The sequence below is a fragment of the Chelonoidis abingdonii genome, chromosome 8 (assembly GCF_003597395.2).
Source record: "Chelonoidis abingdonii isolate Lonesome George chromosome 8, CheloAbing_2.0, whole genome shotgun sequence".
NCBI lineage: Eukaryota > Metazoa > Chordata > Testudines > Testudinidae > Chelonoidis > Chelonoidis abingdonii.
In genome coordinates, this window is record NC_133776.1 from 100,841,502 (window position 1) to 100,913,098 (window position 71,597).

General features: G+C 41.3%; 3 protein-coding genes across 5 annotated transcripts; all 3 read right to left on the bottom strand.

The window, feature by feature from the left end:
* Positions 1-22,295: 22,295 nt before the first annotated feature.
* On the bottom strand, positions 22,296-33,825 carry VGLL1 (vestigial like family member 1). Of its 3 annotated transcripts, none has more exons than XM_032773189.2 (5): positions 32,945-33,825; positions 27,854-28,083; positions 26,629-27,045; positions 23,092-23,151; positions 22,296-22,537 (listed from the first exon to the last, which is right to left on the bottom strand). In XM_032773189.2, exons 2-5 carry the CDS (start codon positions 28,062-28,064, stop codon positions 22,497-22,499), a joined length of 729 nt encoding a protein of 242 aa, XP_032629080.1. In that variant the 5' UTR covers positions 28,065-28,083; positions 32,945-33,825; the 3' UTR covers positions 22,296-22,496. The 3 variants fall into 3 exon arrangements, with proteins under 3 accessions (XP_032629080.1, XP_074924974.1, XP_032629082.1); XM_075068873.1 differs by lacking the exon at positions 32,945-33,825 and adding an exon at positions 29,316-29,435; XM_032773191.2 differs by lacking the exon at positions 23,092-23,151.
* Positions 33,826-33,912: 87 nt separating this feature from the next.
* Positions 33,913-53,207, bottom strand: HTATSF1 (HIV-1 Tat specific factor 1). Its single transcript, XM_032773188.2, has 9 exons — positions 52,821-53,207; positions 49,212-49,410; positions 48,824-48,871; positions 46,736-46,890; positions 45,522-45,685; positions 44,350-44,449; positions 40,267-40,356; positions 39,520-39,657; positions 33,913-39,036 (listed from the first exon to the last, which is right to left on the bottom strand). The coding sequence occupies exons 1-9, from the start codon at positions 52,998-53,000 to the stop codon at positions 38,755-38,757; spliced, it is 1,356 nt and encodes a 451-aa protein (XP_032629079.1). The 5' UTR covers positions 53,001-53,207; the 3' UTR covers positions 33,913-38,754.
* A 10,813-nt stretch (positions 53,208-64,020) lies between these two features.
* BRS3 (bombesin receptor subtype 3) lies at positions 64,021-69,843 on the bottom strand. Its single transcript, XM_032773186.2, has 3 exons — positions 68,595-69,843; positions 65,693-66,044; positions 64,021-65,059 (listed from the first exon to the last, which is right to left on the bottom strand). Exons 1-3 carry the CDS (start codon positions 69,026-69,028, stop codon positions 64,664-64,666), a joined length of 1,182 nt encoding a protein of 393 aa, XP_032629077.1. The 5' UTR covers positions 69,029-69,843; the 3' UTR covers positions 64,021-64,663.
* Between the last annotated feature and the right edge of the window lie 1,754 nt (positions 69,844-71,597).

A 71,597-nucleotide genomic window follows, 5' to 3' on the forward strand; every position in this document is an offset into this window, starting at 1 on the left:
TAAAACCTTTCAGTTGAGGAAGCAAGAGCTCCTGATTTCACTCTTGCACTCAGCTCCCTGTTCCAGCCCTGTCCTTGCACTTCAAATTTTAACCGATTTTGTAATTGATCATTGGTGGCAATGATTTTAAACATAGTTTGTGTCTACATGCAACCCCATGTGTTTAAAAAACCATGAGATTGGCTTAAACATTAGGAGACTTTAAATAATACATCTTGGGTTAGGATTATTTGCCTTCTGGTTTTGTACCTCTAGAGTTCACTTTTTCAAGCTTTTCTCCCCAGCTATGAAGGTGGGCAATGCTTTTATTTAAACAAAAAAAAAAAAAAGCAAAGTTTTCCCATAATAACTTACGCTCTTAGGGGCAGGGATCATTTTTTTGGTCTGTGTTTGGGCAGTGCCTAGCACAGTGGGGTCCTGGCCAATGACCAGGACTTCTTGGTGTTACTGCAATATGAATAATCAATAATAATCTAATTCCAGGAGCTGGGGCTTTAAGAAAAACATATATGGAGCCCTTGTGATCAAATCAGGAAAGTGGTAGCACCTGGTGCTGATCCTGCCATGGACTGTGCTTGCGTGCCATCAAGTGGTCAGTTGCAGGTTCAGGACTTGATTAATAACTATAGCATCAAGCCACAGGTCACCCACTCACAAGGCCAGATGGCTCAGGGGCAGGAGGAGGAGTTTAAACTCCTTCTAATTCTGTTTTCAAAACTGGCTGGAGTTCAAGCTGACTGTATCCATTTAGCGTCAGTTTTTGGGCGACTTTATTTTGGGCTGCAGTTATGGAAATCTAACAGCAGAGGACTCACAACCTATTGTTAGAAACAGGGAAATGAATGGGGTTGGGGAAGACTATATCTGTGATATTTTGCTTAGATGTAATCAGTCATTCTGTCTTTGCACAACCCTTGCTTATAGTCTCAAAGTGGTGCAAAGCCCACCCTGGTACTGAGAGTTAACAGGAGCCTGAGTGCTCAGTCAACCCACTAGCTGGCACTTGGGCACTAAACAGGTTGATTAGCAGGTCCACCTGGAAAGGAGTCAGGTTTCCTGAGAGAGCTCAGTTAGGGGAGACCCAGGAGAGGGGAAGTGTGTGTGTGTGTTGTGACTGGGATGGCAGAAATCAGGAGACTTGGGGAAAAAGCCTGAGAAAGCAGAATGAGCTCCCATGGGGCATGACTCTCAGGAGGCAATCCTTGAGTGCTGGTGCTCAGGTGAGGAGCAGCATACTGGGGAGGACTAGTGTTCAAGCCTGGGAAGGATGGAAGTGGTTTGTGGTTATGCTGTTGGTTTGGGGTTTGTTGGAGAACTCCAGGGAGGAATCCTGTGACTCACAGCCCTGAAGGAAAGGTGAAACCTGAGGCTTCAGGGAGCCTGAAATAAACCCTGGTACTCTATGAGCCCAAGGAGAGGCTGTGTGAAAGACCAGAAGACTCTCTGAAGTAGAAAGAGGATGCAGGGGCCCTGAATAGCCAGATCTTGCCTGTTTATTACAGGGGTACTGGGCTGGAACTCAGAGAAGAGAGAGTGCCTGGGTTCCCCTACCAGCCACTGGAAAAGGTGATGTCAAGACCCTGGAGAGCCTGAGACTTGGTTGGAGGGCTGAGTCATGAGAGGAAGCAGGCCACTGCTGGGCTGAAGTGACCGCCAGCAGGGGGTGCTAGATGAAGAGAGCCTGCTATGTTATGCCCAGCTATGAGAAGGTGCATCAGTGGTGAGTCCACTCTTTTACAGGCTGTCTGTTTGTATGTGTTTGGAGGGTGTCTATCTTATGCACTGTATTGTGGGTGTTACTGCAATTCAAATAATCAATCTTCTCTTTTGAAAGAGCCCTTGAGTGACAAATGGAAAACACATTTTTTTTTATGAAAATAGCTTTTTTTTCACTAGGCCAAATTAATCTCTGGAGTAACTGCACTGGCTTCAAACTAGCGTTACAGCTTGTGTTTAGGAATTAGTCACACTTTGTCTATGATTCCTGTTCTGCCTTCACAAGCAGTATGAAGAAGGCCCTTTCTTAGAAAGGGAGAACACACTGTATGCAGGTTAAGAAAATGAAGTGTGTTGTTTAGATCTAATTTGGGAAAGTAGAGCCATTAAACTTAACCTTAGATTATAGTTAAGTCAAGTCTTAAAACTCAAATGAAGTCTGACTCCCGGTGCTACACCAAACAAAAACTTGCTGGCTGCTTTGTGCTTTTCCTACAAACAATTTCTTTTCAACATGCACAGGAACACTGCATAAATGGTACATGTGTTGCATTTTTGTACCCTTAAAATCCATAAGCTAGTGTCCAGTTTTGTAACTTGGGCTACCAAATGATGATTTCATTGCAGGAAACAGAATGAACTCTGTATAATGTGCATGTAATCTTGATCCTGATTGATCCCTTATTTGGGCAAACCCCAACAAACACGTTGTAGAGGTTAGTCACCTTGCTTAAAGCACTACTTGGAAGTATTCCAATACTTCAATGAAGAGAGAGGTATAAGAACCTGTGTAGACTGGAATGGATCTTTCCACTGATTGCAAAGACTGGCCCTATATGTCATTTACTCAGAAATAAACTGTTTTATATTAATACAGTGCTGTTATCAAACAAGGCTCAAAGTACTAAAAATCTATGGAAAAAATGCAATTATCTATTGAATTATTGTTTAAAATAGATTTTATAGTTCAGAAATGAAGTTGGGACATACAGCCCTCTGCATAATTACAATCAGCAATAATTGCTGAGACCTTGGGGTGGGGGGAAGACTCTTAGATGCTAATACTTTTTGAAAACATGGCCCTAATCCAGCATCAATAAAACAGTGTGTGGTAAGTGGAACTACTGCAATGTCCCCATATATCTGAAATATTGCATTTTCTTTGGTAGTGGCACTAAAGCCAAGGGACCTTAATTAAAATCTGTTTTAAAAAAAAAAAAGTTGAAAGGTCCAAAGAGGGACTAACTCTAATTGTCTACGGTAATTGTTTTTAATTAGCATTTATATTTTTCAATTAAGCAATTTGAATATGTGTACAGATGGACTGGCGAAGTGTCAGCACAGTGTGCTTGACTTCAGATAGGTTCTTATGAGAAGAAGAGACCAATGTGTTCTTAACCCCTCTGTTGTTCAGGTTTAAACCTACCCCATTTTCCTGTTGCATCCTTGGTATGCTGCTGAGGTTTGTGTCTCATTTGGGTAATTACAGAGAGTTGGGCAGGTCTAGAATATCCATGCCCTGCCCTCCCCCCTTGAAAATAATCAAACAGTAAATTGGCTTGACTAGTTTACTATGTGTTTGTGATAAAACATTTATGCACCACTTGACAAAAACAGGCTCCCAGATACTGATGCCACAGCTAGATCCAGGCAGGCTTGGGGGTCTGTTCACATGGCACTGTAGAATGAAGGCCCTGGGTAAGGCCCTACCAATTTTACAGATGTAAAAATCACATCATGGACAGTCAAATAAGCCCTTCCCTGTGAAATCTGATCTCCCCCTGCTGCTATGAGCTCCCCAGCCAGGGGGCTCCCAGCTCCTGCAGGGCTGGGAAGGGACAGGACTCGTGCAGGAGATGGACAGCTGCTCTCGGTGTGGGGCAGGGGGCAGGACCTCAGACCCACCTCTGGGAACCTCTGTGTCTGCAGGAAGCTCAACGGTTGCTGCCTTCAGAGTCCAGTAACACCCCCACACACACACTCCTCTGTTGGGTTGGGTCCCCCACAGTTACAACACCATGAAATTGCAAATTTAAACATCTGAAAACATGGATTTGAAAAATTGGTAAACTTCTACGGCCATGAAATTGACCATAATGGACTGTGAATTTGGTAGGGCCCTAGCCATAGGGCTTTGCAGCAGAGTAGAGGCAAGGGACAATCCAGTTCAAAGGTCTCTGCAAATGTTTGGCCAAACTGCCTGTCACCTGGCCAGATACTACAGTGACAGGTGGTCATATAGGTACCCCATTACATAGATAGAAACTATGATTTAATGACAATGCAGATAGGCTTGAGTAGCTTGGCTTAGTCTGATCCCAATATCTCCTTAACTCAGAAACAACCATTCATAAGATTTTTGTCTCATGCACTCACCTTTCCTAGCTGTGAGTTTTCAAACACAACTCACCATCACAGCCTGTCTGATTGCCTGTGAGAAAGTACTTCCTGAATAGACTTCAAAACTAGCCGTGAGGGAAGAGTGGATTTTAAATAGCTTGCAAATAACAACCCACCTGTAGCTACTAACCCAAGTATAATAACTACAGACCCTCTTGAAGTGGTACCCAGTTTTTTCTGCTCAATTAGCAAATTGTACCCTAATGCTGACAAGCAATCATTGTGTTCGGATCCCAGGCATTTGTCTAAATAAATAATTTGTCTCTTCGAAAAACTTCTGTCAAGATTTAAGATCTCATTTCTCAACTGGAATGGCTTGTTCAACACTAGCATGTGGTCTAATTTCCTCTTTGCAATTATTCATAAGTCCCAGCACACACTCTGTGCTAAGAAACTGGGCCTTCTTCTCAGTTACAGACGTGCGGGGAGAAGACAAATGTAGTTTCAAGCCATCCATGTGTTCCTTCTAGTGTGATGCAGTCAGGTGCCTGCTCAGCTCTCAGTGTAAACTAGTGTAGCCCCTATCCTTTGGGCAAAGAATGAACATGTGTGGAGCTCTGAAATCCCAACACTTCTGAGCACATTTAGTCACAACCATAAGACAGTGTGGGAAAATGTAGGAGAAGATTTTTTTCAAAGGCACAAACAGAAGTCAGGTGCTTAATTCTCAATGGGAGTTGGGTACTTAGCTGCCCCATGAAAATCTCCCCCTTAAACACAAATATCTTATAATTGTGTAGCAAATAAACCTATTTAATGCTCTTCTCTTGATTCTGAGAAAGTTCTTCTTGTCCCCTATTCTTAGTATCCCATGTGCAAACAAGCCTGTTACATTGATCTGAGAGGTAGTGGGGTTGAAAATATGACTGAGGTTAGCAGTCAAGACTTGGCTTACCTGGGGGATTGTAACTGACATATATTAACCTTTTGATTAACCAAATTCCACATGGTGTTTCAAAGAGCATAGCTTGGTTAAGCACCAATGTGATGCTTTGAAAAAATTATAGATCTGGCACTTTATAATCATTAGAACCCCAGTGCCCATTACTCAACCCCTGCAGAATTCTAGTAAACAGGAATACTAATGTTTGTTAAAACTTAAAACAAAGTTATTTTTAGTTTCTTTCAATAATCTGGCTCCCTGCATCAGTTCCAGGGGAGACATTTAATGATAATGAATGGAAGGATTCAGTGTCTGTCCATCTCTCATTAGATGCTCAAAGACTACATAGGGGTCCGCGTGATGTGAGTACAGTTCTGTTGGCATTGTGTCTGCTCAGCAGTAATGCTCAGGATTCTTCTTATACAAACTCCTGACAAAAGAAAGGGAGTCACCTGAACTATTCTTCCTATACAACACATCCCTACAGACCTGTTCTCCCTTCAGAAACAATATGCAAACAAAAGGGACACTGCAGCGCTAAGAGAGGGGTGATCCCTAGTAAGTGAAATCCAAGCTTATTAGGGAAGCAGGGCTTTAGAAGAGAACCTGACATCTGTTACTCAAAGGCCAGCATGCAACATGTCCCATTTTTGGTTTGGCCTGGACCAGGGAGAGAAACCCAGCACACTACACTGTCCTGAGACTTTGTTCTAAACTGCATGGTGTTTAGGGTTGGCATAGAACCAATCCTGTGATCAGCAGTGACAACTTCTCCACAGCTGTGCTCATTACTGCTTATGGGGTGCAACTGAGGATTGGGTGCCCTGTGCCTGGTGCATTCATTCATTTAACTAAGAGACCCCAGAACTGGGGGTAAAGAGCTCTTAGTTACATCAGTGTTTCTCAAACTGGGGCCACTGCTTATGTAGGGAAAGCCCCTGGTGGGCCAGGCCAGTTTGTTTACTTGCCTCGTCCACAGTTCCGGCTGATTGTGGCTCCCACTGGCCACGGTTCGGCGCTGCAGGCCAATGGGGGCTGCGGGAAGTGGCGTGGGCTGAGAGACATACTTGCCGCCACTTTCTGCTGCCCTCATTGGCCTGGAGCAGCGAACCACGGCCAGTGGGAGCCATGATTGGCCAGACCTGTGGACGGGGCAGGTAAACAAACTGGCCCGGCCCACCAGGGGCTTTCCCTACATAAGCGGCAGCCCTAATTTGAGAAACACTGTGTTACATGGTGCAGTTTGGATTCCTGCTGCCTTAACCAGGTTCAAATTGGGTTACAGAAGATGAGCTTTACTCACAAGGATGCATTGTTCAAGTGACCAGCTGCATGGGAGATATTAGGAAATTAGAGGTATCTATCTTTTTGCCAGTGGCATAATAGATGTTGATGTTTGTATTCCAAGTGCTTGTACTACAGATAAGCTGTCTCTACTTACATGAGACCACCAAGAGCTGTGAGTTTCATGGATTTCTTTTAATTTAAAAAAAAAAAAAGTAAATGCATATTACACTGGGGGTGGAAAAAATTAAATGTAAAGAACATTAAGATGGCAAAGTCAAGCACTCAAAAGTTAGGAAATGTCTAATTTGCCTGGATAACGAAGGAATGTTGAGACTCTGGTTCCATTTCAGAATGTGGAATGGTGTCTACTTTAGTGCTGGTAAATCTTCAGAGGATCTCACAGCAAACTAGAGAGCTCCAACTTACTGGAGGGAAAATGAAGCCACAGCAGAATAGTTTCTTTGACCAAGGCACCACTGCCATATTTAGCTGCCCTCTCCCAAAAAATTCAGCAAGAGGCAGATATCTGGCATGGGAGAACTTACACCCAGATGGTTAAAGTTTGGCAAAATTATAAATGACTGAAAACAGTGTCTTATAATGGAAAGTCTGAGGCAACCTTTGCTATATGCAGAACTACTTGTGCCACCTATACTATAAATAAAGACATGGCTAGAATATAGGCTTGGCTTAAACCAGGATGAATGGACAAAGAGAGAGGTCAGCTTCTGTGAGAACTGACCGACCTTTTTGTTCTTTTTTTAAAAAAAAAAAAAAATTGTTAAGCACATCCTCTGAAATAACTTGCTCTTTGAGATCTGCTGTGTAAGCCAATCATATGGGTGGATTTATCCACATTCCATAGGAGAATTGGAGACCATAAAAAGGAGCTTCTTTCCTAAAATCACATGGCCGCTCAGTGAGAGGTCTCCATCTCCCACAACACTGCTCTATGAACTAAACTGTGCTGCCATGTACGGAGCTCAATTTTAGAGATGGGAGTAGCTTTGAGTAAGAGGCAAAAGCTTAGTTGCATGTCTAGGAACGGATCAGGGAAATAAATGTGATTCAGAAGTCTCCTAGCCCACTGCCAATTGTATCTGAACCATCTGCTCTTCCAGGTGAGGGGGTGGGTGGGTGTGTGTAGATCAACTTTAAGGTGATCTGCAGCATTGGGTGGCAGCTCTGATAGAAGGACCACAGTCAGATGTCATGAAGATAAGAAGTAGCCCAAGAGCTAGAAAGAACTGGGTTGAATAAAGTCTGATGAAAAAGGCAGAAACTTTTCTCCACCAGAGACTGTTGTGGCAATGAACTCTGTGACTGCTGTATGATCTCAGGGCAGAACCCTGCACATTGAATGTAATGTATAATTTGATAAAAAATAATTAATTAGCTCTCAATACACTTAAAACATGAATATGAAACTTAAAATTATCTGTATTTTGATAATGAGAACTGAACATTGTATAACTAGTCTGTCAATGCATTAACTGACAGTTCTCCAAGCACTAAACGAAGGCTTGTAATAATTGATCCAGGCAGGTTTATTTTTGACTCTGCCTGATTACAGGAGATGCACTTTAGACATTTAGTACATCCAGCTTCCTTCCAACAATTCAGTTTATTTTTCCATTTGGCAGAGTGGCATACTGATGCTATTTGGAGCTCAGTGTATGTAGTTTACAATAGATAACATGCATTAAGACTTGCAGTGTGGAATGATCATGTCCGTGGGGTAAAGAAGGAATAAGTGGTGATACCTCCCCAGTGCCACCCACTTCTGGTAACAAAATGAGGCTGGTGATTCTCCCTCTCCTTTCTTATTTAAGGCACAAGTGGTACAGTAGCACAGCTGGACTGTAGACTCTGCTAAACTGTATTGTACTATTCAACCACTAGGTGGTGCTATATATAACGTATTCCAGAGGTTCTCAAACTGTGGTCCGTGGACCATGAGTTCCGTTCAGGTGGTCTGTGGATAGTTCCCTCTAAGGTGCGTGCCTGGGTGGCTGCATACAACAGAATGAAGGGTCACCCACCGAATTAGTGGAGCCATGCAGGTGTGGCTCCACTAATTATGTGCCTGGACCCAGGAGAAGACACACACATAAGGTGAGGTGGTGGCCTTGGGGAGGAGTAGGGGGTAGGTGGGAGGGGGCAGTGGGGTGAATTTGGGATGCACAGGGCTGCGGCAGCCAGAGAAAGAGGCGACTTTCCCCAGCTCCAGGGCTGTGGCTGCTGGGGAGAGATGGTCTTCCTTCCCAACCTCAGCTCTGTGGAGGGGGAGAGATCCCCCCACCCGCTCCTTCCCAGCCCCAGCTCGGAGGCTGCTGCAGTAGAGGAGAGAGGGCACATCCATTGCATTAGAAAGGTAAGACTACTGATATTAAAATATGAGTTATGTGCTTTTATTTGTAGAGCAAAACAAGCTACAGTGGGTTTTTTGCTTTTGTTTATATATATATATATATATATATATATAATAGTTAGCTAATGGTACAAACAACATTTGGAAAGATCATTAAGTGGTCCGCCAAGACCCTCAACAATTTTCAAGTGGTCCACAAAAAAGGAAGTTTGAGAACCATTGACCTATTCAACTTAAGCTCACAACCGCCATTCCTAGAGACACAAACTGGGGAAGTAATATTTATTGGGCCAACTTCTCTTGGTGAGAAGGTTTTGAGTCACCCAGAGCTCTTCTTAAAGTCTAAATCTTCTTAAACTCTCACCAACAGAAGTTGGTCCCGTAAACACTATTACCTCTCCCACCTAGTCTTTCTAATGTCTTGGGACTGACATGACTGCAGCAACACTGCATACAACAGCCATTCCGAGCAGTACATTAAATGATCTCCTGGCAGACATGGCTCCTGTATATCTGTCTGACAAAGAGGCTCTATTGAAAGTCCATATCTGGTACAAGAGCCTGACCTGAAATCTACTGTGTATATGGTGTACGTGGCACTTAGTACAGTGATTGAATGGGCTTTCCATTGTTGTAGTAAATCCACCCCCTTGAGAGTCGGTAGCTAATCAATTGATGATTTCTTCCATCAAGCAACTGTATCTACAGTGGGGTTTGACTCAACCTATATTGCACAGGTTTTGAAATTTTTCACAGCCCTGAGCTGTGTAGCTAGGTTGACCTAATTTTCAGGATAGACCTGTCCTGAGGAATGAAATAGTTAACAATGCTGACATTTCAAATTACCCCCTGCCCAAAGGGTGTCTATGCTGCATGCCAAGCCAAGGTCCATGGGACCTAGGCTTGTGGACACAGTGTTTCCAAGCCCTCCCTTGAGCATCCACACCCCAGTGTAAACCTGGGTCTCACAGCCATGCTAACGAATCCATGCTGCACTACACAGACCTGACTCGAGTCTGCTGCTTGACCTGTGTCCCTGCTGCAAAATGACAGGGCTGGGACCTGAGTAACAGAGACTTGGGCTCTGACCCATCCCCTAGTAGGGTCCTACGACCCACCTCCTGAGCATTTGCTGATGTGAGTCAGTCTGACTTGTGTGTGGACAGAAGGGAGGTTTGGGCTCAAACCGAGTCAGAGCCCAGGCTTACGCAGTGTAGACATATGGTACGCCCTTAGTGAAATGAATGGGGTCATTTACACCTCTGAGGGTATGTCTTCACTACCGTCCGGATCGGTGGGCAGCAATTGATCCAGAGGGGATCGATTTATCACATCTAGTCTGGACGTGATAAATCAATCCCTGGTGGATCGATTGCTGCCTGCCAATCTGGCCGGTAGTGAAGACATACCCTGAGATGTCCCTGCATCTGTTTATACTTGGGGTCACAAGTTTGAGGTTTTTCTTCACAACCATGAGATCTAGACACTTATCTTATTCTCCATTAAAAACCTCTTTACAGAAGTAGTGGTACATGGTACTGGCTATTTCCAAGGCCTGATCTTATTCCTCAGTGGGACTTTCTGCAAAATAAAGTACTATCTCATTCTGAAAAAGGATAGTAGAATCTGCAGATAGCTATTGGATACATGCAGGCATTGTAAAGAGCCTGGGGCATCGTAAATTCCTATTTAAACTAGCTGTGTGCATCAGTTGTCATTTCCAGACAGATACAAAGGATATTCAAATTACTAGTGAAGCATAAAAATGCCATATTTATAAAAATGGGGCTATTCCTTTTAAAAACATTAATTTTTGTTAAACAGGAGCATTATAATAACTTCACTTGTTTCCTAGCTGATTTTTGTAGTTCAGTTAAGCCTACTGCCTGGCTTATACACAATCCCTCTTTTTAAAAAATATTTCTGTTTTAGCTAAAAGTAGTCTGTTCTTGATCAGTTGCATGTTCAACCCTGTCAACTACTAGGAGTAGTAATCGGCATTTAAATCTGATACCCCCACACTAAACTAAGGGAAAGGTTAATGGGACTGTGCCTTTTTAACAGGTTACATAAAGTTATTTAAAATAAATGTATGGCAAATCACAGCTTCCTTTTTAGTTAACTTTCTTTAATTTAAAAAAAAAAAGCAGGCATCTTGCGGGAGGAGGGAATTAATCTAAGAAATGGCAATGCTCAGCAATAACATACTACTTATTTTTAAAGCAGTGTGTGGTCATTTATGACATTGATTATGGGTTTGCACTGCTGCTGTAGCCATGTTGATCCCAGAATATTAGAGACAAGGTGGATGAGAATCTTTTATTGGACCAAATTCTACTGCTGCTTGAAAGCTTGTCTCTTTCACCAGCAGAAGTTGGAACAGTAAAAGAAGTGACCTCACCCACCTTGTCTCTCATTTATTATGGATAACTTTGACAGTTATACTCTGAAAAGTGACTAAACTTTTAGTCAGGAGTGTCCATCTCTATTTGACTCTGACACTAAAGCAGATTTGGGCTGTGTCTATGCTACACAGCTTCTGTTGGTATAGGTATGTCACCATAATCCCCTGACATAAATGCACTTTACACTGACAGAAGGAGCTTTTCTACCAGTGAAGGGAAATGCCACCACCAGAATTATGTTTATGCTGACAAAAGCACTTCTCTGTCAGCATGGCTGCATCAACTCTGGGGCTGACTCCTGACTGACATAGCAATGCCAATATAAGCTTTAAGTGTAGACCAAGCCTTGAGCAGCTTGTGTAAATGATGAATTTCTAAACAGCCAGCCTCAGAAGCTCAGCCTAGGGTTCTAGTGCGGAGGTGATGAGCTAATAAAAAAAAAAAACCTCATACCTAGTCACCAGCCATACCTATAAATAGGTTGCAATCTAAAATGTGTATCTCAAAATAAAGTTTGTGCTGTTGGAGCCTGGCTAACAATTTCATTGGTAATGGATGGGAAGGACTAGGATCCAGCTGGATCTCACCTTCACCTGTAGCTGGATCAACTCTTCAATCTCAGCAGAAGAGAAAAGCAGTAACGCCTATCTGTTCCTGGACCTGCATAGGATGGAACTAACCTTACTTCGAGCTGTATCCCATGCCACATATGTTAGAGCAGCGCACTGAAGTAAGAGGTGCTGGGAACTAATGCAGGTAAAGCTGTTTGGTAAATGAGTGCAACTTGATGTAATTGGAACCACCTGCTGGGCACTTGGGCGAAGGCCTTGTCTGAATAGGGAAGTTATTGCGAAATGGGGGGGGCGGGGTATGGTTTTTTTTTTAAACGCATAGCAAGTATCCTACACTAACTCCTCATGTGGACATTTCTTTTCACACTGTGGTTTACTGTAATCCACTTCCAAAGTGGATTAAGCCAAACTGGACAAAGGCGCTCAGTGTAGAATGAGTGTCCATGTGGGGAGTTAGTGTGCGATAGCTAATGTGGACTATCAAACCCTTAGTGTTTCCAAAGCACCAAATGACTTTGGGTGCCCAGCTTGAGACACTTTATCAAAGGGGCCTGGTTCTAGACATTCTTTGGTCCAGTGGTTGGGATACTAGTCTTTGGCTTGGGAGATGGGCGTTCCTTTCGCCATCTGCAAAAAGGGGGATGATAGTGCTCCTGTACCTCACAGCGAGGTTACATTAAAGATTGAGGCACTGAGATGCTATGATAGAGTGAGAAATATAAGTACTTAAGATGGATGGATGAACCTAGAATTTGTGGCAAAGTAAACTGTATCTGAACTCTCAAGCACCCAGTTTGTTCCTCTTTAAATTGCATTATTTTTGTTGGCTTCAGCACATTAGGACCATGTCAACAAAGCAGATGGATACTGGTTTCAGCAAAACTGTGTGACCAAAAGTGCTCTCTCTGTGCTAGGTTTCTGTGCCATCTAGTGGTGCCTCTAGACATCGTTGACCTGAAAGCTGTTTGATGTGCCTGCTGCTTCTGATCTCATTTGCCTCCATTTTACACTGCTGTTCCTCCATTGCTTTCAGCGAAACTACTCCTGATTTACACTGGTGGAAGAGCAGAATTAGGCCCAGAGTCTTACTGCATGAGTGAATTAGCAGTGTAAGAGGCTATAATTCTGTGATCGCTCGCTTGCTTTGTCAAGTGCATTCTACAGCAGGAGAAGCTTTGAACCAAAATTAAAACAAGTGCTAGTCTATGTGAAAGAAACGTCTGAAATGTAAATTTCAGCACTGGACTAACTGCACTAATTTAAAAAATAGGCAGTAAGTGGTAATAAGAGGCAATAAATTTGCCAGTGCAGCCCACTGTCAAAGTTGGTTGGTTTTGGAGTAATGGGACACATTTACCCAATAGCATATTCCCCTCCCCCTTAAGCTTTCAGCTTGTTTTGCTAGTAATAAGAATCTCTATCTGCAACTACAGCAGGAGACTATTTTTAACACTGTTAACAAGTGATTAGAAGACAGGGTGGAATATCGAACCAGTTTCCAGTCACCCATGAAAATTATCACATCATAACAGCAGGAGTTGGAATACGGTTATCTCACCCATCAAGGAGTCAGAAGTCTGCCTGCCTGTCTACAAATATAAACAAGCAAAAGAGAATTTCAGACTTTTTGGTAATATAGTCTTTTAATTTGATCATGTGGCAAGAGTGTATTGTAGCTTCATATACAGCGATCACTGGGATTATATAAGAAACAGTTGTGATGAATTTAACAATTCTTCAACTTGATGCCTTCTAATAGGGCTGGCAGAGCAGATCACTTTGCCACGGTATGTAAGAACTTGTCTGGAATACTGTGTCATGAGTCTTTACAAGAATTTATAACAAGTTTATTAATAAATATGGAGAGCCTTCATCTGATCTTCACTGATCCTCGTTATGTAGAGTTTGTAAACTGATAAACACACACACTCAGCAAACTGGTATTTTAGATCACTACATTCTCTTCTTTCCCAAAGACTGAGTGCAGGGATTTTCTTTCTGGGGTAGTTTACAGGAGCCTGAAAACCTAATGATGTGGATTGCAGTGTAGTTGTATCTGTGTTGGTCCCAGGATATTTGAAAGACAAGGTGGGTGAGGTAATATATCTCATTGGACCAATTCTTGTTGGTGAGAGAGACAAGCTTTTGAGCCACAGAAAGTTCTTCTTCAGCTCTGGGATAGGTATTCTGTGTCATTGCTAAATGCAAGGTGAAACAGAGTGTTAACCACAAGGAGTTAACACATGTTGCAGTACAAGAGACCATTCAAGGTGAAGTGGGCAGCTAACACCACTGCAGTCACAAAGGCAGGTTACAAATTGTTGTAATGAGCCATTGATCCAGTGTCATTACTAAGTCCATGATTTTTAGTATCTAGCAAAGTTATGAATTAAGTGCCTAGGATCATCTTTGGAAGATCTCATACAGGTTCTTTGAGGATAAGGACAGAGGTCAGATATGCAGTGATTTGTTTTGTGAAAAGTGTTTGCCCAGGGGTGATATGGTAATTTTGTCATCACTTTTCTGTGAGTGCTTCAAGCGAGCGCATAATGATTCTCATTTCATCTACAGAATTTTGGGGCATTTGATGCACTGGATGAGGTACACCACATATTATAGGCATGTGCAGGACCCATGGATCTTGAAAGGTGTGATGCAGGGTAGGAAGGTGTATTGATCATCATAGCAGTGGAGATATGTCGGCAGGTTTTGTGTCTGTTTTGGCAAGATCTAGTGCAGTGGTCACCAACTGGTTGATCCTAGAGGATCTCCCAGTCAATCATGATCTCCAGCGGTACAGTGTAGCTGCTTCTAAGGCAGATTCGCCTGCCCATTCGCCCCACAACTGCTCCCGGAAGCAGCCAGCACGGCCCGGAGGATGGGTGGGGCAGGTGTCTCCTCAAGGCACTGCTGGCCTGCCAGCAGCATTGCCCCCACAGTTCCCATTGCGACCGGAGCTGCGGGTCCATGCTTGAGAGAGTGCGCACGCAACGAGAGCCACTGTCGTCCGCTGCCCCAGGGGCCGGGAGAGCAATGGCTGGGGGTAGGGAGAGACCTGCCTTAGCTACGCTGCCCTTGCCACAAACTGGGAGCCACCGAGGTAATGTGCTGCTCCTAAGGGAGGCTTGCAGCCCAAAGCTCGCATCCGCGGAGCTCTGTACCCAAACGCGCTCTCCGCATCCCATAACATCTGCTCCCCCTGACCCTCTCAGAGCCTGCACCACCTGCCCACCCCTGTATCCTCCTGTACCCCAACACTGATGCCCCAGTTCGGAGCACTCTCCGCACCCAAGACGTTCATCGCTGAGATTTTGCACCCCCTCCACCCCCTCCTGCACCCCAAACCTCCCTCCTAGAACTCAGCCAAGCCCCTCGCAATATTCAAATCCCTTAGACCCAACCCAGAGTCCACATACCTGCTCTGAAGTCCCAACCCCCAGGCCAGTGAAAATTGAGTGAGGTGGGAGAGAGGGGGGATTGAATCGTGGCGGCTTGGGAAGGACTTGGGTTTGGGAAGGGAGGTGATCTTGGGTGCCCATTAGTTTTGAAAAAAGTGATCTTGGGCTAAAAAGGTTGAGACGCCACTGGTCTACTGCTTCTTTTTGAATTGGTGGGGAAGCGTGCTTCGATGTGTTTGGAAGAGGTAGGGGGTGTACTTGAAGGCCAAGTGGAGGTTCATGAAATAAATCTTTCAAGATATGATCCCATGAGATGGATGTAATTATAGGGCAAGTCTCGCTTACAAAATAAGGTTGAGCATTAAGTTATGTCAACATATTCACAGGCATCGGTTGTGTTATGATCACATAGCTCCTTCTGCTTGGCGTGTCAACATCTCTGCTCTTCGCCGGAACTTTCCACTATTAACCGTCAGTGTGGGGGGGACTGACATCCAGAGCCCACCACCTGCCCGGGAGCTGACAGTTCCTGATTAAGTACAGTGGTCCACTACTGACGCTGCATTGACCTAAGCTACATCACACCTTAATCCGTTGCCGTCGTTGGGAGTGAAGTTAAGTCGGGTGTCATGGCAACTTAGCATTGAGCAGGCATACACTGGTAGTGTAGTCTTAATAAAACCCTGTAACGTAGACCACACATTTACATGATACCTCACGTGAGTGGTGATGGTGACAATCCGCTCACCCACTTTTACCAAATATGCCAGTCTTCAATAATTGCTTGCTTCTGGATCAGTGTGTTTGTGCATATTTCTACCTGGAAAAGCAGCAGAGAATCTGTGCACCTTTATAGACGTAACAGAAGGTTTGGAGCGTGAGCTTTGTGGTGAAGTAACCCACTTCGTCAGACGAGGTAAGTGAAATATCCAGGGGCAGTATATATATGTAGCAAGCAAGCTGAGATAACGAGGTTAGTTCACTAGGAGGTGAGGCCTAGTTCTAGCAGTAGAGAGGAAAAACACAACGCATTGGTCACCTCCAAAAACACCATCCTAGGCCACCATAGGATGTAAGGCTCTCTACACAAACATCCACCTACAGATGGAAATACAAGCTGTTAGGAAACAGTTATGCCTGCATGATGCCGACAGCGACAATCAGCATGGCTGTGAGCTCTGTGCGCTTTAATACTCACACCACACATATATTCAAGTTTGATGACAATATATACTCCAGGATCTAGTGGTCACGCTATGGCACCCACATGGCCACAATACGCATATATTTTTATGGCTGAGCTGGAACAACGGCTCTCAGCTCTCGTCCACTCACACCCTCTTCTTACCTAGCTAAGCATTGATGACATCTTGCATCATCTGGACCGATGGGAAGGAGACTCTAGAAAAATTTCCACACGATTTCAACAACTTTTCACCCACATCAAACCTCACGCCTGGACCAATCTACACGGGAGGTCCACTTCTAAGACACCCGGTGCAAATACAGATGGTCACATAACAACTTTTTTCTATATCGAAACCTACGACCGACGCTACCCTTTCATGTCCAGCTTCCATCCCGGGCCAATCACACGATCAATTGCTACAGCCAAGCACTGACGTACAACCGCATCTGCTCTAAACCCTCAGACAGAGACCCAACACCTACAAAATCTCCACCAAGCATTCTCTAACTACAACTACCGCCACGAGGAAATTCACGGAAACACGATCACAGAGCCAGACGGGTGTACCGAAGCTCCTACTGCAAGCAAACCCAGAACAGAACAAACAAACAGACTACACTGCCATCACATCAGCCCCCCGTAAAACCCCTCCAACGCATCATCAGGGATCTACCACCGCATCCTGAGGACAATGAGGTCGCGCCAGCTGTGCACAGGTCTTGGTGGCAGCCAGTCTCGCCCACAGAAACTGCCAAACCTTGAACGTATTCTCGACCAGCAAGCACACCGCACCATATTAACTCCAGCTCAGGAACCAATCCATGCAACAAACCTCGGCATGCAACTCTGCCCAACATATTCTACACCAGTACACATCCAGTGACGACCTAAACAGATCGAGCCACACCAATCGACTGGTCATCTCACCCTGCACTCCACCTGTAATATACGCATCATATGCCAGCAATGCCCCTCTGTAATTACATCGGCCAAACTTGAGCAGTCACTAACGGAAAAGAGGATAAATGGAACACAATCAGATATCGGAATGGCATATACAAAACCTGTAGGGAGCATTGCAAACTCCCGGCAACACTAGCCGACCTAAGTGGGCTATCCTGCAGCAAAAAATGAACTCAGGACTATGAAAGAAACTGCGAGCTTCATCTCATGCAATTTGACACATCAGCTCGGGATATAACCAAAGACTTGAATGCTTGCCAATTAACAGAACCGTTTCTCCTCCCTTGGTTTTCACACCGTCTACTGCACTAGAACAGCGGCCTCACCCTCCTGACTGAACTAACCTTCGTATCTTAGCTTGTTGCTAGCTATATTAGTACGTGCCCCTGGTTATGTCCACTAACTGCGTCTGACGGAAGTGGGTATTCACCCACGAAGCTCACGCTCCAAAACCTCTGTTAGCCAGTATAGCACACACACGGATTCTCTCTGCTTTCACAGATCAACTACAAACGGCTACCCCTCTGTACTTGACCTGGAAAAGTCACTTTCTTAGTAAATGGGAGGTTGCTACTGAGATTGTGCTGATCAAGATGTTACCTGTGACTTTAATGCCTGAGAGTATTTCCATTTCTGACCCCACTTCCCCACTCACTCCCACCAAACAGTTTCTGCAGAGGAAATAGAGAGGTTGCACTAGTATTTAAGAAAATCAGAAGTCATTGGTTGATGTCCATTATTAGATAGGAGTGGACATGTCTCAGTACTCTTCTCATCACCATAGTGATTAATAATTTGGAGCTGAAACTGAACAGAAACATGGGAAGCACCAGATGGTAATTACAGAAGGCAATATAATATTTTGCCAGGTCTTTGTTAGGAAGAGAATATGTAGTGCATGGGAATGAAGACATCTTTTCCAGAGGGAACAGTACATCAGCATAATCAGAAATACAACTGTGGATGAAAAGTCAAAAGGAGCAGCAAAAAATGCACTCTACCACCAACATTGTTGAAATGCAGAGGCATTGTAGCTGTGTGGGTCCCAGGATATTAGAGAGGCAAAGTGAGTGAGGTAATATCCTTTATTGGACCAACTTCTGTTGGTTTGTCATATGTCTACAGTGGTGTTCAATGGGCCACTGCACTTTGGATGGTTTGCATAGGCTGTGCTAAGTACTTACGCTAATACTTATGCTGTTTAACCTTGTATTTAGCTGAGTACCTTTCCCAGACTTGTGGAAGAGTTTTTTGTGTAACTCAAAAGCTTCTCTTTCACCCACAGAAGCTGGTCTAATAAACAATATTTTCTCACCCATCTTGTGTCTCTAACATTGTTTAGAGGAAGAGTAAAACTAGGCATGCTACCTCCAGCGAACATGGGGGCAAATCTGGAGAAGTACTGACCACTCCCTGATAGCCAAGGGAAGAAATACCTCCTCCTGGAACATTGGTCACCAACTGGCAGATTGCAATCACTGAGACTGAGAGAGACTGTCAGAGGCTCCATGACTGACAAGTCAATCATAAGGTTGCCAACCCTCCTGCAGCCAAAGGGGGAGATTAGTCGCTAACAGTCCTGTAGAGCAGCAGTGCTAAGGCAGGCTCCCTGCCTGTCCTGGCCCCATGCTGCTCCCAGAAGCAGCCAGCATGTCCAGCAATGGCTCCTGGGGGTGGGGTGGGGCAGGCAGCTCCGCTGCATGCTGCCCTCACCTGCAGGTACCACCCCCGAAGCTCCCATTGGCTGCAGTTCCCTGTTCCCAGCCAATGGGAGCTTTAGAGCCAGTGCCTGTAGGTGAGAGCAGCATGTGGTGCCATCTGCCCCTCCCCCCACCCCCGGAGCTGCTGCCGAACATGCCAGCTGCTTCTGGGAACAGAGTGGGGTCAGGGCATGCAGGGAGCCTGCCTTACCCCCACTTCACTGCTGCCGCCTGAGGTAAGCATCACCCAGCTGCAGCCCACACCCTGAACCTTTCACCCCAGCCCAGAACCCCCTTCTGCACCCCAAACCCCTCCCACAGCCTACACCCCAACCTGCTGACTGAGCCTCAACCCCAACCCCATACCCTACACCCCAACCTGCTGACTGAGCCTCCTCCCGGAGCCAGCACCCTGCACTCCATCCTGCACCCCACCCTCCTGCCCAGCCCTGACCACCCTCCTGCCCCGGACTCAGCCTGGAGCCCCGCGCAGAATCCACACTTCCTTGTGCACCCCAATCCTGTTCCAGCCTGGGCAAAGCGACTGATGGAGGGAGGGGGGATGGAATGAGTGGGGTGAGGCCTTGGAGAAGGGGCAGGGCAACGGTGTTTGTGTGGTTACTGTAGTTTCTACATTTTCTTTAAAGTAGATTCTGGGTTGCACTTTAATTTAAAAAGTGATCTTACAAGGTTGGAGACAACTCTCCTAGAGGAACCAGTCCTTACCCATTACTGATATAAATACACGTGCTCAGAGTTCTTGTACATACAAGTAAAGATAAAATCCCACTATCCTGGAAATTTGCTTTCTGCTTAAATCCCTCTGTTTTTTCACATAGCTATGGTACTCTTCACTTCCCTTCCCTTTCTAAATCAAGCTAATGTCGCTGTGCACTGCTTTGTATGTGTTTAAAATATTCTCTGAGTGGAATGTTGATGGGTATATGATATGGGGTGTGTGTGTATGTGTATAATATATGAGAGGGGGTGCATGCCTCATGTCATCCCAGTAAAAGATACACACCTTAAAAAAAACGTTTTGGTGACAAGTAAAAAGCTGGATAGTGGCAATATAACAACCTTTTATATTTTTACAATTTTCAATCTTGACATTCACAGTTTTATACTATCATCTTTATATCTTCAGTTTTTTAAAGAAAATCATTTTAACTATTGCAATTTCAAAGTTGTAATTTCATCTGAGTTACTACCAGAAGCGCTATCAGCTTTGATGCAGGAATTACTGGATAGAATTCTATGGCCTGTGTTAGCCAGGAAGTAAGAGTAGATTTCATTCATATGTTTTAAGGCTATGATAAAGACTCATTGCAATGTGAGCTGGAATGGCCGGAGTAGTAATATCAAAGAAGAAACTTATTGGAAAGCTACACCTAATGCTGGATCAGAAGAAGAAAAACAGTTCTGACTAAATATGGAGTGTTAGTTTTCAGTGTGTTTGTTTTTGCAGAGCAGTGGCACTGGTATAACAAATCAGTCAAACTGGTGCAACTTTTGTGTATAAATTCTTATGGGTTTAAAACAGGTCACTGGTCTTTAGCTCAGGCTTGTAAACTTATCAGTGCAAGCTAATCAGCTATAAACCAGGATTAAACAGTGATGAACAACTTTTTGTGCGTTACACTCAACTAAATCAATATATAATAAAATCCTTAGTTAAATAGGTATGACTGTGGGTAGACCAAGCCTTAAAGACCGTGGCCAATTGTCATCTAGTGTAAATGGAGCTCAGCGTATTTATACTAGCTGAGGATCTAGCCTATCAGTTGCAAACTCTAGATTTTCAAGTGTAAAATTTGCTTATAGGTTATGTAGAGATGGCACATGAAAGAAGTAACCCATTTAATGCACCAGAGGGATATCTTTCAATGCAGAGAGTAGATATGTGGGAAGGGGAGGAAATGCCCAAAAGTGAGGGGCTTCTTAACTTATAAAAGTCACAATGACTTACCATTCAGCAGCTTAAGCAACAATAGTGGGTCAGTTAGACCTCCCTATTCCTGCTACTGAGTAGTTGCTCATGAGTTCTATTGAAGCAGATGGGGATTATTGATGAGAACTGCTCACCAAGGGGAGTGTGCAAGGGGCCCTGTGTATTGGATCATGTCTTTTTGTCCACATAACTTTTGAATATTTTCAGTCCTCTGTCCTCTGAGCTTATTCAGCTCAAGATACCTTATGAATAGGAGAAATTAGTGGCATGACTATAATTAGGAAAACGTACATATTAAAAGATAGTCTGAATCTTTACTTCTTGAATACTTTCGGAGGCCAGTAGAAAGCACTACCAGTTGCCCTACATGCCATAAAGGGTAGAAAGTGCTCCTGTACAGTATTTCTGCAGTAGTTACACATGTGAACTTGAACACTGATCCAGTGAGATTTTTTCATGCAGTAATCGCAGCAGACATGTATGTTAGAGATGATCAGTGTGTAATATCAACAGGCAGTATGTCTCCTGGGCAGGCAGCACAGGGGAGTGGGCGGGGGTGTGTGTGGAAATTCATGAATAGGACATGCTTGTGAAAAGAAGATCCCTCCAAGGTCAGAGGATTACCATGTACTGCCACCTGCCCAGCAATAATTACTCACAAGTCATATTACTTAAGTTGCTTTAAAATTAAACCACAAAGCGCTGGAGGATACAAGTCGTCATCAACAGGAAGACTGGGCCAGTGACTTAATAGGCCATCCTCAGCTGTAATGTCTATCGCTGTGGAACACTTTCATCTTGCCCAATAAAGACCCAAAATTCCTACCAGATCCACTAGTGCTACTTCACTGAAGCCCCAAGGAGCTGCACAGATATACCAAGGACGGAATTGGTCACTAAGGGACAAGTATAGCCTCAGAAATGACCCATCCTTGCTGATAGTGGGCGGGGGGGGGGCCACAGTGAGGGCAGCTGGCTTCAGCAGTGTTACTGAGCATGCTCAGCACAAACTAAGCAGTAAATGGGGGGTGGGGGGGATGTGATCCTGCTAATCCTGCATTGCCTCTGTATAGCCTTGAATCTCCAGTGGATGCCAATGGGAATTGAAAGCATGAATCTAAGTATTGGATCCCTAATGTTTCCAAATCTCTAAAGACAGGGGGGAGAAATGAACTTGGCTATGTTGGTTTGTTTCTCATGTTCAGTCCTCCTGTAAACAGACTCAATTGAGCTATTTTAAACAAGTTCAAATCCAGCTGCCAAGTAAGGGAACTTGCCAGTGTGAGGACATGAAAGCTTGTGGCATTGCATGCATCCCCCCATAATGGTAATTCTTTCCAAAGGATGGAAAACAAAGGGTTGTAGGGGGATTTTAAAGTGCTAGGAGTCTTTAGAGGGCCCAAGGGCAATGCTTCTCTAGTCAAATATATTTCATTCATACAAGGCAAACTATTATGGTAGAATCACACAGGCTGGAAGTTATTTACTTAGAAGTAAATCACTCTCATTTACAAAATAGTATATTAGCATGTGTAGTCATGCAACTGGCTGATTGGAAAAAACACAGAATGGCTGTGGTCTATTTCCTCCTGATTCACAACTGTGAATTATAAAAGTTCACAGAAAGAACTCTCCAGGAATAAAGCAGAAATGTCCATTGGCTAAAAGTATAAGTCTCGTCTTCTAGCCTGAGACTGGATACCTGAAAAATACAGCAATATGAAAGTAGTCAGTACAGCACGAGCCTACATGAATTCTTAAAAGGTTTTAAAGAAATTTTCTTTTTTGGCACCTGGTGGTCATTTCATTGGGGCTATTTTAGTTCTGAGATAAATCACATCACTGAAAGTATAAAGAAGCCATGTGACCAGAGCAACCTCCCAAATGTGGGACAAAGAGCTAAGGTGAGATACTGGCAATAACAGTGGAAGCCTGAAGGATCTGGGGTTATTGCTCTGCTAGCACTAATATTGTAACTGCTGCTGCAGGGTGTGGTGGTTCTACCATCTCTACTAAAACAAGGAGATCGTACTAGAGTTGTGTAGGATGAAAGTAAATCTAACCCAGAGGTAGACAGATGAGAGAAACAGCTATGAAGTGTCCCAACTAGCAGAGCAAACCACCATCTCCACAAAGAAACATGACTATTCTTAGAAGTATGTAACACACCTGGAACTACACCTTGTTGAAGATTACAAGAGCTCATTCCAATTTCATTTACACTGTTTTACTGTAACTGCTGGTCCCATTACCTACCTGAACTGGCAGGAGTGATGCTGGGGTTTCCTGGGCTTTGATAGGAGCTGGTTTTCCTTTCTTAATTTTAAGGGGAAAAAAACATGATAAGTTGTAGTGGTACAACACTAAAAGTAGAATACACAGGCAGTAGTTCTTACATGAAACATTTTGCTTTTGCAACCCAGCTTTTGGCACAGGTGTTGCAGGACCATTGCACAGCATTCTGTGCTTTTATAAATGTAAATATCAGCAGGTCTAGAAAACAGTCCCTAGTGCATTGAGAAGTATCCTCTCTTGGTTAGAGCCAAGAACTAGAAATCAGAATTCCTAGGGCCTGATGATAGACTGCAAGGGGAGTGGCTATAATGACTCTCTGTGTGAACTTGAGCATGTAACTTTTTCTGTGCTGTAGATTGCCTGTATGCATAGTGGTGTGTCACAGGGCTGTTAGAGCTTTTCAGACATATTAAAGCCTCCTGAGATCCTCAAAGGGAAGACAGGAGTTGGAGAATGGCAACCTTTTCCCCCCTCCCCCAACAGTTTTTCCCTGACATTTTGAATTTTTTAAAGTTTCAACCAACTCTGGTGTTAGCATTATTGCTTCTCTGTCCTGACCCTATGCTCCCTCACCCAGCCTACATGAAATGCTTCCTGCTAGTGTAGGAGTGAGTTCCATATGCTTTAATACTCAGACCCACACTGCCAGGCCTTAATTAGAAGCCTATAAATCCAGAGCACATTGTTAATGTAGTAAGAACATCACTTAGTGTTTGCAAATATTAACAATGGCAAACACTACACCCTGCAAGGAGAAATCTAGGAAATATATGTGCAATGTAAACACAAAGCTAAGTCCATCTATTAATGGACCTAAAGCAAAAAATTTCTGTTTCAGAAATACACACTGCATTCTCCATATGGGGTCTGAGAACAAAGACACACTCTGCAGTCTGACTTGAGAATCTCCTCTCTCCTTTTCAGCTCCACTAATGTGAGTAATGATGGAAGCCCTTGCAGAGATGGGATGGCAGCCTGTCCAGGCAGACAGGAGGCTGAGTGTTCACCTGTTTATATTCATGGCTGGATAGTTTCTAAAACACCACCTACTCTGAATTGCTTTGTTAATATATCATTGCCCCTCCTGCTGTGGACATTCAGCTGTCTGGCCCATAGCAGATGTGCTACACATTCCCAAGTGTCTCTTTAAGGAGTTTTAAAAACCATTTTCTTGTGAAATTAATGGGGAGAAGGGGCCAGATTGACAGCCCTGGTTAGAGAAGTCCTGTGTTCTCCCAGAGAACAGGGATAGCATAGGCAGCAGCAGTGCCAGCATCCCCACCAGTGAGTCCAACCCAGCCTGGAGGGACATTGAGGGGAGAGCTTCAATGTCCACATCTGTTCAGTCCTAGGTGGGTCTGAGACTAATAATGGTGCCAATTAGTCCCAACTGCAGTGGCTGACTTTGTGATGTGGGCATCAGGGAAATGGACTAAACTCCTCTCTCATGGGTCCCTGAAAGGTGTAAATTTTGGTCATGAAGCTCTTTAGGGCAGAGACCATCTTTTTGTTCAGTGACTGGTGCCTATCCAAATGGGATCACCTATGGGTGCAACCATGTTACAAATAACTAACCACCAGATTTCCCTGGTGACTGAGTTTGTCTGAAGCTGTTCTGTCATACATTTCTGCCCCCCATCACCGTAGTATTGGAGTGTCTCACAGTCTTTAATGTATTTATCCTCATTTCAGCTCTGGGAGCATAGCAGTGTATCAACCCCATTTTACAGATCACCTCCCTGTTCCTCTGTTCCCTAAGTGACTTGTCCAAGGTCACACAGGAAGCTGTGGCAGAGCAGGGGCTTGAACCCAGGTCTTCCAAATCCTAGTGTCTTAACCCCTGGCCTACTTTAATCCCTTTTGGAAAGGAACAGGGATAGCCATAGCGTGAATTACACCCTGTCTAGAGAATCTACTGAACATCATGTTAAATATTTATTCAGTAGTGTTTGAAGTGAATATTAGTGCTGTTTCCTGAGTCTAACTGGGAGACCAGCATGGCTCAAGGACCAGCTTTTTAGCCCAATTATTATTGTAATGGGTAGGGGAAAAAAACTCTTAGGCACATGGACATTTTTTTTTATGGGTGCTGTGGTTTGTTTCTACATATGGGGTATAATTAATGCCTACACAATAGTCAGATTGCTCAAATAATATCTAAACATTCTACTCCATTTATAGCCATACTCTGAGCTTCCAGCACACACCCAGCTGTTTGTTACCCACTTTGAAATCTACTGCTGAAAAGTGATATATAAGAGGTAGGGGCGCTCAATCATTTGTGTGTGTTCTGAATATATTGTCGCTTACTTACATATTTGGCGTCTCCTCAACATAACACAGAGGGGAAAGAGCTGTGCAAGAAACTAGAGAGGAAACAATTATGGTGCTACACTATGCAGCCAACACACAATTCCCAAGTACTACAGTACATATCACTGATGCTCTGTTGAAAATACTTCCAGCCAAGGGCTCTGAATTGTTAACTTATGACCTTGTCTCGTGTATCATTTTAGGTTGGTATAAAAGGGACATTATTGGGGTTTGATATTGATTGTGTATTGCTTATTGTGCTAAACATAAGGGGGCAAGTCGGAGAACACAAGTAATGGGGTTATTAGGCTTTGCTGGGGTTAAAGGCTGATTTTATTAGTATGAGACTTTGTGGAAGTAGTTATGCTAAAGGGCTGAGTTTTATTTAGAAGTTAGCAGGCCCAAGAAGTTAAGCCCAGGTCATTAATTCTGCACTCTTATTCTGAGAGAGACAGAGAGAGAGAGAGAAGTGACCACAGTGGTACAATACATCACAGAATTATAAAAGTAATTCTGCGATAAGGGAGTTCTGGCAATTTGGTAACTAGGCAGTTAATTCCTATGCATTAATGCAGTTTAAGAAATAATTGATGTTTAGTGATTAAGTGCATAATTTACAGAGATCCAGAATGGCAGATACGATTAAGAGACCGGTATTAATCTTGTTATGGTCCAATATATCACATCAAGATTAGGTATAAAAGTTCCAGTCTAGTTCCCTGGTTTTTGGCTTCCTGAACTGGTGTCAGCTAACTCGTGGCCTTCAGGAGTGCTCTGCTCACTGTGTATTCAGCTCTCTCTGTAAGTGTTGTACGTATGCTATCGTATCGTATGGCTTAAAAGTAGTTGCTATGTATAAGGCTTTCTGCTGTTTGGTTATATTGATGAGTAGAATTATGTGGTTTCTATGTAAAGGGTCAACTGAAGATGTATATCTCGCTTGCAAATCAAGTCAGTCCTGTAATGAAAGAGAAACTTCTGTATAGCCCACTTTTTTAAAAGTACCTGTGAAAATCAATAAGTGTATGATAGGTTTATAGTTTCATTATTTGATCAGGCTACAGAATAAACTGGATTGAAGAGGAGCTAGACTGAATGAGTGCTTTTACCACCTTCAGGCATAGATTTTTATTTTTCATTTATAAAGGCAAATCACAGTAAAAGGAATAGTAAATATTTTCTTACCTTCCCCAGGAGTTAAACTTTGACTCATATTTTGTAACCTAGCTGATCCAGTAATACAGGCTGAGTTAGAGTTTTGCTTCACGATAGATTCCTGGCTAGATGCTGGGCACCTTTCCTGTTGCAGAAAATCAAGAAGAGAACCGTATTTCCCATCAGACATTGGTCCCTGCACCATATGAGGGTCAGGCAAGGAGCGAGGATATCCTGAATCAGTAAGATGTGGATTAGCTATCGAAGGGAAGTGCCACAACTCTGCAGGCTGAATAGGAGGATTCCGCAGAACTGATGCCTGATGGTGATCTGTAGCAGCAGCCGACAAATTCAGATCAGAATTCGATGTGTTTGTAGCAGGAGATGATTGATATGACTTGGTCCAATGAGAAGAGAAATTCCACTGATGGGGAGACATGTGGCTATCTAGTTTTAAAGAAAAGAGTGTTGGAAGCTTTATTGAAGTTCTTATTTACTTTTCCAAGACAAATTCCAACTAACTTTTATGGGAATTTTTATCTAAGTAAAGGCTGCAAAATTTAATCTAGATTACATAAAAGGAAACTCTTACAATAATTGACTTATTTAGTACAATACTAGTTTTTAAAAAACAAATCTACACTAAAATAGACTAACCTAGAAAGTCACTACCATCTCTGTGACTGTGAAACATCTCATGCATTTTTTCTGAGGGGTGGGTGGCATAGGGTTCCTCGATATGTCTGAATTTTTTGGTCTTAAATTCTGCAGCAGCCCTGATTAACTGCCTTCCCTACCTGCCCACCTCCTGGGGAAGAGTAGCCAATCAGAGGAGGTTTCCCTGCAGAGAGAGCAGAAATTTGGGTGGAGGGCTGGAGCTTCTTGTGTCATGGCAAGACAAACTCTCTTCAGTTTAATTTAAAAAAATGATCTAAAATGATGTCCTACATCGGAGACAGGTGGAGACTTTCTTCATAAAGTAGAGCCCTGATCCTGCCCTTGGACCCATGCAGAGATTCACTGGAGATCCACACAGGCGGGCCCAATGGCTTACCCATGAAATCCTAGGTACAAGATCAGGGCTTTGAAAGAATGATTTCACTCTTGATCAGAATTTGGACTCCTTTGTGAAAATGGGCCTACATAGAAGTAATTTGATAATTTGGCCCTCAGTGTCTAAATGTCCCAGCATAACTCTCTAGTGAGTTAAACAGCAGCATTGCATTGAAACACACACTGATGGAAAACTGCTCACCATTCTTCAGGGTAACATCCTTACTCTTGTGCTTTGTGCTCAGATCTTGTGGGTTCTTGGCATTGCTTAACGCTCTAGAAAAGTGTTCATCTATCACACTGTTAAGATCCCCTTGAAAGTAAGTAAATACAACACTTTGAGACCCCCATTCTGTTTTCACAGGCTGTTTGCTTTTACTCAGTGTTGGAGAGTTTTTCCTTTCTGCTTCCATCTTCAGTAACTAGCAGTGCCTATGAACAAAAACAAGGACTTTTGAACCAAAGTTGTATTGCCAATGTTGGGTTTGATCATCTCCCCACTGAAGCTAGTACGACTTGAAGGACCGCTTTCAGTAGAAGTGGAGTCAGATCCTATATCTGGGCTCCTGCTTGCTGCACTCTCCCTTTTCCCACCAATTTGCACAAGGACCTATAAACCCTGTGTGTACATGATTGTATAATCTATAGGTGGAAAAGGTGGTATGAGGATGGATAAATTTATCTCTGCTACATAGTTTCTGTGCATGTATAGGATCAATGGCTGGAGCTCCCAAATAAGGCAGAAAGAAAGGGTGGGGTGGCAGGGAACCAGTGACACAAGCTGTTCACTCACTAAGCAGTCCTCTTTTGGAAGGCACTGTGCCTAGACTCCACCTGTCCTGCCTGGTATTATCCAAGTCACAAAATTGGAGCCTGATGGTCTGTTGGCATTAGCTCTAGGAAGGAATGGTGTCCATCTGGCCAAGCTGGCAGAAATAGTATTAAGATGGTCTTAGTCAGCAACCACTGTGCCCGTCTCTCAGGCAGTGTACTCTATGCTGTCTCATGGTGGTGCCACAGAACCATTATGGAAGTTACTCGACTGTTACCCTTAATATTAAATTAATATTTATCCTGAGGATCAGAGTGTGCACTTCAGGGATCCCCAACACACTCCAATGTTGGCTTAAAATAGCCCTTTCAAGCTTATATAATAAAAATATTGCTTGCACACAAGCACATAGATGGATACAAGGTAATAGCTATGCCATACTAGCGTCAGAAGTATTTGCAGAAGCCCTAGATTTATGACCACGTGTCTATAGTCTCTGAACAGCTGCAAGTTAAATTTGTTTGCTTGGTGCACTCAACTCATTTTCTATCATTTAAAACCAGTGCTGACAAGTGCCTGCTTGGCATCAGTTATTGTTCTCTAGTACCACTGGACAAACTGTAGTACAGCAGCTATTCTTTGTAAGCTCTATAGGAGATGGGATGGTCTAGTGTTTAGCATGGGAACCTGGGAATCAGAACTGCGGGGGTCCCAGTATTGCCTGTTGCATGCATATAGTTCCCAGAGAGGTCAAGGTAAGCTGCATGGATGCAATAATTGAGCTCAAAAGTTCTATGCTACAAATTCAAAAATGTCAGACTTCCAAAAAACAACAAAACCCCCCATAATTGGTCCCTAAATTGAGAGACTTAAATTTTGTCTTAATTCCTACATCAGTCCTGGTTGGCAACTCTTCCCCAGAAGGTGGGCAGGTACGGAAGGCAACTACTCAGAAAAAGTTTTCCCTCGAGGCAGGGCTGAAGCTTCTCACAGTCGTGGCAAGACAACTTCCAGTTCCGGCTGAAATCACAAGGGTTGGCAATACTGACTTATTGTGTGACCTTGGAGCAAGTCAGTTCAACTCTCTGAGCTTCATTTATTCCATTAATAAAATGGGAGACCACCTTCTCTTAGCTCACAGAGCTTGTGAGCAAATGGAATTTCTGTCCCCCAGGAAATTTAGACATTCTGAAATTTTTTAGAATTTATTTTGTGGAATATTTCAAGATTTGACTTTGTCCTGATTTGGGATGAAAATAATGTGATTTAGGAACATCAAAATGACCTTGTCAAAACACTTCAGCCAATAAGGTTGAAACTTCATTTTACAAAGTTTAAAAATTTTTTGAAGTCAAAATGAAATGTCTAAATACTCCACTTTGAATTTTCTCCTCAAATGTTGTCAAAGTTAACACATTCTCACAGAACACCTTGAATCTGACTAACAACATTTTGCAATGAAAGTGGTGATGAATTTTTTGACCAACTCTGTTCTGAGGTATTAAGATTGATTCACTAATGTCTGGGAAATGCTTTGAGATCCTTTAAGGAACAGATCTCAGAGCATGGCTCTGGCTCCAGAGTCTTGCTACCGTCAACATAAGAATGTTATATCAGAGAGGGAAAGGAAAACCCTGTACCATGTTCTCTTATGACACTTACTTCAGTGGAGCTTAGACACGTAGTTCCTTACACATTCAGGTTAGGCTATCACGTGACGAACCAAACACAAACAGATGATGCTCTGTATATTTTAATTTATATTTCATTTCGCGGGGCAGGAGAAACAAGCCTTGGCCCAGCTCAGATATTCAAGTCAGGGAATTCCAAAAAACTTTCAAATCCTGACTCAGGATTAAATCACATCTTGCCACACACAAATGATTGCCCCTATCTAGGTAAGCTTTTCCTTGTTCAAGGCAGGCTATGTATAAATAGCCATATGAGAAATCCTTTGATTGTCATATAATGGACTTTCCAAGGGACTGCTAGGAGTGCATTTATTCATACTAGGCGCACTGAGACCAGCATTTCCCTAACTCATTTTAAACAAATCTTTTGTTGGATAGGTGTAAGCACTGATGAAATTTGCCATCAGTTTAAATGTGAATCATTAGCAGAGGGACTGCATTTTGGAAAGTGACGCTGAAGAGACTTGGAGTCTGGTGAATAACCAACTCAACTTGAGCTCCTAGTATGATGCTGCAGTTAAGAAAGCTAAGATCTATGAAACAGAACAGGAGTACTTGTGGCATCTTAGACACTAACATTTATTTGAGCATAAATTTGTTAGTCTCTAACATGTCACAAGTACTCCTGTTCTTTTCATGGATACAGACTAACACGGCTGCTACTCTGAAACCTAAGATCTATGAATGTATAAGCAGAGGAATATACAGTGGCAGTAGAGAGATGGTATTACCTCTCTATACAGCATAGGTGCAATCTTCAGCAGAATAGTGTCCCCAATTCTGGTGTCCACACTTTAAAAAGTATATTCATAAATTGGAAAGAGTTTAGAAAAGATTCAGTAATGAGGTCTGGAAAACCTGCCTTACTGTGAGAGACTAAAGCAGCTCAGTATTTATCTTATCCAGGAGAAAGCTGAAGAGGTGACTTGATCACAGTCTTTACATACCTACGTGGGAATTACATTTCTGATCCGAGCACTTCAGATCTTTACCTCTAGCAGAAAGATGTAATGAAATCAAATGGCTGGAAGTTAAAAGCAGACATAAAAAGAGTAGACTAAAAGTTAGGTGCAATTAAAAAAATTTGAGGTCTTATGTTTATACACATTTCCTAGTACAAAGGGGTCCTGCTTCATGATTGGGGCCTCTAGTGCTATCACAGAAATTAATAAATGGAAGGTTCAAAGAGGAGGCCTTAGAGCTTGGACTCCAACACCAGAAAAGCACAATATTCCTACTTGATTTTCCACTGTCATTGTTCATATTCTGCATCAAACAGCACAGCTGATTTACCTTAGTGAAGAAATAGTGGCTTTTGCTTTGGGAAATCTCAGGCCTTCAGCATCATGTAAATTCTAGTACGAATCATTAAGTGGGTCTCTCTACATCTGAGTCCATAGGAGATTTTTTCAGGCTAGTGGAAGGGATTATGCTCAGGATCACTTGCTGCCAGAGCACTTGCAGGAGTCAAATCTATCCCATGCCTCACTTTTAGAGGGATGGCAAGCACCCTGTGATTGAACTCTCCCTAATGAATGCTCTTTTAAAAACACCTGTTTTTAAATACCAAGATTTCCTCCCTGTTGAGATTACACATTAAAAATTCATTAAGATTGTAAAGTCAAGCACTCAATTTCCAGGCCAAAGAACTACTTCTCTCATTACAAGTCACTGATAATGTCCCTAGATCCACCCTAGTTAACCATCCTCAAGCTATTCAAGACTTTAAATTGCATCCGGAGGCAGGGTTTTTTTTTCCAGTAGAGTGCTCAGTCATCTTCAGCTCCTCTCACTTAGTGAAAAGGGCTGCGTAGTTACAGCACTAGACAAGATACAACAAAGTACTATGAGAAAATAATCAGTATCTATCTAGTTTTCCATACCATGCTCATACCCATGGTATCTGTGCACCTAAAACCATGAAATATTGTTTGAAGCCAACTTATGGCAATAGAATCATGACTGAGGTCATTTCTGTCTACCCATCCCCTAGAATGAATCATTTGGACAAGGTTTGGGTGATAGGGAGGTTGACAGTATAAAGGCAGGGCCAAGATTTGGGTGGTATGTTAACCACCCCAATCTTAACTTTCCACTCCCCCATCTCCAGCAGGAAGACTACAAAGAGGTAGCATACATTGCTTCCAGGGCAAACGGTCACAGAGCTGGAAGCCACTAGTTCACTTGCCTACCACAAACTACTGTCAAAATGCGTTTAAGAGGAATGTATTGATTCAGGGTGGAAGAGTACAAACAGGGTAGGATTTAAGATTTTTTTTTTTTAAACAACCTCTTATTGAAATACAAGGACAGACTGACTGCCTCAAAAATGTATCCCCAGAGAGTCTCCCCCAACTATACTGAGACTTGGTGCAGGTAAGAACATAAGAACGGCCATACTGAGTCAGACCAAAGGTCCATCTAGCCCAGTGTCCTGTCTTCCAACAGTGGCCAGTGCAGGTGCCCCAGAAGGAATGAACAGGTAATCATCAAGTGATCCATCCCATTGTCCATTCCCACCTTCTGGTTGTATAAAGTTCATTTGCTCTTTGAGAGCCAAGGTGCGTAGCTAGCAAGTCCCAGGGAATCCGAATGTTTAGAGTTGCTGCAGATGACAAGACTCTGTACTGGTTTTCCAACAGACAGTGTCTCATGGAAAAACTTTGCCCTCTGTTCCCTGCTGCCCAGAGATCCAGAACTGCCTGGGAAAAAAATTCTCTCTCACCGTTTTTCCAAGCAGCATACAAACAGCTCAGTGAAAGTCTCGCCCTTTTCCAAATACATGTGGAGAAGTTACTGTAAGAGTACTGATACAAAAAGATTCTCTTACCTTATTTTTACTGCCTTCAATTGAGCCACACTGGGAGACTATCCACACTCTGAACAGTCATGCTGTAGTATGCAGTGGCGTCTGTGATCCTTTCCCAGCATGGACGTGTCAGCTTTGCAGAAGAATCCAGGGAGTGTGCATGAACCCCCTAGCTGTGACTGAACTAGGCGTTTCCTTCAGCTTGTTACTAAGAATGCATGAAATGCACTCCAACAAGTCAACCAGGTTAGGTTGTTTCAGGAATGAGGAAAATAGGCTTTTAAAAATAGGATTTTGTTGACAATATGTACATAATCAAGGAGACAATATCTACACTGAAGAACAGTTCCTAGTTTAAAAAAAAAAGTGGCAAAGAACCACTGGGTACATGACCAGGGTCAAAAATGTTACCTTCCTACAAAAGGTCAGACATACCTGAAGTCACTTATATAGATTGTTTTCAACATTGAAGAGGAAAGGTTGCTTAGATGCCACCCCCAGATGCCTTATTTTCCATTTCCCCTGTCTCCTACCCCACCTTACATCCCTCTGCTTTCTGGTCCCACTGAAGTGATGGCTATAGCCATGTACGTGGGTACAACAGAAAGTATCTGCTCAACAGAATACAAGAGTTAGGTTGCTTGCTTGCTTAACTTTCTCTGTCCTAAACACTTTCTACCTGTCATCTTGATGCAAGTTACCCAGCAGAAGCTGCAATTCTGGGTGGAATTAAGTTTGGTTTTAGTCTGCCTATCCATTTTCAGAAACTTTCATAGCACAAGAGAGAAAAAATAGAATGTATAAATTGGAAAGCAACCTTACCAGAGATACAAAGTCTGGCTCTAAAACATCAGTGTATATGTACACATGCATTAAAGTTACTGTTCAACCACAATTGATAAATATTAATTCATGCTGCCTTAACAAAAAACTTACAGATCAAATGAGGAATTAGCCTAAAAACACTGATCAGAGAAGCAAAGACTGGCTTGTTTATAAGTTTGTTTATTAAAAAGGTAGTATAAAACACAACCCCTTTAAGAAACAAAAAAAAAAAATTCAACAAATCAAGAGCTTCTTCGATTCTGTCACCGGGCTAGAAATTATAAGTATGAAGGAATGTTTTTTTAAAAAAGTACTTCAGAAAGAATTTTAAATGGTAAATTCAATTTCACTCTAAGGGAAAAGCCAATTAGAAAAACTCAATTTATTGAAAGAATCTTACATTACTACAGTAGTATTACATAATGGGTCAGTGCAAAAATTGTAACACTAGCTGTGAAAGCCATTTTATTTCTATAACCATATTTGATAGCACTTTCAAAATACCTTAATACCAAAAACTTCAAGCCCTGCATAATCCAGCACACTCACATCAATTTAACACAACTTCCTTAATATACAAAATTTAATTTGTCATAGTAAGCGTATTCTCAAATTCAGAAAAAAAATAACTGACTCCAATGAAAAATCTAAAGCGATGTGATATCTTAGAAAGACTTTAGTCAGGTTGCAATATAGAGTTTAAGAAGTGGATACTGCTTCATTGTACTATTCAAAGGTCAGTGTAGTTTTATGAAGCATCTAATTCCTGTACACTTTAGTGAACTGGGACTAAATATTCAGAAAGTTAAATAGTTTAGCCTTGTGAATGAAATCTGGGACAAGTTTTTAGGTCAAAATGCACTGCATTTAATACATGAATGATTTTAAGCAAATTGCAATCCCTGTACAAAATGAAACATATTAAGGATTGAAATTCAGTTAAGAGTTAAGTATATCCAGCTGTATTTTAAAAGTGAAAGTCAGCAGGAGCAACAAACATTTTGATGCAAAATGAAACTAAACTATCCCTACACCTCCTCTCTTCAGACACGTACATGCAATGTGAAAAACACTTAAACCTGCTCCTTTGCAGCTTTTTTCCCCTTTTCCAGTCTAATCTTTGCATAGTACTTAATTGGTTTAGTTTTACCACCTCTTATGCACATAAGCATCTATGAATCATTAGACTATTATTCAATTATAAAATGACAGATCAGTATGATTTGGCCATTCAGTACTAATCTATTCATTATTTTGAACTTGACAATATTATCCACACTTTATATAAGTGCAAACTATTTAATATTCCCCCCCTTTGTATTTAAATTCTTTTAAATACACTCAGTGCTTTGCCACTATCTAAATCTATGAGCAAGATCTTCAGAAAGCAGGTCTTTGAATTTGAGCTACATTGATTACTGACAAATCATTCCAATTTACTGCTAGACCAGAAACAGTTGGCCTTTTCATAAGACATTATAATATATATATTAAAAAAAAAGGGTGGGGGGGGGGAGAGGGGTAACTTCTTGAAATGTTCACTTCTGCAAGACCTGTTTTTTCTGCTAACTGTAACAACTTCATAAAGGTATCCAGGCAGAAACAGCACACATCAGATTAGGAAAACGGCTTTCAAAAGCTAAGGTTTAAGGTAGGGTCTGAAAGCATGCAGTATATTGACAGCACTTTGGAATGAAACATAAGGAAAACTAGAAACCCATATTGAATCCTGATCTTGCCATCTTTACTGAATTGAGGGGATCACAGACTCAATCCTATAAAACTACTCACAAGAGCAGTCTACTTCAGTGGGACTGGTTATGTGAGAGTTTTGTAAGTCTCAGGCCATGTGACAAGACTCAAGTTTTCTGCTACTTTTGGACTGTACCCATGTAAAACTATTTTGGGGGTAGAATTGAATTTCAGACGTTTATTACTAGAGTCACTTGGCATAAAAACACTTACTAGACATCTAAAAAAATTATTAAACAATAATACATTCACAGATCAGAGTTAAGAATTCCACACTATCCACTAATTTATTGTACTGTAATATTAGAATTCATAACCATGTGCTTCAAATTCATGTTTTGTGATCGTGATTCACTATAACCAGATGGCAGACTGTAATTTCCCCTATAAGCTAATGAATTATGAAATTTTTCATAATTATTGTATACAATAAAAAGGGAAAAGTATTCTAACTTAAAACCACTATTTATATAAACACCCAACTGGAAACAGTCATTGTCTCCCCATTTGTTCTCCAATCATTATCACAATTCTTATATAGTTCATGGATAAGCTGCTGCTTTTAGAAAAAATATTTTCCCTATTTTACTGTCAAAGCATAAAAGGAAGGTGAAGAGAGATGTACCAACTTCAATGTTAAGATCTCATCGTAGACCGCTGTTTGGCTAGAAGCAGAAACAAATGGTTCAGAATTTCAGGCAGTGTCATGAAAATAATTTTTATGTTCTTAGAAATTTCTTCAAAATGCCAGTAGTTTTGTTTAGTTTTTGTTGTTGCTTTGTTTCCAGTCTGAAATGAGGAAAATTTAAAACTTACCCCACTCAAAAAAATTTCAGTAGGTAGGCAAGCCAATCAAATTTTAAATCAACTGAGAGGGAAGTTACTGTACATACATCAATTCCTTAGTTTTACATGGGTTTTTAAGCACTGTTAAATAGTCAATACTAAATTATATTTGATTTGACACTAACTGATAAAGCATTGTAGTACTGTAAAATATTCATTTAAGCATTCTCTACAGCAACTTCAATTCCCCTTTTTAATTGGTACATTGAACTGCCCAGAATGTTTTATATAATTAATTAGGACCTCTAGAAATCTAACAAAGCATGCCAGCTTGACAGGTCCAAAGCCTAGAGTTTGGGAGCTAGAACAGAGAAGCACTGAAAACAATGCCCATGGTATTAAGCTGCATGTTGCACACACAAGCTTTAAGTATTCACGTTTGTAATCATGAGAATGGTTAAGTACATACTGTACCAGCAGAAACGTTTAGAACTATATGGGCTAGAGATAATTTGAATTTGACACTATCCATAATTATATGCTAGCCAATACAGAATCCTTAAACACATCAGAAGCATTTATTTTGCTAAGGTTTATAATTCATGATGTGCTCAAAGATGGGAAAAGAATCTACTGAGATAGTGAGAATTCAGTGGTTTCCTCTCAAGGGCATAATCAACTTTAAAAAAATCACTAAAGGGTGTTTTATTTAAAATTAAATTGTCACACTAGTTTATAATTAAAGTATCCATCAATTTAATACAATGAGGAGTTACAAGTCTGATGATCTTAACTACTATTCTGTTATCTAGGTTGCTCATAAGGAAATAAAATGCAACCACAATGGCAAGTATTATTTTATACAAATTTATTGCCATAACCTACATAAACACACTGATTACCAAAAAAAAAACCTAGCTACAGTGTAGTTTTCCAGACAATTTCAAAAAAATCAAAGGTAAGTACAGTACAAATTAAGGACAACCAAGGTCCTCTATCAAAATTGAGTGCTTCCTGTTGGAAACACGAGCACTAACAACCATAATCTTTCACAACTATCTTTTTTTTTTTCAAAAGAATCCACAATTCCAGTTGGAAGTTTAAAAGGTATCCTCAAATGAACAAATAATCCAGAGCAAGTTCCAAATCTTAAACAGATATGCTGAGGAACTAGGGCCAACATTTTTAAAGAGGGTGCCTAAAGTAATGTTGTTCAAAAGTGCTCAGCATCCAAGCTGATCCACTAAAGTCACTTTTGAACTTCAAACTACTTTACACATCTAATTAAGGCGGCTAACTTTAGGCATTGTTTTGAAAATCTTTGCCTAATTGAACAAAAATGTTTGTCAATTTAATGGCTAGTAAAACAAGAAAATATAAATATGAAAGGGCAGCTAATTTTTGAAAAATATATTCCCCAATATTCGTAGTGTGTGAGACAACCTTGGGATTAAAGGTTAAAATATTTTAAATGTTATGAAGTCTTTGGTGGAAGGGGCCCCTCAGGCTGTGAACTAAACCAAAAGCATCAATCTCAAAAAAGAATATGGTTCATACTGACTCCCCACCCTACCAAAGAGAGAAAAAGCATTTCTTAGATTTAAGGCAAAAGAACCCCAAAAGCCTTATGGTCAATGTATAATTTTTACATGCTTTCTGCATATGGAAATACTTCATTCTACCATCTGAATTTAAATTGAAGATTAGAGGTCAGCTTTATTTACATAGTGTTCTGGTGTTGAAGAGTTTATGGGTGCTAATCTCCTCCAAATACTCACAACTTGTTTACATCAATGGAAGATTCAAGGAGGACATGAAACCCCCTCTGTACTGAACATTCTGATTTTAAAGTATCTTCTCACGTATCTGTGGTTCCGTGTAGGCTATGGCAAGATTTTCAGTTTTGTAGACTGACCAACAATTTCATGCTCCATGATCTGCTATTTAAAATGTCTAATATGGCAACGCATGTACAGGGTGAATGTACTGGGCCTTTCTGCAACAACTGTTCTGTAAAACTGTCAAAAGTGCTCAAGCCAGTTACTTTAATAGGAAGATATCAAGTTCCAAAAGTGTAGGGAAACTAAAGCAAACATTAAAATCAACTTTAATATCTTTGTGTATTACTAAAATGTTTTTAGATTATGTTAAATTGTTCAAACTCTGGAGTTCACATACACTTCACATTTATATAATTTAAACACTGACAAGCAAATATATGACATAAGAAGCCTGGTTAGTTCTGCTGTGCTCTTGGCAACTTGAGATATTTTGCTTGAACAATAGCCAATTAATATGAACTTTAAGATCTTCATTAACTACTGCTTTTAATAAAAATTTCAAAGCACAAGCTGATGACATCAAATATGCATATAAACACATGAACACTGTCTGTAGTCACCCTGAAGCACAGGATAAGAGAAATCCAAACATCACCCTAAAAAGCATGCTTTCATAAAATAGAGATGTTATGTATCTGTTTCATCATCACTGCCTGCAAGGCTGCTGTCTGTTGATGCAGTGCCATCTTCATTAATGCCTTCACCATTATCCTCTCTGTTATGAGCTTCGGCATTCACATCACCTTTAGATGTGCCATTATCTTTTGAAGGCTGATCTTCAGGCAGTTTCACTCTACTCGCTGCAGAATTTGAAGCAGCTGCAGTTTTCTGTTTCTCTACATCAGACTCTCCTAAAAATGACCCCCACAGCTTGAGCCTTTCCTCTCTTTCTCTTGAGGTCTCTTCCACCTGTGTATAAATAAACCTTAATTAAAATTACTACAGAAATCCAACCTTTCACTTAGTGTAAAAAAAATTAGTAGTTTACACTTGTTAAAACTATGCAACAGCTACTTTATTATAATCAGCATTGACTGCATTAATACCATGAGGTTTCACTTCAGTCAAGGCCCATTGTGCTAGTTGTTAATGTTTGTACAGCAATGAATAACTGAACAATTTACCTTCAGTGTACAATTAAGATAATTGGGGCCTTTGAAAATTGGATTAAATACAATTTTTAATAGAGCAAAAAATAGGCCTGCTAGGATCCCAAATAACTAGCATCTGCAGCTAAGCCAGGCTTAATATTTGTTCTTTGAAAAGAACATTTAAATTCCTAATTTTATTTAAATTTAGGATTTTGTTTCCTCTATTTTTAAAATTAAATTGATTCATAGTTAAAGAATTTTTAGAAATTAAAATTTTGTTTAAAAAAACAGTAAGGATTACTTGATAATCTGTTGTACCATCCCATGTTTCAGCACTTAGCTGACGACCACCAAACCACCTTCCACTGAGAGCTTGTATGCACAGATCAGCTTCCTCTGGTTCTTTAAATGAAACAGACGCCACACCATCTGGGTGTCGCTGTAAGAAAAAGACAAAACCCTATGATATACATCTCTAAACAGGAATTAAATTTTGTTCCAAAGATCTTTACTCTGCCCTTGTAAGAGATCAGGTACAGTTTTATATGCAGATATGTACAAGCTTGTTCATGTGCATATACTTTTACAATACATATCCTTCCATTCTTTTCAGATTTTGAAGCAGCACCATCTTTAGTACTTCACAATTATGGTTTTCAGCTTTAGGTTTTAAAGAAAGCTCCTTCAAATCTTTTTGTACACAGTCCAGTGTTTAAAAAAAAAGTTGAATTTAGCTATTTGCATTTTCATGGGTGCATGCTTTTCAACTTCTAATGAATCTTTCCCCAAATCTGTTGTAGAAGCTGAATATTGCATCTAGACAGAGGGGGCGCTGGAATATGCAGTTTAACCTCATTTTTGTTAAAATGGGAAGAAATTCTGAATTAAATTCAAGAACTGAAAATTTGAAAAATGAAATTAAGATTGCATGAAAAACAAATTTCAGAGAACCAGAAATCTTATATTTTAAAGGAGCATGAACATCTTGTATATTTGTTTTGAGAAGGTACAGTAATTATGACCATGCAACATAATAGAAAATACCTACATCAAATATAAGAACCTTCTTTACTTCTCCAAACTTTTCACATTCTGTCCGCAGGTCTTCCCTAATCTCATTCAGTACTAAAGGATCTTCCTGTAAAGAAATACATAAGTAGATGGATTTGTTGTAAAAATAAGCTTTTTAAACAAAAAATAAAGCTGAAAATTCCCTTAAATGTGTATAAGCTGCAGACTGGAATTTAAACTCTTATGTCCTACAGTTTAAAGGATTAATAGTGGCAATGTATTATACAGGAAAAACACCGGGTACTTTCCCTTATATAGTATGTTGCAAAATAATGACAATCCAAAATATTAAGAAATAAGCAGAGATTTGGAGCAATCATATTTTTGAACTGCTCCGCTCCAGCTCCGGGCAAAAACCTACTGGTCCGTGCTCCAGCTCCAGATTCCACTCCAGAGCCCTGGAAATAAGCATGAAGCTTTGTTCCAAACATAAGAAACAGTTTAAGTGACCACTCACAGTAGTAGCAGAAGTCAACCTCTAGGAATCAAATACTGCATTCTTTTCCAGACACCATCTCCCAAGAAAGTTTTATGACATAGAGGAAGTTCAGATATATTTTTTTCTGAACAAAAGTGACCAGGGAGGCACTGAAGGGCTTTAATGTGACCAGACATACTCACTTTTGAGATTATTTTGGTATTAAAGCCAGTCTACACATCTCTGGTTTTACTAAAATTGTGATGACATCTCAATCCCAAGAACTTCTGACTGTCCTTTTCCACTCCCAGTGTACTACTCTACGTGCTTTAAAAAGGAGCATTGTCAGGTCCTGCCTCTCAGTTACTGCTCAGCTCAGACTAAATGTGTGGTGGAAGCATAAATCTACAAGCAATTAGAAAGAAACCCTCTGAGGAATGAGTGAGATTTAGTATTGTGAAATGGGATAATATCGTGGATAAAGGAAAATTTAGTATTGGTATCAGGGAAACTTCTTGATTGAAATAGGATACAATAAAAGCCCCATTGCTAGGAACACCTAAAGCTACTTAAAAATACATTTCTAGAAATCTATTTTCTAGAAAATAGTGAAATTATTCAAGAAACCACTCTTATCAGGCAGCCTCCTATTCTTAAGAGACCATGTCAAACTATCCCCAAATGAAGTGTACACATCCTATTGTGGCCAAACCCCAGCAATATGAAGAATACGTATTACCTTCCTAATGCATGGTGCAATGTTTCTGAACATGCCCAAAACATTTAGAAAGACAAGGTGGGTGAGATGATATCTTCTATTGGATCAACTTCTGTTGCCGAAAGAGACAAGCTTTTGAGCTTACCTATAGCCTGGGACCAATACAGCTACCAGTGCAAACAAAACTACTCCAGCCACTATGAACTATACTACTTAAGAGATCACATGGCAAACTCAGACCCGATTTATGCACTTGCAGCATTCCTTTTCACATTTTTTCTCAAATTTTGGACTGTTTTTTCCAAACCAAAATCTGACTTTCTAATTTTCTGCTCCTTCCTACACTCAGTGTTTTCTGTTAGTATTTGCAATGTCTCCTACTTTAATATCATTTTTGAGCTTCTTTAATATTGTTTACTCCCTCTTCCAAATCAAGATGTTTAATTAGATTACATTTGCCACCCATCCCTTTGGCATTCCATTAGATCTTTCCATCAAGATGCACTGCTGTTTATCACTGTCCTTTGTGTATGGTCTTTCAGGCCTTGTCTTCACAGCTAAAAAGGTGAGATTTTTACCACAAGGTAACTTGCAAATTAGTTCTCAGGGTGTAAACACAACGATGACTTTGCACTTTAGTTTTACTGCAAGGTAAACCAGGTGATGTCAACACAGTGGTATAGTACTGACCTCACCTAGTTTACCACAAATGTTAGTTACTGAGAGGCTAAAAAAGCACTACCTAGCAGCGAAGACAGGACCTCAGCCAGTTTTGAACCCATGTGATGGTTTTTCAACCAAGCCATTTTGATTTAAGAGTATAAGAATCTACCTAAGTTTACTAAACTGCAAACATTAAATCTCCCTATTTCCCTTCATCCACTGAATCAAGTGATATTACGTGTTAGAACTTAAAATCCTCAGTACTTTAAGGGATTTATGCTAGCAGCCAAATCAACATTACTGGCATGTGTTCTTTTGGACAACTTATTTTTTGTAGGGGTAATTTTCTTTATTTTACTGGGGAAAAGGGAAAACCCACTTTCCTTCTGCCTCCCACTCAGTTGCCAATGGCAACCAAAAAACTGCATGCTGTTGTCAAGATTACAACAGTGAGAGTCAAGACTGCTTTCAGTCCAATGCCACAGTTTAGTTTTAATTATTTTTTTACCTCAAACCTACTGGAGGAAATGTAATACCACTACTGTATTTGTGGAATGGGTTCTCCATGGTACACAGGGATAGTTTTGGAATTTGGCATGGAAACAAATTTAATTTTGAATCCTAAACTAAAATTAGGATAGTTCAGTGAGATTTTTAAAATACAGGTCTTAAATACATGGTGCTCCTCATTAAAGGGATATAAAGTACTGTTGTAATGGACAAAATATATTTTGAAAACTGGAGCACATACCTCTAGGTTTTCAGAGTTCATTGGAGAGAGCCATAAATTTGTCTGGCATTTCAGGAGACAATTTCTGAATTAAAACATTCTCACCTTTCTCCAATCTGTCAATGTTCCTACAGCCTTTGTTTTAGCAGAGCAATTACTGCCATTAGACTAATCCTGCCCAAGCCTGAAGGTTGAGAGAATTTATCAGCATGTATAAATGTGTGTGTCTTCATACCATAAATTCACAGATAGCATAAGCTTATGGAAAAGAAAAAGTGAAGAAAAGTTATTTTTCGTGAATGTGGGTTGAACTAAGGCCTTTTCTACATGATAGTTTTGTCAGCAAAAAGGCAGCTTTTGACAACGAAACAGTGGAGGTGTACAGGCTACAGTGCTTCTCAAAATAAAACCACCTCAAGAAGAGATGCAGAGCTTTTGGCAGCAAAGTTAGATTGACGAAACATCAGTGTAGACACTGCTTTCATTATGTTGCGTAACTGGCCTCCAGGAGGTATTTCACAATTCCCACTGAGACTGCTCTGCTTGCTGTTTTGAACTCTGGTGCCCTGCATCCAGCTGCACATGCATGCGCCCTTCCCCTTGCAAAACTCCAGGAAGTTCTGAAACTGCTCAGCGTGGAGAGCTCACATAGCTACTATCCAGCTGAGCAGGCCAGCTCTCAGCAGCAAACACTGTGCCTGGATACAAGGGGGGGAAGTGGATCTCCTTGGTCTGTGGGGAGAGGCAGCTGTGAGAATACTCTGAGGGAATCACAGAATCAAAACATTAACGTGGAATCCTGCTTTCCCCAGCATTAGGACCACAGCAGCAGGCAAGCTGGGCCAGCTGCTGCTTGCAGGGGATAGACAGCTGTGCAGAGAAAGGGAGGGCAGCAGGGGCTGATGGCAGGGTGTCCTGTGTCCCCTGCTGGTTGTGTGTGGGAAGACACCAGCTGGTGCCACAACAACCTCGAGCAACCAGAACCAACAATTGCAGGGCAAGTCCTACTTAGCTCCAGCAGCCCTGGGATGAAGCATGCTCAGCGCAGATGGTATCTTCAGAGTATTTGCTACCAAAATAACAAGTTTCTATTGAGCATGTGCAAAGTATAAATTTTCATATTTTAACTTGGCCATATTTTCAAGAATTTCCATGGGGATGGCCAATGGCATCTATGATAGCAGCGAGACACACAGAGCCAAATTTCAAGCCCCTGCTACAAACCATGGAGGCATTCGAGCTTCTCAAGGAAGATGCTAAGGTTTTTAAAACAAAAACAAACAGAAAAACCACACATGGGCAAGGCAATATTTTCCCTAGCTTTGTTCTTGGAAGTAGATGAACCATATTAGCTGAAATTTTCAAAAACATTCAGGCTGAGGCAGACACTTGGCATGGAAGATTTTTGCCTGAAAAGTTAACGTTTGGCAATGTTATAAGCAACTGAAAACAGGGTCTTATAATGGTAAATGATGGATGATGTTGTCTATTGCTGCACTACCAGCTTCACCTATTATTTAGTTTTTCCTACCTCAAAATCCTTTGGGTGGAACATGTTCCTGATGATAACAACACGCTCATGTCGCTTTCGAGCTGTACCATCCTTCTTCTCAGGCCTCCAATCCAACTGTCTAATGAAATGAAGCAATAGTAAGACATTGTTGCACCTTTCTTCAGGTTCTACAAGTATTTGTTGAAAAAAATTATTAATTTGACATACAGATTTCAGTAGTGATAGCTACTTTGGTTCTAAAGAATTATTTAAAATGTTCTAGAAAACAGAATAGAAAGGTGATCAGCAAGTTAATCACTGTCCTCTAGCAAAACAACTTCAAATACCATAAACATGCATAAGAATGTCATAATACAGAGACAAGCCAAATTTAACTTCAGCAGTCAGTGAACATTCAGAAATATTCTGTAGGCTGCAGCTGAACATGGGATAAGAAAAGGAGGCAGAGACATATAACTGGGCTATTAAGTACTTTGAACAATTTAGGACAAAATATTTGAAGTCATCTAATGTTACAGTTCAGACTACGACTCACTTAAAAGAAACGTTAATAGAATACCAGCTTTAAAGTACAACAAACATCGAAAGATTCCCCAAAAGGTAGTTCACCTCCACATAAGAAATTTTTAAAAATAAAAACATTTGAATGCCTAAGGCAGATGTCCGTGTATAAACAGGCAAAAATAGAAAGCAGTGTACTTGTTCATTTACTAATTGGAACTTCATGCTAACTGCTTTAGAATTGTATGTGTAATGCAATTATTAAATTTAACTAACAGTAACATACAGGAAGCTAAACAGTCCTGTCTCCTTACAGGATCAACGTTAATCACAAGAGATTAAAGTGACTCTACGGGTTCTGTAGATTCAATAACTCAGGAAGAGAAACTTCCATCACGTTTAAAGAAATAAAACCACACACCAACACTTTCTGCCTCTCAGCTGTAACACTCCGTCCAGAAGAAAGTAATGGAAGTCTTTGGTTTTCTATGGACTCCAACCAAACATGACAATCCAAGGGACTTTCAAGTTGCCAGCATTTAATTTATATTCCTCACCCATCCCAATGAAATAACTCTAAACCTAATCTTTGATCTTTCATGGGTGGTATAACATTGAATAAATGACTATGAAAAACTGTTTTAGCTAAGACATTTAGAAAAAACATTTTACTGAAAGAAGTTACAAACTTTTGTTGTTGAGACAGCCTCTTCTTGTAGTCTTTGCATTTCTTCTTCTTTTTGCTTGCATCATACTCCCCCTTTAGTTGAAACTTTGCTACTTCAACGTGCAATTTGTAGCCTCTAATATCATCCTCATCCAGAAGTCTTAATGCAAGCTCAACTGATTCTCGCTATTTGGAGATAAATCAAACTATAGTAAGCCTTAAAACAAGCATATAAATGAGAAGGGTTTGATTAAAAAATTAAAAATGAATTCCTCTACAACCAAAGCTTGAACTGGTTTACAAAAATTAATGTTAAAAAAGGGGCTACACTTTTAGTATTGCTTGACTCTGGCCCAAAAAAAACACATTTCACCAGTGTACTTAACAGACTCACCCTCCCCCCCTCAACTGCAGTTCACCAAGTCACCACTTCTCTTCATTCCAATTGTTTCTAAAAACTGAACTATGACAGTTCCAGTGAGCTATAATAATTATAGGGAAAAATTTAAAGAGATAAAATTTTCAAAAAGACCTAAGTTCCACTTTCAAAAGGGATAGACTCAGGAGCTTAAGCCTCCTTGAAAGTCAGTTGGAAAGATCCTCATGGTTAAATACCTCAGTCAGTGTTTTGCAGCCTGCATTCTGAAAATACAAATCATTAACAGAATTCAGAAAAACTATCGTGACAATACTATGGCCATAATGTTGTGATGCAGCTTTTCTGAATTCTGCCCCCGTGTATTAATTATTTAATATTTGTAGTGCATAGAATCCTGCTGGGGAAGACACTGTACAGACATAACAAAAGATGGTCCCTAACCCAAAGCGCTTGCAATTAAGTAAAATGAGTGAAAATAGGTGCATACAATGGACTGTGAGGGAAGAAGGTAAAGATTGTGAACAACTTTATGATCAGTGGTCATTTTAAGGCATCAAAATGCCCACTCAGAGCCCTCTATCAGCAACATCTAATAAAAACCAACAGTGGTTGGTAAGTGTCAGAAAAGTGTTGTAGCCAAGCTGGTCCCAGGATATTAGAGAGAGACGGTGAGTGAGGTAGTATCTTTTATTTGACCAACTTCTGTTGGTGAAAGAGAGAAGCTTTTGAGCTAGAGAGAGCTCTCCATGTCGGAGAAAAGTTGCAGCCTTTCATATCTGACAATAAAGAACTACTTTGTCGTGAAGCAGAGCCAACAAAAAAAAAAAAAGTAATATTACGCTGAGTACACTACTGACCTTGAGATAACAACAGAGGCCATCTCCCTTAAGATTTCCTTGCTTGTCTTTATAAAGTTTAATTTTATGTTCTTCTGTCTGAGGATCTCGCATAATGATACCACACTTTGACATAACTTGTATAAACTCATCCTTTGTAATGTCTGGAGGCAAACCTGCAAAGTAAATTCAACCATATAAATCTAGAATGTATTTATATAGTGAATTCCAAATCCACTTTTTCCACCACCACCAAGAGGAAACAAGAATGAATCAATCATAAAATGAAAAATACCTGTCAGTGCAATGTTCTGGGTAAGATTTTACATGCACAAAAATAAATTTATTTTTGTTAACTAATTTAGTTTTGAGAATGTTTTATTTCCTGTTAATTGAATGTTTGGTAATCTTTTTGCTTTTTAAGCAAGTGAATTGTGGAAATGTTATGGTTTCTGTAGTAACCATTAACTACATCCACAGATCAGAAAACTCAGAAAATTCTCTGTTGCATTAAGTGTTTTTGGACTTAGTTTCCTTAATATCCCAAAACAATGACACAGCAAACACATTAACCAATGTGCATATAAATATATTAACCTAGGGGTTGGCAACCTTTCAGAAGTGGTGTGCCGAGTCTTCATTTATTCTTTCTTATTTAAGGTTTCGCATGCCAGTAATACACTTTAACATTTTTAGAAGATCTTTCTATAAGTCTATAATATATAACTAAACTATTGTTGTATGTAAAGTAAATAAGGTTTTTAAAATGTTTTAGAAGCTTCACTGAAAATTAGATTAAAATGCAGAGCCCCCCAGACTGGTGGCCAGGACCCGGGCAGTGTGAGTGCCATTGAAAAATCAGCTTGCGTGCCGCCTTCGGTACCCGTGCCATAGGTTGCCTACCCCTGTATTAACCAATGCACAGTTTTTTTCATGGTGCACACATTTAGGTATCTACACCTTAACTGGGACAAAGTTAGACACTGCATATCCGACACATTGGCCATTTTTACTATTTTTTCTAATTTAGTACCACATGCCTTCATTTAAGGCTTTGTACATACCAAAGTTTGAATTTTTTTAAACAAATGAGTTATTTGAGCAGAAGAAAAACAGCATTTGAAATATTTTTAAATTATGAAAAATTCCTGAGGTAGCTAAGCCTAGAGAAAGGAGAGTTCCATGTTTTAAGATATGCTGCTTCACGGTATGTTTTTCTTGTGCTCATGTAACTCAAAAAACAGGCAGTTGTATTACCTTTTCAAACAAATTCATCTTTGGGCTAAGAACAAGCATGAGAAGGTGCAAAAGATATAATGTAGTTTCACAAATACTGTATTGCTGTAAAATTGTCTTTCCTTCCCCTATTTATTCTGTTTTTTGCCTCCATTGGCTCAGAGGGGTGTAAACATTATCTTGTCCTAGTCTAGACCAGAGGTTCTCAACCTTTTTCTTTCTGGGCCCCCCACCCCCAACATACTATAAAAACTCCACAGCCCAGCTGTGCCAGTTTTAGAGAGCAGCAAGCAGGGTAACTGCCTAGGGCCCTCTGCCACAGGGCCCCCCGCAAAGCTGCATTGCTCAGACTTTGGCTTCATCCTCATGCAGTGGGACTTGGCTTTCTGCTGAGGACCCCAGTGAGTCTAATGCTGGCCCTAATTGGCAGATGTCCTGAAATCTGTTCACAGTCCTCTAGGGACCCCCGGTTGAGAACTACTGGTCTAGATCAATGATTCATGAATTGTGTCCATGTACCACCGCAACCTACGAAGCACTTGCTGGTGGTTCTTGGAGTACTGGCTGGCCACACTGGGCTCTCTCCCCCGGTTTCAGCCAGCTAAATTGTATTTAAATAGGTAAATTTATTCAACACTTTCCTAGTACTACTTTTCCATCTCAGCAACTGCTGTAGTTGTCATAGGGATGTTATACAATCATAAATGTGAGCATAAGTAGGCTGTGCAATTATGAAGGTGAGAAGAGGGAGTCAATCAGTGAGACAATGTCCTAAAATGAGATCCACACTATTAAGTGTTCTGGAGCAGACTTATTTATATAAATTGCTTAACACACCTTTGGCACTATATTTAAAAAAAAGTGATGACTTACCCGTCACATACACATTTGTGTTTTTGTCGTCTTCAACATGAAACCATCCTAAAAACAGAATCATAATTGTAAAAGTTGTGCTAAACCCCTAGAACAGGATTTTAAACATTAAGCTCTCATTTACCAATTTCACTAACTAAATTTCCAAGAAGCTTCCACTTAACCCTAGAGAGCTCAGAACACTGTTAGTAATTTGATGATATTTCATATTAGAAATATAGGTTTCTAGAACCTAGTAAGTGCTATGCAATTTCAGAAGTGTTTCAAGAATTTTCAGAACAGATGCCTGAGCATCTGTACTGTGCATAATACTAATGCACAATTAGATTTGCTCATTTTTTCTTAAATATTGTACATTTTCCAGCTTATGCAAAATGGAGACCCTTACCTGCATCAAGTTTTCTTTTTTCTCCTTTTTGTTTAGAATCTGTTTGTTGGGATGCTTTTTTATTTGTCGACTGCTGTGGTCCTGCTGTCCTAGAATCCACAGCTGGCTTACTTTCAGTCTTTGAAGCAGAGGAACTGTCTAAACTATCTGTAGGGAAGCCATAGTTAGCATGATATGTTGCCAGGAAGTCTTCAGTCACCTAGAAAAGGAATGTTAGATATTAATCTATAATAGAGTTCAAAGATAAACCCCAGGGCACAATTACAAGTTTACTGGTGGTGAATTTCTGAAGATAACTACGAAAACAGTAATCCAGATGCCTTCACCTACAGAGGACAATATAAAGACCAAATGGACACTGCAGTTGAAAATTTACAAATACCAGATATTAGTAAAGCCATACTGAGAAGTCTGCACACGCTATTCAGTAACTTTTTTCTATAACTGACTATTAAATTGACTGACAATGGGGACCTCTGTCTTCTTGAAGAAAGATTTTCAAACAAGACCAATTGATGTTAATAGATAGTGTAAATCTTAGTATAGGCAATATGCACTAATACACGATTAAGTCAAAGATCATAATCTTTGGCTAAGACTATTACCCAAATGTTAGCTATTTCCCTCCCAACCAAACCTCCCTGTAGAGTGTATGAGCAGTGTCTAAATTTGTCTTTCACACAAAAATTTACTATATTAAATTAGAAGCAAAACTTACAATATCTTATTTGTTGCTAGACAAGTATTAGTACAAGGTTTTTACAAACCATTTGCAGTACTGTATAGTTGTAACAGGATAAGAAAACATACTAGTTGAAGTTTAGTTTGACATTTTAGTGTCACAAAATGGTTACAACCTCTCATTGTTTAAACCAACTTTTCCACTGTCAATATGGTTAACTTTTCAGACAGCCTCTTCAAAGATGAGAACTCAGCTTTGTAAGAAAAGGTTAGGTTTTCCTGAACTAACCTATATGTTAGAAGTTTCATCTGTGTTCAAAAATACAAAAGTGAGATAGTAGGGATTCTGAATAACTTCATGCTTGCATGATAACTGGTAACTAATTAAATCACTACAGCCTACCTGAACTTTTATATAGATTATTTGGGTCTCAACATAAAGGTTTTGTTTGGAAAACTCTTATCTTAACAAGGACATGCCTATGGTAAAGAAAGAGATGCAGAATTGTCAATTTTCAGAGTAGCAACAGTGTTAGTCTGTATCCACAAAAAGAACAGGAGTACTTGTGTCACCTCAGAGACTAACAAATTTATTTGAGCATAAGCTTTCAAGGGCTACAGCCCACTTCATCGGATGCATGTAGTGGAAAATACAGTAGGAAATTGTCAATGACAGTCATCTTTCTCCAACACAGAATTAATCTTAATATAAAGTCTTCTGGAGTTTAGTAATTTGCCAAATTGCTGCAGAACCATATAACACTAAATTCCAGTGTTTAGAAATCACTAGTATATCACAAGTGCAAGAGTTTGGTTACACAATAGAAAGTCTGTCCATCTAAAAAGGCCCAGGCCTAATTTAGGAGGGATGCATTGACCTTTGAAGAATCTTATATTAATGTGTCACGAGACTCCTCGTTCACAAAGACTAACAGATTTATTTGGGAATATGGTTTCATGGGTAAAAAACCCACTTGTACCCCTCTCACATTACGGTTATCCGCACTATATTTGGCTCCAGCCAATCTCAACAGCTCATGACTTTCACGGGTGCTGAATTTTATCTTAAAGTGTTTTTTAAAATTGTTTTGAATTTTTCAGTGAATAGTTAAGAGTTTTGTTTATCAAATAACGTAATGAATCAATACCTCTAACCAGTTGTCCTGCAGCAGCATAATTTTTAGATTTGAGTGGGAAGAAAAATGTTCCAACAAAATGAACTTAAAATTACTTCTGAATACATTACCAACTTTGTTTTATTTCTTGAAACTGGACTGGTTGCTAGTGCAAAACAATTTTTGTTAAAGGGATTATTAATAAAAAATCTCAGTGGAATATTAATATATTTGATATTCCATTTACCCAAGGCCAGCTGAGACATATTATCCAAACCAGGAAGATAAAAGGAAAACAACTGTTGCTAGGACTGATCTTCTGGAATATTAAGCGGACAACTTCATTATAATACCAGCCATGAACATAATAGCAGCTACTGTACTCCAAGAGTGAATTTTCAAGCTGTGAAAGGTTCCAATCAAAACATTAAAAACCTAAATCCTCTCTCCCCAGCACAGGCAAGTACAAATTCTCACACAATTATCAGAGGAGTAGGCATGTTAGTCTGGATCTGTAAAAGCAGCAAAGAGTCCTGTGGCACCTTATAGACTAAAACGAAAGCTCATGCTCCAAAGTCTATAAGGTGCCACAGAATTCTTTGCTGCTCTCACACAATAGCTTACCAATGGCCCTGAATCCTGTTCTGGTGGAACATTAAGAGATCATTATTTCAATGCACATCTAGTCATCAGGTTCATTTAGGGAAAGCACAAACCATGAGCAAAAGAGTACTGGAAGATATACTTATCTCTTAAGAAATCAAAAAACTTAAAATGATTAGGTATGATCCACACACACAAAAAAATGGGAAAGCATATCAGACTTCAGACACAGACCTATGGTTACGTCATGACTATGGAGAAAACTCCATATGCGTGCTCTATGAAAGGGTGGGAAGTTGCTTGCAAATTACTGACCCACCATATAATCCCCTATCCCTAATGTCTGCATCTGTACAGCAGCAGAAATTCTGATCAAGTGTGAATTCAGCCAGTCACCTGAGCTATTCTCATAACTGGGTGGCACAAGGATTAACTCCTCCTGTATTTAATTAGCTCTTAATGCTATCAAAACCCAGGGTTGTGAGTTCAATCCTTGAGGGGGCCTCTTAGGGATGTGGGGCAAAATCAGTACTTGGTCCCGCGAGTGAAGGCAGTGGGCTGGACACAATGACCTTTCAGGGTCCCTTCCAGTTCTATGAGACAAGTATATCTCCATATATTATCTTCCCACAGCTCTTTGGGAAGGCTTATCCCACAATATATAATAAATGTGTATTACTCCAGAAATTTCTGAAACTTGTAAAAACACTGCTGCAGATTGATGCTGAAACAAAAATCATCTGCAAAGGCAGACTTCAAGGAAGCCCTAAGAACTTTCAGAGCCTTTTGCCGCCCCCTCCCCGCATATTAGTTATCACCCAGATATCAAACACCCTTAATGTTATACCAGGCAGCACCGCGGGCAAGAGAAAGCTGTGACAGAGAAATGCTGAGACACCTGGGGGCGAGGGAGGACTAAATTAAACATGATCTTGCAATAAGATATAGCAGCTAAAGAAGGCCAATGCTTTCTTGTGCGGCAAAGGCAGCAGCCCCCTCCGCCGTGACACGCCAGCCCCTCTGCGGCTCCGGTGTGTCTGCCCCTGCGCCCGGCCTGGAGCCCCGCTCCCGAACGGCATTAGCCAACGGGAAAGACACAGAGGGAACCAGGGGCACCCGAAGCGGCTGCTACCCTCACGCCCCAGCCCCGGCGCCCCGCCCCCCGGGAGGCCCTGGCCAGTGCGAGCCACCGCCCCCCGGCCCGCCTTACCTTAGGGAACCAGGCCTTCTTTTCTCGGTCCCACTCGTAGGCCGTCCCATCCGCCGGGTCCACGTAGGTGAAGGGGTCGGGCTCGCCCTCGCCGCTGCGGCGGGCCTCGTACAGCTGCTGGAGCCGCAGCTGCTGGTAGAACTCCTCGTTCCCGTCCGAGCCGCCGCCGCCGCCGCTCATCGTGCACGCGGGGCTCGGCGCCGCCGCCGCCGCGGATCGCTCCGAAGCCTCGCGAGCAACGAGCCCCTGCCTCCCCTCAGGGAGGCAGCCGCTACCCACCGAGCCCTGTTTATTTGCCGCCCGGCCCGGGTCTCAATGCGCAAGAGCGGAAGTGACCTCTCTGCCGCCAGCCTGCCCCACCCCGGAAGAGACGGGATGGGAAGAACCATTCTGAGACAGTGTGGGTGGGTATGGGTAGGGAATGGACGTGCCCAACGGGCAAGGGCTGGTCCAGCACGTGGTCAGCTGCGGGCCAATGAGAGGCACAGAGAGAGCGATGGCCCCTTCTGGGGAGCTGGCGGGCCGTGGCTTCTTTTCCCGCCTGGGGCGTGGCCTAGCGCCGCCTTTCCTCAAGGGCGGGGCCTGGGAAGGTTCTAGATTGGTCCCAAGCCAGCTCAGGGCCTAGGCGTACGTGCTTTCCTGGGGGAGCCCCCCCCAAGCAGGGCCCCTTTCCCAGCCAGCTGCCCCAGGCGTGACCCAGTGCATGTTGTGGTGCTGCTTGGGGCACGAGGGAGGGTGGCCAGGCCAAACCAAACCACTGGGCAGCGAGGCCTAGAGCAGGGAGCTGGGCGCAGCCCTGCGGGACCCGCTGCTGCTGTGGGGCAAAGGGGGGGGTGAGCTGTCCAGCCCCTTTGCTCCCCAGGGCTTCCCTTTTGGGCAGGAGCAGAGCAGAGGGTGTAAATGGGTAACGGTGGGGTGCAAAACAAGGCAAAGTGCAGCTGGTGGGTTGCCTTAATGAAAGATGGGGGAACCACTGACCTGGTGTCATGCTCCATTCAGCTTTGGGAAAGGGGCCCTCGAACCTGCTCAGGGCAGGCAAACCCTTCCTCTCACACCGGAGGTCCCTTGCACACTGTCCTCCTCTGGTCCTTGTTCTGCGTGGCATCAGCTCACCAGAGTCTGCCCTGCCACAGGGACTTTGAACACAGTCCATTTCCTTTGTCACTCTCGGGCCCCATTGCCGCAGTTTATGTCCTAATCCCTTGTGGGCCATCATCTTGGCCTGGCTATGCTGTCACATCTTGGCCTGGCATGCCTAGTGGTGATGTCTTGATGTTCTTGAGATGCCATTGTGCTGCTGTCATTGCTGATGTGCCATGATAACCGTTTATCTTGTGCACTTTGGCAGCACAATTTGCAAAGTTTTTCTGAATGATAGCAGCAGCACACTGCCCCCTTAGCGAGTCCTCAGCAAGAATCTCTCCAATCATGCAGCAGAAGCATATGCTGTTGGGCAATAGACTTGTGCAGCTGGTTTAGCTCGAAGGATGCTAGCTAGTCCCATCAAAATCAAGACTAGCCTTCACATGTCTCTCATTCATACCTGCCTGATGTTCATTTCAAAGGATAGCAGAGGCCATCTCACTTCTCACTAAGATAAGAAAGACACTGTCATTTTATCAGTCTTCATTTATACTCTTAATATGGAAATGTGTTTTGTGTATGCTGTCACATTTATGCAGAAAATGGCAATGCATTCTGATTAGGTCTTCAGTGTATCTGGTATCAAGTATCAGGGGGTAGCCGTGTCAGTCTGTATCCACAAAAACAACAAGGAGTCCCAGTAGCAACTTAAAGACTAACAGATTTATTTGGGCATAAGATTTCTTGGGTAAAAAACCTCACTTCAGATGCGTGGAGTGAAAGTTACAGATGCAGGCATTATATAATGACACATGAAGAGAAGGGAGTTACTTCACAAGTGGAGAACCAGTGCTGACAGGGCCAATTTGATCAGGATGGTTGTAGTCCACTCCCAGTAACAGATGAGGAGGTGTCAATTCAGCAGAACTAAAATTCATTTGCAAATTTAACACCATTAATTTGGGCTTGAATAGGGACTGGGGGTGGCTGGCTTATTACAAAAGCAGCTTTGCCTCTCCTGGAATTGACACCTCCGTATCTATTATTGGGAGTGTCCAGCCCCCAATCAGAAGGGAGAGAGACATACTCTCCACCCAAGAGAGGTGACAGCTGGGAGCCAGAAGTCTAAAAGTAAGTGTCCTTGCTGGACCATGGAGGGGGAATACAGATGCAGTTGCCCTAAACTGTGACCAAATCACCTAGTGATTTTCAGAAGATGATCAGACTTTTTGAGTTGCAAGTATGTTTATTTGCAAAAGAATATGAATAGAAAAGTTTCTTTTTATGTGCATTATAGAAAGCATATTATATAGACTTTTTTTTGTTATATGAATTTTGGCTTAGGACTACAAAACTGAAGTATTTATACAACTTATTTGAACTCTCTTTCTAAATGAAAACTTAGTTGAACAAATCCATACAGATTGGCAACTGTTGATTGCTGCAATTGCAAAACAAACTTTTTACCCTACAGTGGGAAGGATATGCAGTCTAGAAGCTTTTTGGAAATCAGTATTCTAGGAACAAATATATCTTTACTGTCGTATACACTGGAATGGTAGTAAAATCAAAGTAAAGCTCTGAGGAGAGACAGAGATCAGTTAACAGACTGTCATATAAGAATGCTACTGCTATAAATATAGACTTTAAGTATTCTCTGGCTGGTATACAGAGAACATCCAATGTGTAGTTAGTGACATCATCTTCCATCTTTCACGAATTTTCTTTTGGCAGAGCTATGATAATAGTGGTCCAAAGATAGTTTGTAAGTGATTGTAAAAACAGACAGCTTGAGAGGCATTTGAGTTACTTTTGTTTCAAAGTTCCAAGATTAACATCAATTTTTTAATTAACCTAAATTTTATTTTCATATCTTTGAATAAAAACATCAACACATATGCCAGGAAAAGCAGTTTCTATGGAGCAGTGGTTCCCAAACTTGTTCTACTGCTTGTACAGGGAAAGCCCCTGGTGGGCCGAGCCAGTTTGTTTACCTGCAGCCTCCGCAGGTTTGGCCGATCGCGGCGTCCACTGGCTGTAGTTCGCTGCACCAGACCAATGGGAGCTGCTGGAAGTGGTGGCCAGTACGTCCCTTGGCCCACGCTGCTTCCAGCAGCTCCCATTGGCCTGGAGCAGTGAACTGCAGCCACTGGGAGCCGCGATCGGTCGAACCTATGGACGGGGCAGGTAAACAAACCCGCTCGGCCCGCCAGGGGCTTTCCCTGCACAAACGGCAGAACGAGTTTGGAAACCTCTGCCATGGAGTGTTGTTTTAATCCAGGAAGCTCAGCATAGCCTAAATTAGAGGGTTGAGGGAAGAACTATAATGATCCAGTTAAGGGAATTTGACATCTGCTGATCCAGATTATGACTTCAATTAAACTGGTGAAAGTGTAGAGTCACTGATCAGATTATTGTAAGCATTTACAAAAACTGATTCTGATGTTTGTTTGGAGGCAGAGGGGAAACAACATCAATACTAAGTAATGTCTCTGAATGCTGTAAAGAGAATACAGCTTACATTTTATACTGCTTTGATTGTTTTGTCAGATCTGTGTGTAACAGTTTCCTGTATCTGTATCTTTGGCAAATATAGTAGTATTTATGGAGGACTGGAGGACTTGGAGAGTGGTAATGAGTTAATAGAGCTTTCCACCTCAGGGCAGAGTAGGAGACCATCCCAGATCATTGAGTCTGATTCTCAGAGGGACTGAGCAATATACATTGCTGGTACTCAGCATTTCGTAAAGTCGGGCACTACATGTCCAAAAGATACCATCAAGCGCCTGACCTGTTTACTGGAAACTGAACTGACACTAGATAAATGTCCACATCAGAGCACCACCCCACATCTGACACTAATTAGCACCACTGTTGTCAATTTCAGTATAGAGACCGAGCATTAAATAAGGGTGGAAAACAAACTATCCTCTCACACATAAACATGGTTCCTTCAGGTTGAAGCTTAGGCCTGCTGGCCAGGCAGTGTGAGGAATGCTTGCCCTGCTCTCTGTGATGTAATCAGTCAATGAATAATTAAAGGACTTCAGTCTCTAGACCTAACGGTACATTTTTTAAGAGCATTAAATGTGAAGTTTTAAATTCCTCTTCATCTATGACTTGGTACAAACTTCTATTTATTTACTTTATTAGTTTATCTTGCACTCCTTCTGACTGTCCAGCACAGGTTTCCTGGCTGTTTTTAATTGGACAAAACAAACAGCGTATTTTCTGCTGAAACTGCAGCCTGCAAACAACTTAGCCAACATACAGGAGGTATAAGTAAGAAACATATTTTCCATGTTAGTCCCCATTTTTAATCATACGTGACTGTTCTGTTTAAACAAAATAAATATTGGCTAGCATTGAGCATCTAAATGATATGTATTACAGTATTTTTACTATTAGGATTACAACATTTTATGATGTGTGGCATACTTTTCAAGGAAATGAAAGCCAAAACACAATTGGTTTTTCAGTTGTCACGTGCTGTTTCAGAAGATTGCGATGTTCCTTCTTGTATTTTGTCTGATTAATTTCCATGCAGTTGTCTGTTCTCACATATATTCTAAAATAATTGAATAAAATGAAACCATTTGTAATTTATTAGTAATTTCCACGGAGTTGGATTATTTATTGAATGCAGGACATTATCCGTATCATATCTGTTACGGCTGTAAAACATCCACTGGCTCACTATATGTAGTGATGATGTCCAGTGATGATAAACTGCAGAACCATGTGATAAATTGGCTGACAGTGTAACCAGCCCAATAATCTGTCTCTACTGAGATTACTTCTTACACTTCCAACTGCACAGCAAATTCAAAGAGATACCACTTAAAAATGTGTGGTTTGGTTTTGTTTTCCCCCCTTTCCCCAAACATGGATTTCCTCTGTCCTGGCCCAAGACACAGGACACACACTATTAAGTTTTGGAGCAATGATGGGTTTAAAATCCAATATCTTGAATCGTCTGGGATAATTTACAGTGGAACACGGTACTTTTTACTAGCTCATGATATAGCAAATTGCAAATTGCTACATTATTATATATAGAAAAGCTGTTTTAGAGGTTTCAGAAATCTGTTATAAATTTTCCTTCTCACAGACTGCGGTTGGATTTATTGTACTAATGGTGTTTCACTTTACAAGCAGAAACATATTAAAATAGTATCAATAAATTGTTTTTAAAACTCTCTAAAATAATTAAATTAAATTAAATTAAAATCTGTGATATTAAACAATAGCCTGAGAATATATTGTGATATAAGGTTTGATTTTTGAATGACCTATTGAATTCGTAAGTACTCCAGCCATCCTAAACTCATTTAAATAAAATTTTACAACACACTACACATTCAAGTATACACACACATATGTATGTTAAATGTGAAATATATAGTATAATGCATTGATTAGTTTATTTACCTAATCATCTCTAGAAGATATCAGATGTCCTTGTGTGCTAACTCTTGCACTTCGATCTCCTGGTGAGCTGATAGCAGCCAAAGGTGGAGTGAAGAGAGCGAGAAAATTTTTATGTTTTATTGAAGGGAGTTTCAGAGAGTCAGTATCTTACAACAATGTTTGCATCATGGCATTGCATCAATATGTGATGGGGCTGTGCCACCTCAAACCAGCATCATACTACAAAGCAATGTTAGGATGTTGCACCATGATAGTTTGATGGCTGGCTGTGACTCCGTTCATTGATAAAAGGGGTTCCCAGCTCTTCAGAGTTGATTATTAGTGCTCTGAATGTGACAGTTAGTAAAAATATAGTGTGAATTCTGGCTCCAGTGAAGTGACTTGTCATTTCCTTCAATGGGGCCTCAGGATTTCACCGTTTAGTAATCAGACAGAGAATTCAGAAGAATATATTTTAAGGGAAAATGCCTTTGGGCAAATCTAAATGGCCACTCTTGAGTTTGCAGAGAGGTACTCTGGGTTGTGCCTTACCCTAGGGCTGATCTTGTAGTCCTTAAGATTCCACATAAGATTCCAATTACACTCAATGGCAGTCTTAGCTGCATAAAAATGACAGGATCAGGGCCATTTTGTTAAAAATTCAGGCCGATACTGTCCATGTTCACAAAGAAAATGGCTTCCATGAAATAACTTACCATTCTGCTGAATAGAGCATCTGCTGCAGAGCCAAGAATCATCCACTGCATAGAGCTTGTATTCTTTTTAATAAGTACCAGTGATTGAAATGTACAAATGCTTTAGCTGTGTGCAACTTTAGTTTATTCTTTAATTGTAGTATGCTTAGCAGAAATACATTACTGTCAGCAGGCAGCCCATGTTAATCTACTTACAGTAAAATAAGACTCTTTTCTCAGAAACATAAGGAAAAAAAATTAAAAATTGGTGATTTTTATGAAATAACTTTAGCATTTCTGTTTGCCAGAGATTCAGCTTCTTACAATATATGCATGCTTTGGTATGATTTGCTTTGCTTTTCTGAATGAAAGGTAGTTTCAGTCCCAAGCCAGTATCTTACACGATGATAAGCACAAATTGAAATACTGATAATATTCATGTTAGCAACAGTTCTTTTAACAATGTCTACACTTTTACTCATTCCAGGAGGTAACGTTTACAACACCTAAAAAGCAGTCATATTGTAATGATTGTCATTTTTAAAAACTTTTTGGTTTAAACATAACATAATATTTTTAAAATATATTTATAAAATTACTAATAGTGCAAATACAACAAGCAAGTTCCACAAAACTGAAAGCCAGGATTTGGAGCCAAGGGTCATTTAATTAAGGAACCCCTTGGTAAGTGAAGAGATATTGGAATTATTTTACTGGAGGATAGAAATGTTTGAAGTTCTGCTGAATAATACTTTTCAGCCTGAAGAAAGACTTTGGCCCTGATTTAGCAAAGCATCTAAGCATGTTCTTAAACCCCACTAAATCCTACGCTGAACTGGGGCCTTTATAGTTAACAGGGCTATTAAACGTGCACAAGCAAATTAAAACTTCATTAGATGAAATTATATGTTACGTGGAAAAGAAAGCAACCTGGGCATATATGTCATTTATAAAATAATATAGGGTCTAATCCTGCAAGCCTTCATGTTACATGAGTAGCACTTACGCAAGTAAGGCTTTGCAAAATTGAGCCCCTCGTTTTCAATTATTTTTTGTTTTTACATATTTTGCATATTATGTTGTCTATCTCAATATGAATTTGCATTATAAATCCAGACTCCATCATGTCACAATTCTTTTCTAAATCACATTCAGTGCTAGTGTAAGTGGGCATCACAACCTTAACTCGAGTAGATTTAGATCTGCATTGCCCAGGGCTGAATTTCGCTGATAATATGCTTTCTAGAAAGAAACATTAAGAAAAGATTGCCAAGGAAACCTTAATACCTTTTCCCTACATCTAATGTTGGTAGTCTAGAGAGAGATTATTAATTACATATGGATTGTTAGGTGGATAGATGGAGGAGTAACATCAGATTGTTCAGATAAAGTAAATGTTAACCAATACATCACTCTGAGACATTGTATCATGAGTATAAATATAACTATTGTTGAAAAAAGGTAGAATGATAAAACCACAGATAGTGTGTTATATGATGGTGTCAAGAATCTGGGCCTGCAGCAGAGTCAGTCTCTGGGCAACCTAATGAGTGCAGCTGGCCCGTAGTAGACCACATGATTGTCTGACATGGCCTGTTTGTTGGGAAGAGTCCACAGACCAGCTCTTAAACCCAGCAGTTTGGTGGCTGCTCATTGCTATGATAACACGTGCCTCAGACCCAGTCCTGCTCCTGCCTTGCCTCCAGGTAACTTGGTTCTGACCTTTGACACCAGTTTCTGACTTTGGCTTTGACTTTTGGCCCTGGCATCTGTCCTCAGCCTCTGTTTCTGACCCTGGCTATTGACTCCTGCTCTAACTAGTAGGCATAACTCCTGCTTCAAGCACTAGGCACAACTGCCTACATCCCAGTCACTGACAGATGGAATAGTTAGGTCCTGTCATGGCCTGCAATCAGGGCTGGCTCTAGGTATTTTGCCGCCCCAAGCACGGCAGGCAGGCTGCCTTCTGCGGCTTGCCTGCGGGAGGTCACCGGTCCCACGAATTTGGCAGCAGCCTGCAGGAGATCCACTGAAGCCACGGGACCAGTGGACCCTCCGCAGGCATGCCGCCGAAGGCAACCTGCCTGCCGCCCTCACAGCGACCAGCAGAGCGCCCCCCATGGCTTGCCGCCCCAGGCCCGCACTTGGCGTGCTGGTGCCTGGAGCCGCCCCTGCCTGCAATATAGTTGATCCCTAACTGTCAATGTACAATGTCCAGCAGAAACATACGTTTATAATAGCATACAATAGCAACAAATTAGCTCATTTAGAACAATAGATACAGAAGGCAAAAAGTAACTAATGCAAAGCAAGAAAAACAGTGAATCTTAGAAGCTGCCATTTCTAGGGGCTGTTGTGAGGAATACCCAAAGATTGCATCTGAAGAAGTGAGCTGTAGCCCACGAAAGCTTATGCTGCAATAAGTTTGTTAGTCTCTAAGGTGCCACAAGTACTCCTGTTCTTTTTGTGGATATAGACTAACACGGCTGCTACTCTGAAACCAAAGATTATGTACTCCAGAAGTTTAGCCTTCAGCAGAGAAAGTGTCTAAAGTTTGGAAACACATGGCAGATTCACTTTCCAGAGGCCCTTCAGAAACGGGGGTATGAAAGTATGGAATTTAAATGCAAACTCTAGGTGAGGAAAGAATGCTTTCTTTTGTTTAAAGTTCCCCATGTTCAACTCCGTGAAGATAAGTTTGTTCATATTTGTGTGGGTATTTTTATCAATTGTAGGCCTATCCCATAGCCCTATTAGAGGCAGAGGGAAGGGGGGCATCTAAATGTTGTTCAAGGTACATGGGGCCTGATTCTTTACTCCATCCAAGCCGTGCTTGGTGCAGGACTAGCAAGGGAGGGAAAACATGACTTGAAGGCACTTTTACGTTTCCCTTATCCTGGCTACGGCCCAGCTGAGTCCTGTTCTGCTCTGACATCCAAGAATTTCATGGCAAGTGAGGATCACTGGGGTTCAGGAAGGCCCTGACCATGAGCCCTTTCCCCCAGGAATGCACAGGAGGCTAAGAGGAAGCTGGTTCTGCACAAGTGAATGTGCTGTATCAAGACACAGAGGGTAAGAGAAGATTCCAGAGCCTTATTCTTCATAAAATTGTAGTTTTATGCTAGAATAGTTCCATTGATTTCAGTAATGGTGTAACAGAGTTGGGAATCAGGCTCTTAGCAGTCATATGCAAGTTACTGCTTGAAGCCTCCAGAATGACGCATGCAGAATTACAATGACATAAGGCCAGGTTTGATGGGTTTAAATGGGTAGTCATTAAACTAGTTTAAGGCAGACAAAAAGGGTTCATTAGAATGACTTTAGTATTTGCACAGTTTGGTTTTGCTATTCTGTATCAGGAAGGTAAGCAGAGAGAGAATGTATATGCACTGTCTACACAAAACAATCAAACCCCCAAATTATGCAGGAGCATTTCATCCATCCATCCAGTGTTCCAATTTTCTACATACTGGTTGCTATTGCTAGGGGCACTACCAGTAATTGCTGCTCAAATGTGTTGCATCCTCAATAGTTAATTTCCCTTCTGATTAGGAAATAAAATATAGGATTTCTCCACCCTGCCTACATACCATATTTTGTCATGCTAACACCTACACTATAGTCTGTGTTCTATAAGTTCCTCCCCAGTTTCCTTATTCAGATGGAAATTCTGTTTCCTCAGTTTGGCCAATGGAAGGTCCATAGGGATTTCCTGACTCATCTCCTGTAAAGCAAAATTCTAGTTCAGGTCTCAGAAGTTTCATAAAATGTTTGTCTTCTGGGACTTTTGTAACTCTGTGAGCAGGAAGACTGGCTTCCCAGCATTCCCTGACAGGAAGATGACCCATGCCAATATCATCTTGAGCTTTTCAGCGCTATGCAGACTCTTGTCTACAGCCATTATTGTCTGGCAGGTATGTCTCTCATCAAGGTCAATTGACTTGAGAGCAAGAGGACCTTCCATTATGAAAGAAACTTATTCTAATAACCTGGAAAACAAAAATCTAACACTTACTATAAAGCAGTGGTTTTCAAACCAGGTCGTGACCCAGTACTGGAAAGCACTGGGTCTCAGTGGCTCTGGTCAGCACTGCCAACCAGCCTGTTGAAAGTCCCAGCGGCAGTGCTGCCTGGCTAAAGCAGGCTAGTCCCTAACTGTTCTGACACCACACTACGCCGCGGCCAGCAGCAGGTCTGGCTCCTCGGCCGGGTGGGGGAGGGCCACAGGGCTCTGTGTGCTGCCCCCGCCCCAAGCCACTGGCTCTGCACTCCCATTGGCCGGTTTACGGCCAATGGGAGCTGAGGGTAGTGGTGTCTATGGGCAAGAGCTGCACGGAGCTCTTTGCACACCTCCTGCTAGGAGCCGGAGGCTGCTGGCTGCTTCCAGGACGCAGTGCGGTCCGTGGTGCCAGGACAGACAGGAAGCCTGCCTTAGCACCCATGCTGTGTCACTGACCGGGAGCTGCCTGAGGTTAACCTGCCCCCCAACCCTGTGCCCCAATCCCCTGCCCCAGCCCTGAGCCCCCCCAAACCTGGAGCCCCTTCCTGCACCCCAAATCTCTCATCCCTGGCCCTACCCCAGAGCCTGCATCCTCAGCCCAGAGCCTTAACCCCCTCCTGCACCCCAGTCCTCTGCCCCAGCCCTGAGCCCGTCCCACACCCCAGACCCGTCATCCTCAGCTGTGTTAGGTCATAGGCATCAACAATTTTCTTCAACTGGGTTTCCAGAAAAAAAGTTTGAAAATTACTGCTATGAAGCAAACTAACTCCCAGCACCTGTTCTAGCTCTTACTGACTGTTGAGTTGATAGGATAGATATACTGATCAAGGGAGGAAAAATCAAATACTAACTAATAACACTTAGTACTTTTATAGGACTTTTTTATCTATAGAGCTCAAAGTACTGAACAAAGGTGGGTAAGTATGATTATCCCCACTGAACAGATGTGAGTGCCAGATGTGGATTTTCCACCCCTTGAGCAATGCTGTTATACTGACATATGTTTGCTTAGCGCTGTCTCATCATTGTGCTGCTGCTTTCAGCGTAGTTTATTTTTTTTCATAAACTGAAATTAAACAACCTCCCCCTAAACTTTCACGCCAAAGTTTTGACCATTGTTCAATATTTGGTGCAAGGAAAGTGACAAAATAAGAAACCTCTGTGGTTTGTCATTCTATGGAGAGCTGCTTCCATTTTTAAAAACATCAAAGGCAACATAAGTGCTCAACAAAAGGCAGCGCTCATTGTCACTACTCTGTGGCCAAGAGAATAACAACAATTCTAATTTTCTGAACACAGAACCAGTACAAAAATATTCCTGCAGCTCAAGTGAGTTTAAATGTGTTTAACTGAGCTTAACTTTGTCAGCTTGGTGCAGAAACCTCAGGCATATGGAAAGGATGCACAACATTCCCAGGGAATAGGCACTATCCTTTTGACTGAGCTTATATCAGTTGTGTTTCTTCTTTTTCCCCACACACACTGGTGTGATTTTTCCATCGTATAATTGAAGATATTAAGAAGTCCTGCTGAGGATGCTTTCACAGACTGTATGAAGGCTGCATTCTTTTGTTTACTTGTGGCTCCTAGCAGGGTCCCAGTGCATTAGAATCTTGGGGGAAGCATGATGTTGGCACATCTCCATTATCGAAGGACTAAACACTCTCCTCTTCTTTTGTGATACTATAATCTGTTAGCAAAGTAACACTGATTTCTGAGCCATTTGTGCTGCCTGTGGCTGACAAAACTCTGGTAGGTGTGTTGCTGGAAGGCCGTGTGGGCAGCCTCACCTTGCAACACAAGATTTGTTTTTTAAAATGTTGCCGAAAACTTTTACTCAGCCAATAAAGAGCAAAGGGATTGACACAGGAATTGCTGAAGGCCAGAGCCCGGGAGAAAATAGTGACTATAAGATGAAAGGCAGAGGCATCTACGGAAGAGTGGTAGGTGAAAGATCGATACAAATAGAGAATGTGGTTAGGCAGCCAGCAGAGGGCAAACAAACCAACTAGCACCAGCACTGTTTTTGCCACTCTCTTGCGGGATTCAATCTAGGAAAAAATAATTGCATATCTAGTATTAATAATACATATCTATGTATTATGCTACTCCCTGGAGGGCTCTGAGACCCTTAATAAAGATCAGTCTACATACGATCATTATTGAAAGGCAGCATGGCAACAAAGCAGAAACTAAATCATTTTCATTTTCACCCTTACATTTTTGTGCCTTTGGATAGGGAGCATCTGATTATGAAACTCTCTCTCCCACCCTTTGGTCTGATAGAACCCACTGAGGCCTCATCTAGACAAGGATTTAAGGACGTGATGTTAACACTTCAGCTAATGCATTCTAGTGCAGGCTCTGTCCCTCAGTGTTTAGAATTTAGTGAAAGGTGCCATAACTACTAAATTCAGTGTGGTTCTGATTCGTAAAGCATAATTCATTGCTATTCAGCAAAGCATTTAAGCACATACTTAAAATTAAATCAATAGGATTTAAGGACGTGCTTAAACGCCTTGCTGAATCAGGGCTATTGCTGCTTGTGTATACAGGCTGCACTTTACATAGACTTGTTACTTGTCTGCTGTGTATACTGTATATGTAAAATGTTTGCATTCATATTCAATCAGCATGCTTAGATTTCTAAAAGCTGGGCACCTGAGATTGTGATCATTACTTACCTGTTTACGGGCATGGCCATGTTCTTCAGCTGGCATGTTGAATGTGCTTTTGTACAATGTTTTGGCAATAAGAAAATAATAGACAGAAATGACAATTAGCGGTATAATATAGAACACCAAAAAGCAAACCAGAGAATGAGCTTCTTGCAGAATCTTCTCAGATACAGGATAAGGGGCACATGCTTCAAAAGATACATTTTTTTCAGGATTGCTGAATGAATATAAATCCGAAAATACAGCTTCTGGGATTGCTAATATCATGGAGACAATCCAAACACAGCCAGCTTTACAGCAGGTCTTCAGAACTGCATCTGATGTTTGCAGTTCCAAGGGTTTAACAATAGCTCTGTACCTAGAAACACAACCAACATCATAGTGTTAGAAAAAATGCAGTAACATTAGTCTTGTGGCACCAATAATTTAAATTTGTGGGGACAAATTCATGCCTGATATATCTCCACTAAGGTTATCATAATTGTCTTGGGAATGTAAAGGGATGAATTTCATCCATTTTAGTTTTTAAAATTATATATAATGCATTTGTTCTTCTGTGTATTGAAGTGATGGCCTCTTCATAAGGAAGGTAGAAGCTCAAAGATGAACTTTAAGCATGTACTTAAATCCTATTGACTTTGATTGTCTTGAAACTTTTCTCCCCCAGAATGATCATATGTCCAAAATAGACTGGTCTGCAAACTCCAAATTCACTGTGCTTTGTAAACCATTCTGAGGAGAGGTGCCATCTAGAGTTTGGTGGGGTTTCATGTGTAAGTTAATATTTGTGGGGCGGAGAGGTGGAGTTGTATATTCTGTATTATGTGTGCACAAGGGGAGGTAAATGGGGAGTTTACAAAGATATGTAATATAAAGAGCTTGTGTGGAGTTGCACATGCCCCACATTAAAGGTAAGCATGAAAGGGTTGAATTAAAGTTTTGTCGAAGTAGACATAGCAACAAAAGGCAGAGAAGGGCACTTGAAGGGAAGATGGAGTGCTCCTTTCCAGTCTAGTTCAGCCTAGAAGAAGGACCAAGAAGCTCCCAGACTTGGAATGAGGGGGGGCGAGGGGGATTGACCATTTTGCTACTCCAGATGGACTGTTCTGCTCTGCTCACAAGAGGCTTTATAAGTTCAGGGATATTTTTTTTCCTGATGGCTGCAAGCCATTCCTTGGTTACTGATGGTTTGTTCTTGTTTTTGGACCAGGCAGAAGAAAACTTTTGCACTGATTCCTTCTGCAAAACAATCACAGCCCAGGTCACACTCATACAGGACAGTTTACACATGTATACAGAGCAAGATTTAAAATAATATATAGACACTTATAAACTGATCTGCTGTTGATTCCTGGCTGTACTGGTGCAAAAAGTGGGCTTAGCCAGACCGGGGCGTGGGGGGAGAATGTGTGGACCTGGGTAAACGTGTAGGGACAGGAGAATGTGGAAGGCAAGGGACCAAAAGGGAGGACTGGGCATAGGGAACTGGGGAGTGCAAGAAACCACACTCCCTGCTCTCAGAACGGATGAGCCCTGGGTTAGGCAGATTGGGGAGTTCCATGGAAGAGGGCAGGAGACAGCCATGAAAGAGAATACAGTGAAACGTGGCACAGATCAGTATGGAGGGAAGGCAGAGCCTTCAGTGGAGTTGTACCAGTTTACACCAAGTGAGGATCTGGCCCTCTGTTTCTCCTCTGGGCAAAATTAGACACACTACTGCAGACTAGAACTTTAGTAATAACCTTTTTCTGACCCCAGGCCCTCAGCCAATCAGAATACAGTTGCTCATGGTGTTATAATTAACACATGTTCTGAACTTTGAGAGTAATTTTAACCATATAGTTACTGGATTAAAATATTGTTCCAGGCAATTATACGATGGCATCCAGTAAGAATTGAATTCAGAAGCAGTTGTCCATTGTCCTAATACCGACTTGGACTGATTTTTTTCTTCTCATTCTGTATACTTGACTTAGTTTGCTATTAACTAGTTTTTCTAGTTACTGGTATTTGAAAACCTTTTCCTTCCTTTAACCTTGAGAGTTCACTTTGACTGTTTGTAGTCTTTGATAATTCATGCTTATTACACTGCTGCCTTCTATTTGTTGTTATTCAGTCATAAATAAAGCACATTATAAATGCTTCTTGGGGAAAAGGGTTATTCCAAATCACTTGTGAAGTCAGTCAGAATTTGAGATCCTATGAAGTAAAATGTCACTGGAAAAGCTACAGTAACTAGAAGTACAATAGCAATTAAAATATTGAAATAGTGCTACATTGCATCTCAATCATAGTGAGCAATTGCCATGCTTAAAATTATTATTGTATTGCAATAGCCTTCAAATTGTAAAGAGTCTTAAAAGTAATTTGAACTAACGGTTTTGATTATATTTTACCCCTCAGTGGCAGTCAGTTTAGTCAGAGTTTTAAGGCCTGATCCAAAGCTCATGGAAGTTGATGGAAGGATTCCCATTGTCCTTAGTCCTTTTCACATGAGGATGTGTTGTTCATCCTCATTGACTTCTTCTGTACACCACTAGGTAGCACCAATATACAAACTATATTTTCCCTGCTGTGAGCCTTTTATCTTTCTTGATTCAGTAGAGGGGAAAATGCCTTTCTTATATCACTTCAAACTAATAAAAGGTCAGATTATTTTTTAAAATTATTTTTAAATTCACTTCATTAACACTTTGAGAGAATATTGATCTCTTAAACAAATTGGAGTTGATTTTTAATGATCATTGGAAAAAATCATCTAGCTTTTAATGGGAACATTTAACATCATATTTATCTATTCAAGGACTAAGTATTACAGATTAATGCAAAGTGATGGCTTCTTTCCTTTTATTCATTTCTATCTTAATGCACAAGTACTTCCTGACAAACCAAATTGCTGCAAACCTACCTGTCAGCACTGAGAACAGTTAAAGTGAACACTGATACTCCAACTGAAGTTAGCTGGATAAAAGATAACAGCTTGCAGCCAATTCTTCCAAAGAGCCAGGTATCTACAATGTAGCGTGTTGCATCTACTGGCACACAGGTTAACAAAAGAAGCAGATCTCCAAAAGCCAAGCTGGTTATGAAAATGTTTGGAACCGTCTGCATTGATTTAATCTTGAAAAAGACTTTGATGAGTATAGCATTTCCGAGGAGACCCACTGAAATGATTACAGCATATGTAACATAAATTGTGCACAGTATTTCTAATCCTGGAAAGGAGTCTTCAGTCCATCCTTGATTTGCAATATCGTTGTCAGTGATAGATCTCAGTTGTTCTGTAATATTGACCGATGTGTGTGAAGTCTGATTAGCTGAATGCCAGTGTGCCAGAGACATCTCTTTAAATGTGTCTTCTGTCCAGGCTGAGTTGAAATTGTTGAGAAATGTTTAATTCTCAACCTGTATCATGTCAGTAAGAAAGACTATTTAAAAGGTATATAATTATGTTTGAAATTAAGATTCCTTAGTACATTAACTAATTCCTTTCCCCACTCCTAAGTCCCGAAGTATGATTGGGATAATGCACACAGATCCAGGACTGAACTGTGTGGGAGGTGGAGAATTCTTTTATTGGCTTTTCAGCCATTGGAGGTGGGGAGGGAGGAGGAAAAGAGAGGTTCTTAAAGGTATTATCTGTAGTCATTTTTTTTCTCATTGAGATACTTGTGAATAGATTTTTTTTTATTATTACCTAGTAAATATTTCTTAAGGCTTTGTTACATATTTTACAAAAGAAATGTACACTGTACTACTTATATAGGAAACCTTTCAGGTTTTCAAAAGATTATAGATGAGTGTAAAGTCTACTGATTAACATAGTCCTCTGCAGCATGTGTTAATAGTGGATAAAACATATTGAAACACAGATAATGAACATCTATAGGAAAAGATATCAAGTCATGAAGCTGTGTTGATTTTTACTATTGTATAGATCAGTGCCCTACAGAAATGTGGACACAGTAATCCAGTGGGCTACCAAAAGACAATTTAAGGTAGCAAACTATGGCTCTGTTGCTGCTAACACTTACATATGTGCTTAATTTTACTGACCTGAGCAATCCCATTGACTTCATTAGAATGCCTCGTGGTTAAAGTTAAGGAGATATATCAGGGGTTGCAGAATTGAGGCCTGTTATCTTGTGATCACCCATATACCTGTCAGATATGACTGGTAGGACTGATAACACAGATCTTTTGGCAGATAGTTATAGGAAATGTTTAGATTCCCTATACAGGAGGAGATTGTAACTCCAGATACTAGTAACTCATTTCTTCAATTATTTTTAATTCAGTGGTTAACAAGTACAAACCACAAACTATAGAGCATGTAGATCAGGCCTGCACAACATGCGGCCCGCGTGAGCTCACTGTGCGGCCCATGAGGGGTGAGTAGTCAAGCGGCGAGTGAGGGAGGGGAGCTGAAGAGGCGGGTGGGCAGTGGCGCGGGGTGAGGAGGCGAGTGGGCGGGCAGTGGGGGGGGCAGGTGAGCCGGTGGCGGGGGAGGGGGGACTGAGGAGGCAAGCGGGCGGGCAATGGCAAGAGCTGAGTAGGTGAGCTGGGGTGGTGAGGGGCGAGCGAGGAATCAGTGGCTGACCTGTTCTACTGGTCTGGTCTGGCTCCCATCCCCTCTCCAAGGGTTGCAGCTGTCTGGAGGTGCTGCCTTCCACGCCTTCCTCATTCACACCTCATTCATTCAACAGGGCAATTGATTACAAAGTGGGGGGAAGATCTTATTCTACTTCTAGCAAAAAGACATTTTTCTTTTACCTTATATACTATCTTAGGGGCCCGCTATAACATATTACCAAGGTTCAATACCGCTGTTTTGGTGGGACAGCGCTGGGGAAGGAGAGTTTGTTTCCGTGGAGCGGGCAGCACTGCAGGGGGAGTATTTCAGGGGGGCTGGGCAGTGCCTGGGGGGGTGTTGTGTTTCGGGGGGGCTTGGCGGCACTGGAGGGGGGAGTCGGTGGGGCCGGTGGGGTTCGGCCCTCAGCTGATTTCTTTGGAATAATATGGCCCTCGCTGCTTTATGAGTTGTGCAGGCCTGATGTACATGGTAGAAATGATAACGCAGATCATTTGACAGAACAGTAACTTATTACCTTTCTTTATGTTACACTGCTTCAAAGTTATTAGTGCTATGGTTCTTAGTATCCCAGATTAGGCAATTAAGAGTCAAATTTCATTTATGGACCAAATTCTGTTCTGAGATGACCCCATTGAGTTGCATCCCCAAGATATTGGGAATTGGACCCTCTGGGACAAATATACCCTTAGTATAAGCAGGCAACACTCTCTTTTTCCTCAGCTTGGGAAAGGGGGGGATGATTAAGGGCAAAGATCTGTGTCTGGAGTATTTTTTTTCTCCACATTCCCTTATTTAGCTGTTAGACAATAGGACATTTTCTTTCTTTCATAGCCTTACAGCATCCATATTTTGAATCACTTTCTATTTCTCTCCACCAGTCTAAATAAAATATGAATTTTTGATATAGGGGATTTGCTGGATCTCAGCACAAAATCCAATCAGCATAAATTAAACTTGTTCCATGTAAAGTAATAAAAAAATCAGATCCTAAAACCATACAGGAATCTCCTGATTTTCTGTATGACAGCCAAAATATCTGCACTCACCACTATGCCATATTTAACATTCAAAAATCAGAGGGGCATGCAGGATACACACAAGTTGAGTCTGTAGAAAAACAGGTCATGGATACATAAAAAATATGTAAGTCAAAAATTAAAATTAGGACCCTTTATTGGGTTCTTTTTAGTAGACAAGTTCTTATCATGATCATCCCTCATAAGTTGTATGGGTACGGTGTGTAGGCTGCTCACAAATTTAGGTACCTTTGAGGATGGCCTGATTATATTGTCCACCCACACCGGCATAGTTGTGTAC

What these genes read in the sequence shown, in the direction of transcription:
- VGLL1 (XM_032773189.2), bottom strand. Translation starts at nt 28,064, where the DNA reads ATGGAAGCAGAAAGGAAAAACTCTCCAACACTGAGTAAAAGCAAACAG. An exon ending in AAGTTTAACTCCTGGGGAAG is followed by an intron (nt 23,152 to 26,628) that starts GTAAGAAAATAT and finishes CTTAAAATTAAG; the next exon opens with AAAGGAAAACCAGCTCCTAT. An exon ending in CATCACTCCTGCCAGTTCAG is followed by an intron (nt 22,538 to 23,091) that starts GTAGGTAATGGG and finishes TGTATTTTTCAG; the next exon opens with GTATCCAGTCTCAGGCTAGA.
- HTATSF1 (XM_032773188.2), bottom strand. Translation starts at nt 53,000, where the DNA reads ATGAGCGGCGGCGGCGGCGGCTCGGACGGGAACGAGGAGTTCTACCAG. An exon ending in AAAAAGAAAACTTGATGCAG is followed by an intron (nt 48,872 to 49,211) that starts GTAAGGGTCTCC and finishes TTCTGTTTTTAG; the next exon opens with GATGGTTTCATGTTGAAGAC. An exon ending in CACAAATGTGTATGTGACGG is followed by an intron (nt 46,891 to 48,823) that starts GTAAGTCATCAC and finishes TTTACTTTGCAG; the next exon opens with GTTTGCCTCCAGACATTACA.
- BRS3 (XM_032773186.2), bottom strand. Translation starts at nt 69,028, where the DNA reads ATGTCTCTGGCACACTGGCATTCAGCTAATCAGACTTCACACACATCG. An exon ending in ACTGTTCTCAGTGCTGACAG is followed by an intron (nt 66,045 to 68,594) that starts GTAGGTTTGCAG and finishes TTGTGTTTCTAG; the next exon opens with GTACAGAGCTATTGTTAAAC. An exon ending in ATGGCCATGCCCGTAAACAG is followed by an intron (nt 65,060 to 65,692) that starts GTAAGTAATGAT and finishes ATTTTTTCCTAG; the next exon opens with ATTGAATCCCGCAAGAGAGT.